Below are 69,833 nucleotides of genomic sequence, written 5' to 3'. Positions count from 1 at the left end.
TCCTGCCAGGACCCTAACCAAACACTCCTCAACCCACCCAAACAAAGGGGATGCTCTTTGGCATTCTTGGTATCTCTCACCTTCTCTCTCCTACAAGTTCCCCTGAACACAACGGGGGAAACACTGAGATTGCTTCTGTCACTTTCCTTAGTGGAGACCACCCCAGGGTGCTGGGGGTGGGGGAGGGGTACCTGCTGTTACACACACACACACACACACACACACACACACACACACAGAACCAATAGCCCCTCTCATCTTCCTCACAGGTCGGGGAGAACTCGGGACAGGTTGGAACTCAGCATCAGAAGAGCCGGGTTATAGCACCCTTTTGCCACAAACAAGCTAAAGAATTTGATAACCTCTATTTCCTCCCATATAACATAAAGAAACTCACACTTCTTCCCAAGCTGTTAGAGGATCTGGTGGGTTGAGGGATGCGGATGTGGTCTGTAAACTATAACCATGACATAGGGGTGAGAAATTATTACTGAGTTCCCACAGGAGCCTCCAGGGCTCCTGCCCCCTCCAAGCTGCAAGGCACGTCGGGGAAAGGATGGCAGGCCTACAGGACAGCCAACATCTGGTACCCAGGGCTGCTCCCTGCCCCACGGACAAGGAGGAGCCACTTCTTTCCAAGGACATCAATATCCCAAGTGATATTGACATTGAGGTTGGAGCAGGAACTGGGCTGAAAATGGGAATGAGGCAGTGAGTGAAATTCGAGCTGGGGTTAGATTTAGGATGGGGGCTCAGGCTGGAGTTGGTGGTAAAGTTGGGGTTGAGGGAGGTCTGGTATTGAGGCTGAGGTCAGGTTGGATCTGTGTTTGAGTTGGGGCTGAGATTGAAGCTGATTTCAAGATGGATGTAGGGCTGAGGTTAAGACTACATCATGCGGTTGAAGCTACGATGGGCTAGAGTTGAGGCTGAGGTTAGAGCTGCGGAGGGGGTTGAGCTTGGGGTTGAGGTTGGCGTTGGAGATGGGTTAAAGGTTGAGGCCGGGGTTGGACTCTGAGTTGGGTCTGGGACTGAAGGTGGAAGGCGGGTGGAAGCTGAGTCTGCCCTGAGTTGGGGTTTGGGCGTGAGGTTCTGGAATCCTCCCTGCCTGTGCAGACCACACTGGGCTTTGGGAAACTAACTAACCTGCCCAGTGGAGGTGTTGACATAGCGACATCTCCTCCTTTGCCTCTCTGGGGTGACTTTATCCGTTCATTTATTATTTCATTCATCCATTCAGTAACAAATTTATTGCTCACCTGTTATATGCTGAATACTATACCCAATGCTGGAAATGCCCTGTAAGCCAAGCAGATGTGGCTACCTCCATCAAGCTTATGTTTTGAAAGGGAGGAAAGCCAATAACCCAACAGTCACAGAACTAAAGCCTAATTACAGGAGTGCAAAAGGCTGTGAATGAAAGGCCCAGGGAGCCATGTGACAGCACAGCAGATGAAGGGTCATGGAAGGCCACTGGATGTGATGGAAGCTCCCAAAGTGGTTCAGAGTTCATATGGGGGAAACAGATAACAGAGGGATTGACTCCAGCTAGGAACCAAGGAGTGCTTCCTAGAAGTGGTGGCACTGTGCTAAGTTCTCCGTAGTCTCCTCCACCCGTGAAGCTGGGAGGCAGTGGGTGCAATGGACTTGGAGTCAGATAAATCTGACTGGGCCCTAACCAGACTATCAAGGTAGAAACCAGCTGAGCTGTGTACCTTGCGCAAGTAACTTACCCTCTCTGAGCCTCCATCCCATTCTTTTAAGATGGAGATGGTAATTCCTACTTTGTGGGGCTTGTGTGAGGATTCAAGACGAGGTGTGTAAGGATCCCGGCATACACGAAGTGCTCAGTTCACGTTAGCGCCTTTCCCTTTTCCAGGGCGAGGGGGAGAGCAGGAGGTTGCCGCAAGTAGCCGACACCCCGCAGGCGACCACTTGGGGTCCAGGTCTTCAGGATCAAGCTGTCACCCCTGCAGGCCCAGGCATGATTTTTCCCTGGAGTTCACACTCCCCAGAAGGGAGGCATGATTTACACAGCCATCGGGACAACTCCAAATTGGACTAAAACCTAATGACTGGAAACGAGACGAGTAATGAAATTCTACGCAGAAAATTTACAGGGGAGATTTATTAGGTGGGTTTTATTTACGATGCTGAGCACTTAGGGCTATGGGGTGGGGTGTGGCATTGGACAAATAAATTCAGTCCACACACTCCCAACCCAGATATCACCTGCCCTGGCACTACCTCCACTCAGTGATCCTAGACTCTGGATAGGTAGGAGACCCCTGCAGCATCTCCTGTGCCCACTGAACTCACAACACCACCCCCCGCCAGGCTTTGCCTTCTTCGCCACCTCATCCCTGTATTGCCAGCCTCTCCAGACCCTGCCTTTCTCCCTATCTTTGGGAAGACAGCTGTATCGCCCTTGGGCTGGCTTTGCCTGGAGGCTGGACCTCAGGAACACAGAGGGCAGCGGCTGGAAAGCAGGAGCGCCAGGAATGGCCAGTCCAGTGGTTAGCATCTAATGAACCTGACCTTGGAATAAGTGTTCCCTGAGGCAGAAAAGGAAGCAGAAACCCGAAGAGAAGGATGGTGCCATTCCAGAACAGCAGTGCCCTTAGGCAGGACCTTCTTGTGGTCAGAACAAGGGAGCTGCTGGTAGGAGCCTGGAAGGGAAATCCAGGCAATTCTGTGCTGCACCAGGGTCTCCAAGAAGCCAAGGACCTAGACAAGGGCTGCAAGACTGTTTTTAGCTACAGAAAGTGGAGCCCCCTCCTGCTCCCTCCCCGCAGAGCTGTCCCTCTCCCAGGACATAGGGATCGGCTACTGGCCCTCATTGCGCTCTGCATGCCTCCTCCCCCATCACTCTCACTTGCCCCTTCTTTCTTCCACCTACTTCTTTTGGCTCCAATAACTCTTTGACCTATTTTTTCCGTCAGTCACCTCATTCCAAGCACACTGACTTCTTTGTTGTTGCTCAAACACTGCCCAGCAAGTTCCTGCCTCAGGACCTTTGCACTGCCTGGAATGCTCTACCCCCAGTGAACAGCATGGCTTGCTCCCTCACTTCCTTAAAAGTCACCTTCTCAGAAAAGTCGGACAGGTTCCTGACCCATCAAAATGTCAACCTCCCCCTGGACTCTTCTTATCCCCCTTCTCTGCTTTATTTTTTCTCCTTAGCCTGCATCACTAAATACTTTATATTTTATTTCCTTATCTTGTTTACCGTATGTCTCCCCCCCACACTAGAACATAAGCTCCAAGAGAACAAAGGTTTTGTTTTGTTTTGTTTTTCTGTTTTGCTCACCACTGTAATCCACAGCTCCGTGCACAGGGTCTGGCAGATGGAAGGCACTAGAACAAACTTTGCTGGCTGATTGAGCCTGGTCTCAAATAACCACACTGCCCCTTAGGGAGCAGCATACATAGCAGTATGTACCATGTGCCAGGCACTGTGTCAAAGGCTCCCGTGATCACCTCCGTGAGGGGCTCAATTCAGCAAATGACCTCAGTACTTGCTTCTGTGCCAGGTACTGGGGCACCAGATGAATCAGACCCAGGCTCTGCACTCCAGTAGCTTCCAGTGTGGGGGGCAGGAAAGACCCAGACTCGGGAAGAGTAGTTTTGTGTGTTCAATGCACAGGCCCTGGGAGACTGATGAAAAGGAAGTCAGCCAGGGAAGCCTGGAGTGCCAGGGCAGCGAGAAAGATTCCAGCAGGGGGCACCCTACAAGCGGCCCTCACAGCCACGCAGAGGTAACATAGGAACCAGCAGCACAGGCCACGGGCCCAGGTGTGGGTTTCAGCTTTGTCATGTACCCACCTCAGATGTTCCTCAGCCGCTCTGTGCCTCAGTTATTTACCTCATCCGTAAAATGGAAATAACATAGTGCCTACTCTCAATTTAAACAGCATCATCAGGGCTTCCCTCGTGGTGCAGTGGTTAAGAATCCGCCTGCCAATGCAAGGGACGCGGGTTCGAGCCCTGATCCAAGAAGATCCCACATGCCGCAGAGCAACTAAGCCTGTGCGCCACAACTACTGAGCCTGCGCTCTAGAGCCCACGAGCCACAACTACTGAGCCCACGCACCACATCTACTGCAGCCCGCACACGTGGAGCCCATGCTCTGCAACAAGAGAAGCCATCACAGTGAAAAGCCCTCACACCACAACAAAGAGTAGCCTGCGCTCGTCACAACTAGAGAAAGCCTGCACATAGCAACGAAGACCCAACACAGCCAAAAATAAATAAATAAATTTATTTATTTTTAAAAATAAATAAACAAATTTATTTATTTAAAAAAAATAAATAGGGCTTCCCTGGTGACAACAGCGATTAAGAATCTGCCTGCCAATGCAGAGGACACAGGTTCAAGCCCTGGCCCAAGAAGATCCCACATGCCGCAGAGCAACTAAGCCCGTGCACCACAACTACTGAGCCTGCGATCTGGAGCCCGCGGGCCACAGCTACGGGGCCCGCATGCCACAACTACTGAAGCCCGTGCGCCTAGAGCCCATGCTCCACAACAAGAGAAGCCACAATGAGAAGCCCGCGTACTGCAACAAAGAGTAGCCCCCGCTCGCCACAACTAGAGAAAGCCCACGCACAGCAACAAAGACCCAACACAACCAAAAACAAAAAAATAAATAAATTTAAAAATAAATTTTAAAAAATAAATAAAATAAAATAAAAAGCACCGTCAAAATTTATATTTACAGAATATAAATACAGAATACCCACCCTCCCTACTCAGCCATAAAAAATGAATGAAATCTTGCCACTTTCAGCAACATGGATGGACTTGGAGGGTATTATGCTGAGTGAAATAAGTCAGACAGAGAAAGACAAATACCGTATGATATCACTTATATGTGGAATCTAAAAAATACAACGAACTAGTGAATATGACAAAAAAGAAGCAGACTCACAGATACAGAGAACAAACTAGTGGTTACCAGTGGGGAGAGGGAAGGGGAACAGGGCAATATAGGGGTAGGGGATTAAGAGGTACAAACTATTATGTATTAAATAAGCTACAAGGATATACTGTACAACACAGGGAATATAGCCAATATTTTATAATAACTATAAATGAAGCATAACTTTTAAAAATTGTGAATCACTATATTGTACACCTACAACTTATATAATATTATACATCAACTATACTTCAATAAATTAAAAAACGAAAAAAAATATATAGTGCCTACTCAATGGATAGCTGTGAAGATGAAATGAAGTGAATTTGCAGAGCTCTTCACACAGACGGAGAACATAATTAATAAGCACACTGTAAACGTTAGCCATTATTATTACTGCTTTTATTTATTGCTATTGAAAATTAACAGGCAAAGGGGAAGAGAAAAGAATTCCAAGGAGCAGGCTGGGCAGTGGCTAAAGGCAGAAGTACAGGCATGTTCAAGGTTAGAGCAGAGCCTTCCACACCCATCTCAGAGCTGTGCTTAGTAAATGTCTAACAACTGGCTCTGGGGGTGGGGAACCCTGATTTGCAGCATTTGCCGATTTCTGTGGGGTAAATACTCCCACCTCATTTCAAACTACCTATGTGACGACACTGAATGAGAAGTCGAAAGAGAGGCACAGTTGGCACCTGCAGGCCCATATGCATGATCTCCAGCCTGCAGCTTGGCTCAGAGGATATGGCTTCTACCCACCCTGATCCTTGACAGGCCTGGCTCTGTCTATCCCCTGTCCTCGGCCCTCAAGTTGGGCTCTAGAAGGGAAAAGGTTAGGCATGGGGTGGGGGCCAGGGAGAGACCTGCTAGGACGTGGCCTGAGGTCCTATGTGGGGCCAGACTTCAGAGATCCTTGTCTCTGGGAATCTTGGGAGCCAATGTCTCACACACACATACACACACGCACGCACACACACACACACACACACACATTTACACACCACTGAATTCTCAGCCCTGAGCCCTGGGGCCACTTGGGTATGGGTATCTCTGCCTCTAGGGAGGCCAAGGTGATTTGAGCCCTTGGTATCCTAGGTGAAGTGAGGGACAGGGCCCTTCCCAGAGGCACATGTTCCAACCTCCCACATGAATTCCCTTCAGAGGCCCTGGTCCCCTCCTGCCGGTTCACATGGGGGAAGTTCTAGAAACCAACTTCAGAGACTTGGGGCTGGGCCAGCCCCCGCAGATCGGCTCTACTGGTGGGGAGGGGCCCTCAAAGCTCCAGGGTTTGCCACCTTGCTCCCTCCCTCCCACCCACCCTCCCCAGCAGGTTATCAGCGTGAAAACAGGAAGGCTGGCAGTGCTATTAATAATACATGAAGCCGCTCTGCCCTGATCAGGCAGGCAGAAGCAGAGGCAGCTCCAGCCCCAGGGAGGGAGAAAGCCAGGCTGCTGGGGGCCTACCTGGCTGAGTGGCGGGCAGGAGTGGAGGGGGGCCCTCTCTTCCTTCTCCCATTTGTTTTGTGCATGGCCAACACTCAAGGCCAGGTGCCGGTACTCCCTCTAGTTTGCTGAATGTCATTTCCCTCCTTAGCTGCTGCCTGGGTCTGGCAGAAGCAGCAACCAACACAGACAATCTTCCAGCCTGGGATGCAGGAGACCTGGCCATAGAGGGCCAAGGAACAACCCAATCTTTGGTGATCAAACAGATGTGGGTCTGAATCCCAGCCCAGGCCCACCTACTGTGTGACTTCAGACAAATCACTTTACCTCTCTGAACCTCTGATTCTTCATCTGCAAAATCAGAGACTACAGAGGAAAGAGAGGGAATAACAAAAGAATAGACGTGAAACCGCTGGCATACAGCAGTCGTTCAATAAATGGTAGTTGGGTATTATCATTTCTATGAGTCTGAACTTGGGCAAGCTTCTTCCTTCCCTGGGCCTCAGGCTTGCCATCTATAAAATAAGGGTGTTGAACCAGGTAATCTTGAAGAGCCTTCCAAGTGCCAGTCGGATATCCATGACTACAGGGTGAGAAATCCCAGACTAGAGATGGGCTCTCAGAAGCCCCCAAGACACCCTACCCCACTGGGAGTCCCCTGCCTGGAAATGCTGTCCTGCCCCCAGAATGCACATGCACTAAGATGCAGGGTGCCTGCGTGGTTTGATCCTCTCTGCCTCAGTTCCCCTAGTTTTGATGTAGGGACATAATCCCATGGTGGCTCCCTGAGGAAGGGGTCAGCAGAGCGCAGGTCCAGGAGGAGAGAGGAAAGAGCAAGAGTGTCCCAGGGAGGGAGAAGGAGCCTTGACTCTGGGTCATCAACGGAGAATCACGACAGGCCCAGAGCCCAGGGGTCTCCAATCCTTTCTACCTCACTTATGCATTCATTCATTCATTCATTCCACAAATACTATGGAGCCCCCTCGAGACTTCAGTAGCAGCCCTCTGTCTGGTTCCCCTTCTGCCTCCTGTTTCTCCCTCTGAGGTTCCTTTACCAGCTCCTTTTCCCCAACCAGCCCTCTAAATGAAGGGTACCCAGTTCTGTTCTTTGTACTTTTCCCCTCTCATGCCACACACTCCCCTGGGCCTTCTCCCATTCCCACAGATTTATCTGTCTCTATGCCAATAACCCCAAACCTCTTTCCCTGGAGTGAATTGCCCTTGAGCTCTAGAGCCATGGATCCAACTGCCCCCAGGGCATCTCCATGTTGAAGCCTCACAGGCACCTCAAACTCAACCAGGCCCAAGTCCAACTCACCACCTGCCCAGGCCCTCCGTGATCTGGTCCCTCTGACTGTTCCACTTCCACCTCCTCTGAGCCCTACAGTTTCCAGGGTTCTTCTCTCTCCCTTCTGCTGTCTTCTCAAACGTAAGTTCTATGAGGCTGTGTTAGGCAGAGAGTGTCTCTTCCCGAGCCCTGGGAAGACCACACTCCTACTACCCTACAGGTACCCTGTTCCCCTCCACCCCCATCCGAGGGCCTTCCTTGGACTGGGGAGTCTGGGTGCACGGGGGAAGGAAGGACCAACTGGCAGCTGAGTGCCTGTGCATGGAAGTCTCCAGGACTCAGAAAATCAGAGATGCCAGAAAAACAAAGTCTGCTGCCTCTCCACAGCCAGATCCCCTCTCCCCAAGGAGACGCCTGTGTTTCCCTTGTGATGGGACCAAAAGGAAGGAAAGAGGCTGCAGACAGTACCTGCAGTGGGCAGAGCGTGGGCCTCAGCCCTGAGCTATCCCCTGCTCTGTCCCTGCCTAGCTGTGTGGCCTTGAGCACAATTTCATCTTTCTGGACCTCAGTTTTGTCAGCTGTAAATTTCAATCACTCGACCAATATTCATCGACCATCTAGTCTACTCCAGGCCCCGTTCTAAGCACAGGAATGTTTTGGTAAGGAAGACAGACCAAGTCTGTCAGACCAAGTCAGACCAAGCTTTACGAAGCTTACATTCAAACTGGAGAAACAAACAATCAAAATGTAAACAATCAAATAGGTACTATAACGCTGCACAAGGATAAATGCTCTGCCCAAGACATTAGAGAAGAACTGGGAGGCAGATGTTTTAGCCAGGGTAGACAGAAAAGGCCACTCTGGGAGGAGAAGTTTGAGAAGAAATCTAAATCAAACGAGGGAATGAGCGTGTGAAGAGGTGGGGAAATCACTCCTAGCAGAGGGAACAGCAAGTGCAAAGGTCCTGAGGTAGGAATGAGCTTAACAAATTTAAGGAATTACAGGGTGGCTGGTATGGCCAGTGCGGCTGGAACAAGGGAACAAGGGAGAGGATGGCAGGAGGGAAGATCTGCAAGAAAGCAAGAGGGTAGGTCATGCAGGGCCTTGAAAGCCATCATAAGGCTTTCAGCCTGTGTGAGATGGGAGCATTTAAAGGGTTGTGAGCAGAGGAGGGACACGATCCAATGAAGATCTTAAAAGATCTCTCTGGCTGCTGTGGAAGAATGGATGTGCTGCAGCATTGTCCAATGGAAATACGATGGAAGGCACATATAAAATTTTAACGTTTCTAATGGCCACATAAAAAGTAAAGAAACAGGTGAAATTAATTTTAATAACACCTTTTATTTCATCCAATATATTATCAATATGACATCTATGTTGAAAATTTATTAGAGATGTTTTACATTCTCTTTTTCATACCAAGTCTTCAAAATGCAGTGTGTATTTTACACTTGCAGCTCACCTCAATTCGGAGGAGTCGCATTTTAAGTGCCCACTGGCTGCGTGTGGTTACGGTATTGGGCAGCCCCGCTGTAGCGGGGCAGGAGTGAAAACAGCAAGCAGGTAAGAGGCATTGCCAGGTGACGAACAGCAGGACCGAGAGTTGGGCGGAGATGAGGAAGAGGAAGAAAACAAGGATGTGGGGGAGGGGAGCTGAGCTGAGCCCAGGTGGTCCCAATGGTTGGAGGTCAGATTCCCTGGAAATGCTGAGACTATGAGATCTGCATACAGGAGGTTTAAGGGAGAAGACTCTTAGGACAACAGCAAGAGAAGGAAGCGGCACTGGGCAAAGGGAGAAACGGATGTGCAATGCAGTCACAGCCAGTCTCACACGGAGCTCCGGAGCTGGAACGGCCCTTCCAAGGGTCCCAAGTTGCGGCAAGGGGACCTGGCCTTTGCTCACCCCCACCAAGTGATCAGCCATCGGAGGCAGGCTGCCCCCAGGGAGGGGGCTAACTTTGGACAAGGTGCCCCCCTTCCACCAAAGGCAGTTCCCAGAAATGGATTCATCTGGAAGCCATCAACAGCCCACGCTCCTACACCACAGCCAGGCAGCCGGGGGACAGGAGAAAGGGGACCAAGAGGGAGGCCTCCTGGGACCACTTCTTCCTCCCGGGAAGAGGACCAATAATGCCCGGTAGCAGGAGGGTCCAGCACAGGCCAGCCACGTCCATCGAGAGCCTCTGAGCAGAGCTGGGGAAGCCTCAAGTCACTGGAGGGACTCAGGCCCAGCTGGGGGCTCCGTCTCCAAGCCCCTCACTCTGTGGGACCCATCTCACAGCCAGTCCTCAGGTTCCAGTTCCAGCTTTGTGGCTCCCCTCCCCCTGCTGCTCCCCACAACGGGGCACATCCCTGCCCCCATCCTTCGGAGGACTCCAAGCCCATCTCAGCCAGGCTATTGTGAGGCTTGAATGAGCTTAAGCAAGTGGAAAAGTTTTGTTCACTGTGGGGTGCTAGCCACATAGGAGGGGGTTGTTATTAAGCTCCACACTTCCTGCCTCTGGAAGAGCTAATCCCCCTGGGCCCACCGCTTTCTCCTCTTGCCCTGGACTCCCTCCCCCCACCCTCTTCTTCAGGGCCTTTGAATCTTTCTTCTCTCACCCGATTCTGTCTTTCTGAGTCTCAGTCTCTCTCTCCCTCTCCCTCTCTCTCTGAAGCCCCATCTCTATAACCCTCTGCCTCTCCGTGTCTTTGTCTTGATTTGGGTCTTTGTCTACGGCCCCTCCTCCTGCAGTTTCACCTCCTACCAGGGCAGCTCAGAGCTGCCCCACAGGTCTGGCCTGGGCCGGGAGGAGGGCAGGATGGGAGGGCAGGGAGAGTGGCCTGGACTCTCAGGACCCAAAGCAGCAGCTCAGTTCAGTGCTCGCCCACCCACTCCTCTGAGCCCTCACGAGGCTCCTCCACTTGCCAGCGTGGCAGCCAGCCCCTGACCCGGTTCCCGCCTCGGGTCCCAGCCTGCTTGTTTATTACAGCAGTGTGGAGAAGCTCCATAGCCACACAACTTTACCGCTCCAAAAGCTTGGTGCTGGCAAGGGGCCATCAGCCCCTGCAGCAGCACAGGCAGGCGGCCAGGAGGTGAGTCCCTTCCCCTGCAGCAGCATGGCATCCTCCAGGCTGGGTCACAGTGAGGGTCACAGGCCCAGCCCAGCAGGGGTGGGAGCAGCATGCAAGATTCCCCACGACCCTGGTCCCTCAGGGTGCCCAAGCCAGGCAGCTGCTGACAACCCCACAGCCAAGACAGAGCCCTTCCTCTTGTGTCTATAGGGGGATTGGGGCCCCGAGTTCTCAAGGAACTTCTCTAAGAACCCGGTAGGGAGAGGAAATACATAAACAGAAGGGTCACAAAAGTATAAACACCGACCAGCTCTCCAACATACGCACTCAGTAAGCATAACTGAATTAGTGGCTGTGTTAGGCATTCAGTCAGTGGATGGATGGATGGATGGATGGATGAAGTGGGTGGCTGAATGGATGGGTGAGGGATGGATGGGGCGGGGGTGGATGGATAGGTGGATGGATGGGTAGGTGGATGGATGGATAGATGGATGGTTGGATGTGAAAACAGACGGAGTCATGATTTCCAGGTTAGCATAGCCCATCAGAACAAGATCTTCCTTTTCCTTTGTCCCATCCAGAAAACCTTCTTTACCAGGTTTCTTTATTCACCAAAGACTGAAGCACCAGACTCCTCCCTCGGCCTCTGCATTTCGAGCAACTTTTCTATTTCCTCTTCTCCGTACCTTTTCCTGCAGGAGAGGTTGAGGAGCCCAGGTCACAGGCACAGGTGGGTGGTCAGGAACTGAGAAACCCACCCTGGCTGAGGCCTGTGTGCTCACCATCTTAAGGAAAGGACAGAGGGAGCCAGGCCAGGCCAGGTGAGCACCGCCCTCCATCAGAGTTAGTTAAGCACAGGGAGTGTTTCAGGACAGTCCCATCAGAAAACAAGTGTGGAAGGGGAAAATCTACAGCTTTCATTTGGGGAAAAACAATCAATTGAAACACCTGCCCTGACAGCGAGATTAATTTCGCTTTTCCAAAAGTGTGTTGTGAGCAACCATACTTCCAGGAGATGCTTCCCAAAGGAAGAGCCCTGGGGAAAACTAAGTATGGGAAACACTATATGTTAAACGTATCTTATGATCATTCACCACACATATTAGCAGAGTAAACATTTGTAATGGGGCTTCCCTGGTGGCACAGTGGCTGAGAGTCCGCCTGCCGATGCAGGAGACACGGGTTCGTGCCCCGGTCCCGGAAGATCCCACATGCCGCGGAGCGGCTGGGCCCGTGAGCCATGGCCGCCGAGCCTGCGCGTCTGGAGCCTGTGCTCCGCAACGGGAGAGGCCACAGCAGTGAGAGGCCCGCGTACCGCAAAAAAAAAAAAAAAAAAAGTTTGTAGTAAAGAAAAAAAAAAGAGAAAGACAAATACCATATGATATCACTTAGATATGGAATCTAAAACATGGCACAAATGAAACTATCTATGAAACAGAGACAAACTCACAGACATAGAGAACACACTTGTGGTTACCAAGGGGGCGGGGGGGAGGTGGAGGAGAGATGAACTGGGAGCTTGGGATTAGTAGATGCAAACTATTACATATAGAATGGGTAAACAACAAGGTCCTACTGTATAGCACAGGGAACTATATTCAGTATCCTGAGAAACCATAATGGAAAAGAACAGAAAAAAGAATGTATATATGTGTATAACTGAGTCACTTTGTTGACAGCAGAAATGAACACAACATTGTAAATCAACTATATTTCAATAAATAAATAAAGATATATCTTTAGGGGAAAAAAAGAAAACAAGTACGGAACTTTCTTTTCTCCCTTCCAAGAGCCTCGGCTCCAAGTTGCACCTTGGCTCCCTGAGCAGAGTCCAGAAGGCAGGGCTTAGCTATGCAGGGAGCTGCTGGAAGGCCAGGAGCTAAGCGGTGGAGGGTATACAGAGAAGATGTGACTGGGAGCCCCGGGGAGAGAAAGTTCTGAGGCAGGCCTGGTTGAATGGGATTAATTTGGGCACCCCACCCTCTACTGGGTGGCTTCCAGGAGGCTCAGGGCCTGATCCTGGGCAGGGCCCAGGCAGGACATGTAAGACTTCAGAGCCGTGATTTTCTCAGGGCCACCTGCCTCACCCATTGTGGGGATCCTGCCCTTTCTGAGTGGCAGACACTCGTGACTGTGGTGACTGGGAGATGGGAAGAAGCTGAAGGAATAAGAGGAAGCCCAACTGTCTCCCCAGGATTCCTTGTGTTGTTGTAAAAATTAAATGAAATAATATATTAAAGTACTTAGAAATATAGTAGGCGCTCAATAAGTGTTAGCCATCAGCACTCAGGATAGTGCCTTGCACAAAGTGGGCACTAAATAGTTGTTGAATTAATGTACGAATGAATGAATGAATCCTGCCTCCACTTAGCTCCTCTACCTCAAACACCAGAAGATACAAGTTAATTCTGTCCCCGTAACTACTGAGGAAGATGTACACATTAACCCCATTCTACCCCGAGGGCCTTTGCACTTGCTATTCCCCCTGCCAGGAGTGATTTCCCTCATATCCTCACATGAGGGTTCCCTCCCTCACTTGATTCATCTCTGCCACTGAAAGTGAGAACGGGCCCTGACCACTGCCTGCTAATAGAGCTCCCAAAGTTGTCTCTCCTTTCCCAGTCAAGGACCCTCACCAAGTACATACAGACACACACACACAAATCCAGGCAATTCTAACTAGACAACTTCAGTGTCCCCACCCTACCCAGAGTTAGGCCTAGAGTAGACAGGGGCTCTGGCCTGGCAGGTGGCCCCTCCCATATGCTGATGGCCATTAGTGCCCATGCATGACAAGGGCTCACCCAACCCACAGAGGAGGTCATGCTCTGTCCCCAACCACCCCCCTCCCAACCAACCTTGGCAAGAACCACGGTACCATGCAAACAGTAGAGTCTACTGGACTGTGATTTAAGATCCTAGCTCTAAAAAAAAAGGATCCTAGCTCTATCACTTAAGGAAAAAAAAAATTTTTATTGAGCACTTACTGTGTGCCAGCCACTGTGCTACCCTCCCTACACACTTGAGCTTAACTAACCCTCACAACAATTAAGCAAGGTAGGTGTGATCCTTATTTTATACCTGGCTGAGGCAGAATAAACTGGCTAAGTGCTCAGGCTGTAGAATGAAACAGAGCTGGGTTCAAATCTGAGCTCCTCCACTCACAGTGTGACCTTGGGCAAGTCACTGCAGCTCTCTGAGTCTCTGCTTCCTCCTCTGTAACGAGGAGATAAGACAGCCACTGCCTTTGATCCTGCTGACAATCAAAGGAGATAATGGATAAAAGTGCTGCAACCTTCAATCAAGGTCGGGGCCCTGCCCTTCCTGCCTTATCTCACCGGCTTCCCTGCCAAGGTTTTCAGGCTGGGACTGGTCTTCCCGATGGTGCCAGGCACAGGGCTGGGCACAGCTGGCACACACAGACTATTCCCACTAATTAGCAGATTCTCCCAAGGCCTTGATTGCAGAGAACACTCCCTGTCCCAGAGCATCCAAGCAGGGGATCCCCACCCTGGGCAGCACCAGGGGGAACACCTCTGGAGGGAGGGCCCTTCCTGCCTCCGAGCCTCCTTGTTTTAGAAGCCCTCACCAGGCTAGACCGGGTGTTGTCCTAATCTGAACCCCAGATCCTGTCCTTGGGCTCCTAGGGCCTGAGTTCCTACCTAGAAAGCCTGACTGGCACTCTGGCTTGTCTAGAGACCCACAAGTCACGCACCCCAGTGCCTGACCCTGCCCCAGCCCCTTAGCTGTACCCTGCCTTATGCGGACAAACAGCCTCCACTCATACCAGCTGCCCAAATCACCCATTCCAGAATCCCAAGCTCCAGTCTGCCCACTCAACCCCCCAGCTGCCATCCACCTCTCCAAAGCTGTCACTGTCACCCCAACCAGCAGCCCCCCACGCGTGCACACTCAGAGCCTGCAGCCGGTCCACACTAACCGTGCCCTCTGCAGGGCCCTGAAGCCTGGCAGAAAAATCACCGAGGCGCTTTGACATTAATCAAAGACATTCATAAATAAATATGTGTAAATCATATGCAAACCAAGGTAGGAATTTACATCTTTCACTGCTGAGTCAGCATCTCCAGGCACCAGGGATGCTGCCTGCAGCTCAGGAGGTTTGGCACAAGAGCCCTCCCCTCTAGCGGTCCACTGAATGATCCTAGATGTCTCATCTGAGATTCTCGAACTTTCAAGCTGGAAGCATCAACCCCTGTTTATTGATTGCCTAGTACATGCCAGGCATTATACATACTATGGGCATTCAATGAGATAACACGCAGAGTACTTAGAATGGTACCTGGCACCTACCTAGCAAGCACCCAATATACGTGGGCTATTATCATTAATATCTCTCAGTTTCTTCATTTGTAAAATGAGAATCAGAGTTGCACCTAATTCATAGTGTTTTGGTGAGGATGCAGTGTGGAAACCCAGGTAGAAGCATTTAGCACAATTCTTGCACACAGTAAGCGCTCAATAAATCTTAGCCATTTTATTAAATAGTGTGTGCCCATGCAAACAAGTTCTGGAAAGATATAGCCAATAGGAGTAGTTAAGAGAGGGGAGGAAGAGAGATGAACAGAGGACTTCCGCTTTCTGTTTCAGATATTTCTGAGGCAAAGAATTTGACAAATGAGCTTGTATGGCTTTCAGCAGCAGCAAGAACAAGAAAGCTATTTCTATTTGGTAGAATAAAAGCCACCAAGGCAGAGCCCATGCCCTGGGAGCCTCCACTTCTCAGCCACCTCCTCACCGTTCTGCACCCCTCCCTACTCAGCCTCTGTCCCCAGATGCTCTCCTCAGAACCTGGCCAGGGAGAGCAGTTTGCTCTGGGCACGGTGTTTATATTAACAACACCTTATGTGACTTTTCCTCTCTGGCAGGACCAGTAAGCCCAGGAACTCTGAAACTTCTCCAACAAGCTAGGCCAGGTCTCCATTCTCCCACCTGCCCTCAGGGAATGGGCCTGGACCCAGGTAAAGGTCTTCTTTCTTAGATGTGGTCCCATCCCCGGAGCCCACGGAGAGGCCATTAGGTCTGGATTCATCACTGCTCTCCGAGCACCACTTCTCTTTCCTGCTCCTGTCAGGAGCATATGTACCAAATCTTTGGATCCTATATGTCTTCATCCTGGTTGCAGACAGAGAATGAAATGAGATGGAAATGAGATGACAGAGGTACAGCCATGTGATCATCCCACAGGCCTTTCTTACTGGTACCACCATAGACCAGGAATTGGGCTGGGTGCTGGGGAGACAAAGATGAACCAGAGCCAGCTACCCCCAGGAGCGCACAGTCCCATGGGAGAGACAGATATACAAAGGGCAATGACAGTGCAGGCCCACAAATGCTAACACGGAGGTGGTCTTCACAATACATTGTGGAAGCAGGGCAGAGGTCGTGGCTTAGTCTAGAGAAGGAGTAAAAAAAATTCCCAGAGTGGGTAACCCTTGAACTAGGACTTGAAGGATGTGATGGGAGGATGGGGGTGGAGCGGTGCAGGAGAGAAAGACATTCCAAGGAGAGGGAGCTGAGTGCACAAAGGTAGGGAATCATTAGGTCCCAGTGTGTTTGTGGGAAAGAAGCTCCGTGCTGCTGGTTCAGAGCAGAGGCAGGGGCAGGACCAGAGGGGGCTTTGGGCCTGATAATATATACAATTGGGAGCAAGGGAAGGCTTCCCAGGAGGCAAGTGACATGTCCGAGTTGTGTCTTGGGGGAGCACCCTGATTTGATTCAACGAAGGGACGGGAGGAAGGAAGAACGGTCCTAGACCAGTCTTAGATTTTATAACCTATCCACTCCCTTATTCTTTTAACTTCGCTTTCCTGGAGTCCCTGGGATGTAGGCTTTGGCTGTCCCTTGAGGTGTCCAGAGCAAGCAGGCCAATGGGCCTACAGAAGGAGGTAAACTGAGGCACTCTACAGAAGAGCCCTTCCCTGGTAGAAATGAGAGCAGGGACATGAGTCTGGCATATACTCTGTTCTCAGCCACACACCAAAGCTGAGACTCGAGGGTGATTTTATCTGCCATGACAAGTCCACCCCCAGGCTCAGACAGGTATTGTTCTGGGCTCAGCAGACATCCCCGGTCGGACAGATGTCCAGAACTCAAACAGACATTGCCCCCAGGCCAGGAAGATGTTGCACCAGGCCCAGACAGATGCCATGCCAGGTTCAGACACATGTCCTGGGCCCAGACAAAAGCTGTCCTGGGGCCAGATAATGTTCTGGGCTCAGCCAGGTGTCCCAGCCTCAAACAGATGTTGTCTCCAGCCCAGACAGATGCTACCCTAAGCTCAGACAGATGTCTGACACCAGAGATATATAAAGATGCTAAGAGGTCCCTGGGAAAATATAATTCCTAAATCCTCCTTTACCACTTCCACCCTCCACCTGCTACTCTCAAGAAAGCCGAGGAATGCCAGCATTGAGCCCAGCCAACTCTCTCCTGACCCTCCCAACTTGTAGCAGCCAAAGAGCTACATCATTCTGTCTTTCCCTCGACTCCAGGCTAGCCTGTGCACGGAGGGGAGGGGGAGGCACACACAGTTGGGGGATGAATGAGGTACATGAACAGAAGTACAGGGCATCTGCGCCATCTGTGGCGCGGTAGGTAGTGGTGCCCAGGCTACCCAAGCTGACTCTGTATGGAGAAAGGGGACTGGGGGGATCAAAGCTGATGCAAAGACCAGGCCCACTTAGTGTTACCTCAAACCCCACCCTCCGGAACTGGAGGGGAGAAGTCCTGTGACCTCATCTGCATACGCATGTACCTTGACCAATACCCCAGGAATGTCATTACTGGGTCATTTGAAAATAATTGTTGCTCCAAAGCTGGGCTGCACTAAACTAGGGAGAAAGACAGGGATTAGGAGGCTGGCCTGGTGTGGACATTAAGTGGGAGTGAATCCCATTCATCAGCTCGGTCCTGGCTGGAAGAATGACCTTCCTTCCCCAAGAGCCGCCATAGGGGCGTCATGGACCAGGAAGGAAAAAGAGCTTTCCCATCACCGCCACACAGCTCCCACCAGAAACTAGAGCTGTGTGTACTGCAGCTTTGCAGAAGTTGGGGTTCAGAACCCTGGGTTTTCCCGGTCCACGGGTGGAGGCGGGACAGCCACTAGACCTGAGGTGGCAGAGTGAGAGGCGTTACGGTGAGAGCCTGGCCTCCCCATCTCCCCATCTGCCATAAGGGGCCTCATGCTAGTCTCTTCCAGAGGGGAGTTCCAAGAGACAGCACCACATGAATATGTAAATAACCATGAGCCATGCCCCCGCCCACAGGTGAAGTTGGGACCTCCCTCCAGCTCTGCCTACTCCCCCTCCAGAGCTTCCTGGAGGCTGAGGAAGGTGAGCTGTGGTCTTTAAAACCACTCTTAAAGGGAAGCACTGTCTGATACGATTACAAACACTAATGCACACATATTAACCAAGCACAAGCACCCAAACCCAAGCGCTGAAATCCTTATGGGCGTCTGTAAAGTACGAACAGGAATTCACGCAAGCAAGCTACAAGCACACCGAGCCCCCAGCACACTATTGAAAACACTGATGCACACAAACACAAGGGAACTCCCCTCCCTCCCTTCCCCCCTACCTGAGCTGTCTACCCCCCACCCCTCGGTCGGGCCAGAGTCAACACCAGGCCCAGGAAGGCACCTCCCTCGTCTAACAATGGTGACAAGAACTTAAATCATCACTGCTGCTCCCACCCCACCCTGTGGTGTTGAATTTTGCAGCCATCCAGATAAAAAGTGTGTTTAAAAAAAAAAAGAGAGAGAGAAACTCAAACCCAGCCCCAGCCTTTCAGAGTGATTAATCCCCGCTAATGATTTACCGATCTGCAGAGAGCGTGTTCTGCATAACTGGATTGTGGGCATTAGCACCAGCTCAGAGGCTGCCATTCTGCTAAAAATGAAAGTAAATTTCAAGAGCAACTGACCACCCCTAATCTGAATATTCTACTGATGCACTGGGAGGATCCCCACACCACACATAGACCTAGGGGGCCGAGGCAGGCGCAAAAATACAAGGAAAGGTTCGTCCCTAAGAGATATTCCACCTTTCGTCCTTCCTTCCCTTCCCCAAGTCTGAGAGATAGGGAACCTTAAATTAAATGAGACTGCTTCTTTCTCCTCTGCCAAAGGCAGCCATGCCTCTCCTACCTCTCTGCTCTTCTATGCTAGGCTCTTTTGAGCGCTGGAAGGACAAAAGAGGTAGGACACCTAGAACGGCTGAGTTTAGAGGGAGAGAGGTGGGGGATTGAGAGCTCAGAATAGTGATCACATCCCTTGTGGGAGAGCTCTCTGGATGGTGGTGAGCGCTATGAATCTGTCTAGCTGGCACCAACCTGCACAGAGGGAGTGGATGCACCTACCCAGGCTGGAATCTGCAGCAGCCAGGACCCTGACAGACTCTTCCAGTCAAAAACACGTTCCAGCCCAGAACAAGCAGGTTATGGGTGTGGTCACTCCTGACACCGCTCAGCAAGAACTGGTTGGGGGAACAGGCAGGTTCTGTTCCTACTCACACAGCCTCTTACTCACCCCTGGCAGCCAGGGAGGAAAACCAAGCCATGCTTCCCCTTTCCGAGTTTCCATCGGGGCAGTGATCTCATCCCGCCTTCACAAGAACCCAGCAGAGACCATCCTGCCCAGCTTACAGATGAGAACACTGAGGCTCACAGAGGTCAGGAGGCTGAGACTGGTCCAGTGTCATCCAGCAGGCCTGAGTCTGAGTCAAGACGGACCCTTGACGCTCTGAAAACCCAGGACCCTCGACACTCTGAAAACACAGGATCTGGGGCATAAGAAGACTGGCAGAAGGGAAAGGAAGTGGGCTGAGTGCTGCCCGCATCCCGCCCCCCTTCCAGCCCAGCCTGCCTCAGACAAAGACTTCAAGCCCACGCACGCAGGAAGGCATCCTAGGACACAAGCTCTCCTCTCTTTAGCTCCTAGGACCCAATCTCTCCTCTCTTTAGCTCCGCTCAGCACTCCTGACTTGCGAGGAATCCAGGTGGAGTGTCTTGGAGCCCGTCTTCCCACATCACTGAAAAAGCCTTGGGTCTGTGGCTGCATCTCCTCTCCGTGCTGCCCTGGACTCCGAGGACCCACTGCCCCACACACAAGACAGAGCAGCAGGGGCCCAGAGTCCAAAGCGGGAAAGCAGCCGGAACCAGCTGCCTCCTCTTCCTCCCAAATCTCGTTCAGTGCGCCACTGTGTAGGCTCGCCTGTCTGGGATGTGCGTCTGGAATATTGCGGTGCATGTGTGGCTGCAGTGCAGCTGATGGCGAGTGTGGGCAGACTCTAGAGGCTGCATCTGAACTTCTCAGGCGGGAGTGTGAATGTAGATGGCAGGGGTTTGTGTCTGTGACTTGAGACTTTGCACAGAGAATGTGGGGCTTGTGTAGCTGCAGTTCAGCCCCACAGAGCCTCCCCCTGCAGCCCCTCCAGCTCAGAGATCCCCCACAGCGAGGGCCCCATCTGCCGGAGGCTCGGTGACCTGTGTCAAATGAGCAGGCGCTCGGTCACACTCCAGAGCCTGGAGGAGGTCTTGCCACTCTGGGAAAGCCCGGGCAGCTCCTGGCCTGGGGGCAGTCTGGGCAGGAGCCCCTGCTGGGGAGGGAGGCCGGGGAGCCTCTGAGACTGGCGGCGGCCTGGCTGGGAGCTGTCCTCCGCAGACAAGGAGAGTGAAAAAAAATACATGAAAAGAAAGGGCTTTCCTGCTTCCTTCGAATGAGTGAGGCCACTGACTCGCATGGACTAAACTCAGGGCTCGGTACAGCCCCTTCCTCTGCTTTCTGATCCGCTGTGCAGATGGGTTAGTTCCTACAGGATGTAGGTGTCTGTGTGATGCGTGGGGTGGGCCTCTTTGTATCTGTGCACTGGGTGGGAGAGTGTGTGCTCATGTTTGTGAACACACGAGGGTGTGCCCATCTGTGTGAATTGGCGTGCCAGCTGAGAGCCTCCATGCTTGTCACCCGAAGGGCCTGCAGGTCCCCTCTATGTCTATGTTGCTGAAGGAATGCCTACTTGAGCCGACTTCAGCCTCTGCATGGGTTCTGCGAATGTTCCTGTTGAGACACATGCCTGTATTTATCATTGTGTGTTGATTTGTGTGGCTCTGAATATCCAACCTAATGATGGGAGTCCATGTGTTTCTATTATGAATCTGAATGTTTTGTCTCCAGGCTAAATTTCATGTGTGTACCTGCAGGCTATGCGCTTGTGTGTGTGTGTGTGAATGCACATCTCTTCATATGCCTAAACCATTCTGTGTCTGCATTGGTCAGCTGGCTGTCTGACTTCCGTGTTCTGGGTTTTCTCTGTGGTCTACGAGGGTAGGGCTCCTGGAGAGAGGAGATGCTCTGTAACAGGTGTCTCTGCCAATGGCCATGTCATAGCCCCCAGTGTCCCACCCAGAATCTCTAGGGGCAAGAGCAAAGGAGATGTCGAGACTTCCTAGGGGAAACTTAACTCTCAAATATAAGAAAATTGTGACTCAAGACCAAACCCATATTATTGTAGGAGATCTAAAACTTCCAAAGCAGAGAAAGGAATGTTATCCTTTCCTAGTTCACACTGTTGTTCACCCCAGAGCAGCATCTCATATTAAGAGAGGGCATCTAAATTACATGCTTTGTTTCATCCTTGCAGCTTCAGAGCAAACCTGAGAAGCAGGCATTACTGTCCTCATTTTAAGATAAAGAAACTGAGGCTCCAACAGGCAAAGCAAAGGGCAGGGGTACTGAAGGGGGGTAATGGGATTGGGACTGAGATTTGCTAGCTGACAAGCTGGCAACCTAGGAGCCTGGCTTTGCCGCAGCCACCCCTCAATTCAGCACAGACCTGGGGAACTCAGCTTCAAGAGTGCCAGCTGACCAGAGAGCTCTCTCTGTGAGCTCTCTCTGCTATGACGGCCAAAGCCGTTGCCTCCACACCCTTCCCATCCCACAGTCACAGGGAGGATGACGGGGAGTGGGACCTCCACACATTCTTGGCCCTCGGACGAACCTCAGTTCCCTCAGCTGTGCAATGGGAGAACAATCCCAGCGCTCACTCTCGGGGCTGAGAGCGGCAGGTAACGTGATGAATGAAAAGCGTTTGGTAAAGCACCCATTGCTCATGATGACCGTTCCAAACAACACGTGTCCACTGTCCAGACATTTCCCTTCCTCTGACAGAAACTGAGACAGGTTCATAGACTCACGGACCATCAGAGCTGGAAGGGAGTTTACCAGAGAGGTCACCGGGCCCAAGCCTCCAGAACCCCACTCTACAGATGAGCAAACTGAGATTGAGTTAGAGAGGGGGAGTAACCTGTTCTTTCACTGGGCACTAACAATAGAAACAGCGAGAGTGAAAAGTCCTTTCTGAGCCCTTTTCACTCACGTTGTCTTGTACCACCCTCTAACTTACCTTAGTGAGACAGGGGTGCTGCTTATGGTACTGTTATTCCCAATTTACAGGTAGAAGAACCAAGCCCTAGAAGACTGGGCCAGAGTTATTCTTGCCCAGGAAGACAGTAGCAGGTCCAGGTTGGAAGCCCAAGCTTCAATGTCACGCAGGTCTGGTTAGGGCTGGTGTGAGAGGGGACTTCGCTACAGGATTCCCAGCCTTGGTCCTACCTCCTGAGCCTGGGAGAGAGGCCAGGAAGGCAAGTGGACCAGGAAGTCCTGGGCTGCCTCAAGGTGACCACTTCCTGGGCCACAGTCCAGGAAAGCCCAGCATCCCTAGCTAGGTTCAGACACAGGGCTCCATCACAGCTCTTGCAGTGGGAGTAGTACCTAAGGACTCTGCTCAGGACAGTGGCCAGTGGCCACCCCATCCCTTGGGGGCTAGCCAGAGGCTGGTCCTAGGGCATTTAGGGCCTGGATGAGCACAGTCTGTGCCCAAGGATGACCCTTGTCACTGTCGACTCTGCCCCAGTCACCCCCACTGCGGCTGCCCCCTGACCCACCCCCCCATCACCCTTCTTCACACACTGAGGCTTTACTCCACAGTCCTGACTTGCCAGTAGGGCCCTAGCTGGGCCCCCAGCTCGGTCCTCCAATCTGGGACCCCCGGGGCCCTGGAATCTATGAATCCATTGGAGGCAAGATCAGGGATAGAAAAGAGGTGAACTGGCAGCTGGAAGACTCCCCGAGAGCCAAGCCTCAGCGTGGGGAAGACGTGGAGGCTACAGCTCATTCCACTCATCCTCCAGCCAGCGTGGCACAGAAGAGCTGATGCTGGGGTCCAAGTCCACTCAGGATCCTTCAGGGAGTCCTCAAAGACCTGGGGGATGAGTAGGTAAGCCACTGCATGCCGCACCTTTCCAACAAGACCTCTTCAGTCCCAGTTCCCTTTTCAGCAGCCCCAGGCAAGTGGGTTAAACTCTAGCCCAGGGCTCCCTGCAAGGCTGGACAGCTCCCAGCCTGCACGCCGGATTACTGAGGCACCAGCGCCCTTCCCCTTGTCCACGCCACTCCTCACCTAGAGCAAGTTTCCCCGGGGCGTGACCCCGCCATGACCCAGGCCAATGAGCCGGGCAGGCAGGAAAGAGAAGGAGCGAGGCGGCGGCGTGGGTCAGATACCCGTGGGCCCAGTGTGTCCACCATTCCTGTCGGCGGTGCTTTCCCGGAGCCACGGTCTCCACCTCGAGATCCTCTCACTCAGGAACCTCGGAATCGGCCTGGTTACAGGAGCTCCCGTCTCCCCACAGCATCGCTGCCGCCGGCCGTTCCGGCCCCGAGCCATCCGCGAGGTACTCACCTGGGCCGCGGCGCCCGGGAGGAGAGCCCGTGAGAGGCGTGAAGTCGGGGCCAGTCCGACTCTGCCCGCGCCCGACGGTCTCTCAGGGCGGCGGAGGTCGACGGAGTTGCGCTGGGCGGACTAGAGGGTGAAGAGGCAAAACGAGACGGGCCAGGGAGGAGCGCAGAGGAGAGCTCCGTGCCCGCTGGAAGTCGCGGGAGGCGAGGCGGGCGAGGTGAGCAGCCGCGCCGCAACCGAGCCGGGGACCCGCGCCGCCTGCCGCTCGCAGCCGCCGAGACCCGCGGGAATCCCGGCCCGCCGGCAGCGGCACGGCGGAAGGAGGAGCGCGGGGCTGAGCTGCTTCTCGGAACCCGAGCGCCTCCCGGAGCCCGCCATCCCCGCCACCGCCTCTGGCCACACGGGCGGGTGACCGGCGAGAATTCTGCTAGCTTGGAGCGTGGGACCCGCCGGGCTCGGAGTCTCCAGCGCCGGGGGAAAGTGGGGCCCACGCAGCCAGGACGAGAGGGGGTGCGGTCCCAGTGCCACCCCCGCGCCACTCCCCACGTGGCGGCCGCGCCCCCGGGGCGTGAGCGTATACGCGGAAGGTAGGGGGGCTGTGAATGAAGCCCCAGCGGCCAATCAGCATGGTCGGCGCGCGGGACCCCAGGAGTGAGGCCCAATGGCGAGCTCTGGGCGGCCGGGCCGAGAGGCAGGCGGGCAGGGGGGGCGGGGGCCGGGACCGGGGGGCGGGAGGCGGCTCCGCTGGCAGCCAATGGGCGGAGGGTGGGTGGAGCTCCGGAGCGCTGAGCTGGTCGGGCTTTAAGCCGGCGGAGCGCGGCGGCGGGGCCCGCAGACGGAGCGGAGCGGCGGCGGCGGCGCGGCGCGGCGCGGGGCGCGGGGCGGCATGGCCACCACCGCGCAGTACTTGCCGCGGGGCCCCGGCGGCGGAGCCGGGGGCACGGGACCGCTTATGCATCCGGATGCCGCGGCGGCAGCGGCAGCGGCGGCGGCAGCCGAGCGGCTGCACGCGGGGGCCGCGTACCGCGAAGTGCAGAAGCTGATGCACCACGAGTGGCTGGGCGCGGGCGCGGGCCACCCCGTGGGCCTAGCGCACCCGCAGTGGCTACCCACGGGAGGAGGCGGCGGCGGCGACTGGGCAGGCGGCCCGCACCTGGAACACGGCAAGGCGGGCGGCGGCAGCGCCGGCCGAGCCGACGACGGTGGCGGCGGCGGCGGTTTCCACGCGCGCCTGGTGCACCAGGGGGCGGCCCACGCGGGCGCGGCTTGGGCGCAGGGCGGCACGGCACACCACTTGGGCCCGGCCATGTCGCCGTCGCCGGGGGCCGGCGGGGGCCACCAGCCCCAACCGCTCGGGCTGTACGCACAGGCGGCCTACCCGGGGGGCGGCGGCAGCGGCCTGGCCGGAATGCTGGCGGCGGGCGGCGGCGGCGCGGGGCCGGGCCTGCACCACGCGCTGCACGAGGACGGCCACGAGGCTCAGCTGGAGCCGTCGCCTCCGCCGCACCTGGGCGCCCACGGACACGCACACGGACATGCACACGCCAGCGGCCTGCACGCGGCAGCGGCGCACCTGCACCCGGGCGCGGGCGGCGGTGGCTCGTCGGTGGGCGAGCACTCGGACGAGGACGCGCCCAGCTCGGACGACCTGGAGCAGTTCGCCAAGCAGTTCAAGCAGCGGCGCATCAAGCTGGGCTTCACGCAGGCCGACGTGGGGCTGGCACTGGGCACGCTGTACGGTAACGTGTTCTCGCAGACCACCATCTGCCGCTTCGAGGCCCTGCAGCTGAGCTTCAAGAACATGTGCAAGCTCAAGCCGCTGCTCAACAAGTGGCTGGAGGAGACCGACTCGTCCAGCGGCAGCCCCACCAACATGGACAAGATCGCGGCGCAGGGCCGCAAGCGCAAGAAGCGCACGTCCATCGAGGTGGGGGTCAAAGGCGCGCTCGAGAGCCACTTTCTCAAGTGCCCCAAGCCCTCGGCGCATGAGATCACAGGCTTGGCCGACAGCCTGCAGCTGGAGAAGGAGGTGGTGCGCGTCTGGTTCTGCAACCGGCGGCAGAAGGAGAAGCGCATGACCCCGGCGGCCGGCGCCGGCCACCCGCCCATGGACGACGTGTACGCGCCCGGCGAGCTGGGGCCGGGCGGGGGCGGTGCGTCGCCGCCCTCGGCGCCCCCGCCGGCCGCGCTGCACCACCACCACCACACACTGCCCGGCTCCGTGCAGTGACCCCGCGGGCCGGGCCCCCCGCCGGTGCGCGGCGAGGCGCCGCGCGGCCTGAACTCTTTTTGTTCGGTTGCTTTGGATTTTACAAAAAGCCCAGAAACTTTCGAATAAAACCAAACACCCGGACGACCCTCTCCTGCGAGCGGCGAAGACGGCCGATAGGCTGCGTCGCCCGAGCCCCGAGAGAGAGGAGCGAAGATCCGGAACGCGCCAACTCACCCCGGGCATCCTGCCCGCCGCCTGCTCCCTGCCCCCAACCCCTCGACGACCCCCGCCCCTGCCCCCCCGGGCTGTTCGGGGCCGGATCCCGGCAGCGGCCTCCCCACAGCGACAGGTAACGCGGTACGGGGTTAGGGATTACCCGGGAGAGAGGACGGAGAGGAGAGTTCCCCATCCCTCTCCCCGGCGCGGATTCCCGAGCCTGAGTGTCGAGGGTGGGGGACTGTCACTTTATTCGCTCCACGCCTCTTCTCTCTCATAAGGATGCGCCCCATCCCCCTTACCTTTCCTCCGGGCTTGGTTTTTTACAGTTTTTATTTATTCACGGAGCCTCTCGGCTCCTGGGGTCCTTCTAACTCCGCCCGCGCCCTTAATTTAAATCGCTGTATACTGTATTTATCGGGGCCCCGGAGGGGAGGCCGCGAGAGCCGCGTCTGTGTATAAAAGCAGGAAATAGCCAAAGCTTTAATCTAGCCTAATTTATTTTTTCCCCTTACCTTCCCCTACCCTACCCCAAAAAAGCAAAATAAAACAAAAAACAAACAAAAAAGAAAAACTAACAACAAAAAAAAATTCGAGTGTTCATTTTTCGTTTCGTTTTATCCGAGCTCCGGCTCGGTTCCCGGCCACGCTGGAGGGGTCTGCGCTCCCACGCACACGCAGATGGGAAGGGGCTTCTGCCCGGCTGTAGACCGACCACCGCACAGCAGGGCCCCCACTCCCCGCGGGGCCCTGACCTCCCGGCCACAAACAAACGAAACTTGGAAAAGTTGGAGATATTTTTTAACCAGCTGTAGAAATAAGCCGTTCCCTGAGAACCTTCTGCCTGAGTCCCTGCAGCTTCCGTCCGCTCCCTTTCAGCCCCCTGGGATGCGGGATGCTGGAGGAGGCCTGCAGAGAAATTCCCCAAATTTGGGGTGAGGTGGGAACCATGTAAATATGTGAGATATGTACACACTGGCGGGGAGAAAGAAACATTTTGTGCTTGGTTTTTATTTTTGGTTTTCCGGGTTGCCCTCCCTCCCCATACTAAAGGATTTTGTACACCCACTAATCCGAAAAAGATATTTTAATATGATTTCCAGATTTCTGATCCATCTCTATTTATTTTCTGGATGTGTTTGGAGCTTCCCCCTTCTCCATTTCTTGTTCTGTTTGTTACCGTTTGAATTTAAATTTTGTTATTTTATCTTTATTATTTTTTGGAACAATGTTTTGGTGCATTCTCTTTGTATCTTTATTGCAAAAAAATAATAATAATGTAGACTGGGAAGTTCCCTTTATATTTATGTTATAGTAAATATTTTATTACTCACATAAACATGTACCCCAGGGCTGTGTCCTGTCCTCTTTACTACTAGGGCTGGGTTGGTTTGTGGGTGATGGGATGGGATACCCCGACTCACCTCCCCCAAAGTTCTGGCCTCACTCTCTTGGAGGAAGGTGACCACACAGACCTTCTTCCAGGCCAGTATCGGTGCTGCTTGTTACTTGGGCAATGGTTGAGCCCCTGCCTCAGATGAGTGAGGTTAGGGAAGATGAAGCTACCTCATGTCCCCCACCCCACCCCATAAACAGACTATCCTGGGACCAGACCAGGGCCTAAGACACTGCAGACACCACACCGAATTTGGATCGGCCATTCCTCAGTCACAACTCAACTCCTCTTCTGGGCCAAGGAAGAAGCCTGCCTCTCTCGACCTGGACCACCAGCCGGGCATCTTTGTATTCCCCACCTCTGACTTTGCACTCCCCAGGTGGGATCCAGGCCAACTTCATCATTCTGGGTCTTGGGGCAGTTGGAAGCCGAGTCAGGCCCCACCAGCCCACCCCAGCTGGCTTTCCACCTGCAAACAAACAGTACCCAAACCTGCCTGGATCCACTGGGAGTTCTAACAGCTTAGACAGGGGTCCTGGGGGAATTGAATGGCCTGGGCAGGGACCCCCGCCAGTTTGCGTGGGCAAACCTGGTCCTACTTCTATGCAAACAAATGACCTGCCCCAACTTCTCTTGGGGAGGAGTGGGGGCAAGAAGAGCTGTGCCACCAGAAAGCCCTGGCATCGCCTCTCCAGGGATGGGTCCCCAAGGGAACCCCCGCTCCCCAGGGAGTGATGCTCCAGCCTATAGGAGGACTCCCGGGCTGTGCAGTCATGACCTGGGGAGGGAAGCAGACATTCTCAGACATCCCCCTGTCAAGCCTTAAACACAGCCTGCCCCCCTCCCCAGAGTCAGGATGGGGGAGGCAGCTCCGGGTTTCAGGGCCAAAGCCACAGACTATCTGTGTCCCAGTCAAGCTCTTTCTCCTTTAGAGCAACTCCTCTTAAAAATACTAATCAAACGGCTCTTCCTGTTTCCTCCGTAGATGCAGTTCTTTTCCCTTCTCAGGAGAAACCACATGAGGTTTCTGTCACTCTTCGTGGAGACAAAGCTTGAAGGCACAAGCTGGGGAGAAAGTTGTGTCCCTAGTGAGGGTATGTGTGTGGCCCCCTCCCACCAGGGAAGTTGTCCAAGCCCAGGCCTGTGAGAGGCCTTGGCTCCAGCCGACAATATCTTGGGCGCCCGGAGAGGTGCTCCCAGACCCCCAAGTTGGCTGTCTCAGGCGGGCTGGGGCCTCAGGATGACTTGTTCGATGCTGAGGGTTCCAGGTGACACCCTGGGCTCTGCCCCTCAATCTCAGGAGAGAGTTGTCTCTGCAGAGGCCACCAACCAGAGGCCACCATGGTTTTCAAAGGCTCAGCCTCTCACAGCTCTTTTTTTTTTTTTTTTTTTTCCTCCCTCCTTAAGTCCAGCCTAATTAGTGATTAGCCCTGCCGTTGGCACCCGTGTCCCAGCCATTCCATTCCCCAAACCGGCAGGCCACGGAGCCTCCCCAGGCTTCTTACAAAGGAGGCTGGAAACTTTACCTGCCAGTTGGGTGACACCACGACCGACGGGAGCCGCTGGTCACCCCACCTAGGCCTCTCATTTCCTGCTCCACTAACTACGGAACTTCGAAGTAGTCCCACACTTCCCCACACTCCCTCCTTGTTTCGTCCTTCCTGGATTTGTCCCAGCCTCGGGGCCCTGAAATGGAAGCGAATGTAGCTCAGAGCTCCCTGCCGCCTGAGCTGCAGCAGGATTGGAGGTTGGAAAGGGCGGCCAGGAAGACGGGGCCCTTCCCCGGCCTCTGCCTGCAGCTGACACCCATTGATTGATTGATTTCCTAATTGTCTGCTTAACCCCGTCTAAGAGGGTGGATTTATTATTTAAGCAAGTCAACTCAAAAACAGCAAAACAATGTGGCCCCCAAGATCTAGCAGCAGCTGAGGAGTAGAACAAAAAGATGAAAAAAAAGTGGGAAAGGGGATGGAAGAAAATATTCCACTTGGCGAGTATTTTGCCTAATGAGACACCAGCCTGGGACAGCTACCCGGTAACCCAACCCTTGGTCACAGAAGGCCCCTGGGGGCTCCTTCCCCTAGTCGCCAGCCTGGGATGATGGTAGGAACCACAACACATCTTACTGTATAAGAAAGAAACCATAGGAAATATGGAGAAATACCTTTCCCTGGAGTCTTACTCCCTGGATAAAATAAGAGTTTAGGAAAGGCAGTCGGCTGTGAGCTTGACCGCGGCTTTTTCCCTCCCATGTGTGTGTGGATCTACCTGCTCACTCCTGACAGCTTGAAACTTCCTTTCGTTCAAGAGAGCCAGCTGTCCCTAGCATTGACCTCCCACGAAGCCCAAGCTTTCCCTAACAGATTTGGGATTTTCTCATCCCATCTCCCTCCCCTTCTCACTGGAACAAAATTATTTTCTAAGATCACGCAACCACAGATTCTGGTAGCTAGAGAGAGCATCCCTCTCCCCACGTGAGCCTCTCTGTGTTGGGGTACAAACGTGTGCATGTGCCACTGTGTCTGCAAATCCATAGCTGCTCCCAGACATAGGAGGGGTGAAAGAAAGTCCATGCTACATTGCCGATGCTTTGAGCTGGGACAATATTTGCAGGGTGGGGGGTGGCTAAACTGGGAAGAAGGAAGGTGGCCACTGTGGTCGCCTGTGATCATCAAGGCGCACTGGGATGGTGCCCGGCCCTGAACTTCAAGGACGCCTGTATTCCCCACCACCACGTGCCCCAGGAAGTTGCACTGGCATCAATGTTGCATAGCTTAGGACCTGTGCAATCATCCCTTGACCCCAAGACTCAACTGGGTGTCCACAGGACTAGCTGACCCCCACCACAACTGCCCACTTAGGGCTCTTTAGAATTGAGCCTCCTCTGGAGAGGCTCTGGGCCGACAAAGGGGAAGGTCAAGCCTCTAGTGACACACCCAGGCCCAGGCTTTCCCCAGCAGAGCTGGAGCTCCTGAAAAGAGACTCACCTGAGCAGGGGGAGGAACAAGAGGAGGCTGGTTACTTGGTCTGGCAGCTGCCCCCGAGCTTAGGGAAGGGGATTCACCTGGAGCCTCTGGCTTAGTGACCCAAAGCCAGAGGAGCCGTCAATCCTGTCCCTGCTCCGCATATGTGAAGGCCTTGGAGTTAGTGTTTGGCCCTCCATTCTGGGCTCCCCTTGCCGCTTGGGAGGCCTCCGTGTGGGAGGACTGCCCTCTATTGGTCCCTGAGCTGGGACATGGCGGCAGTCACCAGGGCCACCTCACAGCTGAGCATACCCCCAAATCAGCATCAAGCTGGCTACTCTACAGAGGGTGCCGGGTAGAGCAGAGGCAACTTTCACCTCCAATGGAAGCGGTCCTGTTTCACACGCACAGGCTTGCCCGTGACCCTTCCTTCCCCATCTACTACCTCGCCTGCTTCCACAGCCATTCTCGGAAATTCTCCATCACAGCTACCTCCTCTGTCTCTGCCCCACTCACACCTATTGCTACCACTCCTCCTCTCAACCGGCTAAAACCCTGATGCACACTCTGCCAGCTTGCTGACTCACGTGTGCTGACACTCTCGGGCACACCCGTGCCACCGTCTGGCCAGCTTCGCGGCCTCTGACACCGAGCTCTCCAGAGTCTCTGGGTACCTGCACCTGTGCTATTTTATTTGCCACACGCAGCATCCTTTCCATCCCTTGGCGGGGTCCCCTCCTCTCAGGATTTTCAAGCACTCACCCCACTTTCCAAACACATCCCTGCCCATCATTGTTCCCAGCTCCTCCCAGATCTCGCCTGCTCCCTTCAGATAATTAAAGTTAGGCTGTGTGTTTGTATGTATGTGTGATCTTATTTTTTAAACACACACCCCCACACATACATATGCGTGTATATATACAAACACACACAGCAATTAGAACTATCCATTCCTGCCATCGTCCCTCCTGTGCTAAAAACATGTCCCCACATCACCACACCATGAACCCAGCATCAGGTAGTCACGGGCTCCTGATCTCTCCCTCTCCCTCTCTCTCTCTCTCTCTCTCTCTCTCACACACACACACACACACATACATGCACACATACACGCACACAGGCACACACTTTCACACACCCACCCCCAGCTCCCTCCCTGGTGTTTCTCCAGGGGCATGACCTACCTCCCACCCACCTCCAGGGCACCTGAATGGGCTCCCCTCAGCACCAAGAACCAGGAGGATTCTGCCTCAACGGCCCCCCACGCGCACACCCGCAGTGGACATGTCTCTGGCTGAGCCTGACCAGGGTGGGTCCGGGTATTATTAGGCTGCAGAGACAGCGCGGAGGCATATGGTCTCGTACACAAGAAATAATGTTCATGTTAAATCAGACCTCATGCATAATGCATGGTGCCTCATCTCACATTATTTTGGGTGTTCGTCAAAATCAGTGTTCTTTCTTGTGAGGGCTCCTGAAAGGAAGGGGAAAGGGCGTTTGCTAATTGCACCCGCAGCCTGGACCAGGGAGCCAAATGTGCCCTGGGAGCCTCCCTCTGGCCCCACAAGTGGGTCTCATCCCTCTGTCCCCTCTGTCTTTCCACATGGAAGGAGGGGCTGACTTGGGTTTGGAGCAGGCGTGAGGCCCCATGTTATTTTTATTTCTTTTCTCTCAGCTCTCTTGTCCCCGGAGGGTTCCGGGGAATAGCAGTGGCTTGTCGTCCGCACACCCGATTCATTTGCCGTTTTATGAACTCCCCTTTGATTCATTGCCTCCCTAAGTCAATGATTCACTCCTGATGGCTTTTCAGAAATCCTTCTTCAAAGGCTCCAGATTATTCAGCTCTTAGCAGGAGCAGACTGTGACCCTGCACTGCTATGGCCCTCCCTGCTTACGGTTGGAAATTGTCACCATCCTCGCCTTTCCCCAGGGCTGGCCAGCCTGGAGAGGAGGAAGTGCTCCCTCCATGCAGAAGCTGCTAGAGTTGACCTCAGCAGCTCATGGACAGACCTGGCCCTCTGCCAAAGCCCCTTCCTGCCACTGTGGGTTACCTGCCTTTTCCCATTGTCATCAAAATCCCTGGGGATGCTCTCCATGTCTCAGGAGAGGCAGAGAGCAGAATAGTGAAGCAGAGGGGCTGTGGGACCAGATAGATCTGGGTACAAATCCTGGCTCCACCTCTTATCAGCTGTGTGACTTTAGGCCAGCTCCTTACCCTTTCTGTGCCTCAGTTTTCTGATACGGTGACAATGGCAGTCCCTACATCATAGAGCTATTTTGAGGATTAAGGGACATGAGGTACACAGAGTGCTCAGCATAAGTAGGTGATGGATGAATGAAAGCTGTTTTACTGTGGGGCCTGGGTAGGGCATTGTACAAAAGCAAGGGAACAGGGAAGAAAACCAAAATGTAATGAACTTTTACACGGATCCCACTTCGCCCGGGGCACTCTGACATAATACTTATCTGTGCACTGACTTTGTATTTTCTTTATCTCACATTAACTATTCCTATTTTGCAGACGAGGAAGCTGCTGCCCAGAGAGTCTGAATGACCTAACTAAGGCAGCAAGACTAGTTAATTGTAAAGCCTGGAATAAAACCCATTTTATCTGACACACAGGTCCATGTTATTTTTATACTCCCTGCTGGGGCGAACAGCAGTGTCCAGTGCTTGGGGCATGTGCCCAAAGCGGAGGGGGTTCTAGAACTCAAGACCGGGCCAGGGAGAGAAGTAGGGACCAAGGGTATTAGAGCTAATTAGATCTGCTCCCTTCTCCACCACCGTGAAATCAGGTAAATCCCATGAGGCTCAGGGAAGTTGGATGAATCACCAAGGTCAGGAAGCCTTCCTGATGTGTCGATTCAGAGCACTGTGCACTGAGAAGCTACATATAGTGGCTAAGAATGCGGACCCCGGCATCTGCCCAGGCTTCCGTCCTGGCCTCACCACCTCCTACCCATGGGACCTTGGGCAAGCTACTTATGCTTTCCATACCTCAGTTTCCTCATCTGTCAAAAGAAGACAATGACAGTACCTGCCCGGTAGGATTGCTGTGAGGATTAGATGGGAGATGATATACATAAACACTTAGAAGAGAGCCTGGCATACTGTAAGTGTGCATTAGCTATAAAATCAACTTTATATGTACAATATATATTATTGTTTAATTGCTGGGGCTGAAGCAGTGCAGAAAAATAATGCCTAGTGCTTTTTCTACCCCCAGAATTATTTTTCTTCATTCTCAAAACCATTCTGGGAAGAAAAGTTCAAGCTCTCCATTCCCAGTCCACAGATGAGGAAACGGAGGCCCAAGGATTTTGAGGGACTTGCCCAAAATGACACAGAAAATTAGGCAGGTGCAATCTCCTAGCCTGTTCCCCACATCTGACTCTTTGTGGCAACCCCATGCCCCCAGTAATGTGCTCTGAGCCTCTTCTAAGTACTAAGGCTCTGTGCTGGGTTCTGGGCAGACAGCACCCAGAGGGTCAGGGAAGGCCCCACAGACAATGGTACCGTTAAGCTAGGTCATGAAGAATGCGTGAGGGCTTGCCTCTGGGCCTCCTAGCTCAGGGCCTGATCCCAGGGAGATAAAACCACTCAGCCCCAATGCCCTCAGACCCCACTAGCTCCCCCTTCCTGAGGCTTCATGCCTCTTCCTGCCCTGCTCAGGACACTTCCACACACCTCTTTTGATCCCAACACAGAAGATTCAACTCAGGGTCAAGGCCCCTAGACCCCGCGAAGCCACCCACCATGACACTAATCTAACTATAGATTCCTTCACATTCCAACTCCTGCTTATACTGCAACCCTGCCCAGAGGCTGACCACCAAACCATGCCACAGGGCATCCCAGCCTAAAAGGCAGGGGCCAGGTACCTGGCTCCAGGCCTCACTCTACTGTTTATCTTTAGTATGACCCAAGTTGGGTCATTTGCCATCTCTGGACCTCAATATATGAAATGGGCATTCCCTCGTTTACCTACATCCATCCTACATCCATCCATTCGTCCATTCACCAACCACCCATGCACCCATGCAACCATCCATTCACCCGTCTACCCACCCATCCTCTCATCCATTCATCCATGTACCTCTTCAACCACCCACCCATGCAATTACCCAACCACTCACAATCCATCCACTCATCCAATCATACAATTCAACAGGCCCTATGTTGAGAAGCAGGAACAGACCAGTCCCCCTGTCTTTAAAACGCTCCTGGGTTAGCCTCTTCCCTTTCCTACCTCTCAGTCATGTAGAGTAGGCATGTGAGAGCCCAAGGGAGATCATTGTTTGGGAGGAAACAATGAAATCCACTGTTACATCTATGAATCTTTTGTGTCAGAGCACTGGGAATCTCCATGCCCCACTCCTTTCTTCAGGGCCCTACAGAAGATGTAGCCAGTATAGCCTCTGCATGGCCCAAGGACTCCCCTTAGCTCTAAATTCTCATTCCAGGGATGCCAGGTATTGACCTAAACTAGAGAAATTTCAAAGCAAGTGATGGAGAGAAAGGCGCTTGTGGATATAACTTCTGCCAAGGCTGAAGATCACCACTGGAGCTCAGTTTTTCTACCAGAAATGGCAGCAGTATCTCAGCACCAGAGAGATATGGGGAAATGTTCTGGACCCAGGCCTGTCCCCACCTAGCTGTGTGACCTTGGGTAAGTCCCTGCTATTCTCTGGACCCCAATTTCCTGACCAGTGCAGTATGGGGGGTGGTCTACGGGGTCCTCCCAGCTCTGAGGTGGTCCCTCTCCATCCTCACTTCCCTTCCAGCCTGGGTGGGCCTGCCCCTCTGACAATGGGGCCTCTCTGACCAGCCCACACATGAGGAGGAGTACAAGATGACGTGGCTGGTGTCCACAGCCCTGAGTCCTCTGGCTGTTCAACCCCGCCCTCTCCTGACACAAACAACCCTCAGTCACCTCCCCCTCCCACCCCCCAGAATCTGGGCATAGCTGGGGCTTGCTATGCCCTGGTCACCCCATGAATCACCCCTCTATGGTCCCCGGGGGAGTGGTCCAGGGAGCATCCTACGCCCCATGCGGGGTGAGGGCCAGAATTGCGGCCCTCAAGCAGGCAGTGTCCACAGGAACAATGGAGGCCTGTGGCCGGCAGCCGGAATGCAGCCATTGTCCTGCCCTGGCCCCCAACCCCAAGGCCTCAGGTCCCCAGGCCGGGCAGGCTGGCGTGGGTCGGTGCATCAGGCACTCGTGTGCTGCTTCCCCTCTTTGGGCAGGCGAGCGGGTGGGCCGCCGGGCCAGAGCCCACCTCCACACCCCAGCTCACAAAGGATCCCATGCACAGGGTGAGGAGAAGCGAGACAGGACCCAAGGAAGCCAAGCCGTCCTCGGACCCACCCATCCCTAGGGTACTTGGAGCAGACTCAGAGAAGGGGCCTCGCAGCTCCAAGACCCAAGCTATACATCACAGTGGGGAGGGGGACCACATTAGAATAATGCAGGATTAGAGTGGGGTTGCTATAGCGACGTATTAGGGCAATACATCTAGGGAGCCCGGCCCCTTGGTGATGTATGACTCTGCTCAGCTGAGGGGAGCAGGGGGAGGGGACATTCCCGCCCCTCCTAGGGGAAAGCAGACACCGAACATGCTCTTCATTGGGGGAGAACATCTGCCTTGGACTCCAAAAATAGGTTTCTCAGAATCCTGTCAAGACTGAGAGAGATGCCCTGCCAATCCAATCTCCAACAACCCCACTGGGGTCCAGGCTCAGCTCAGCTTCAACCCATCCCAACTCCAGCCTCTGCCTCAGCCTCTGTCTCAGCCTCTGTGCCCCACGCCAACCTCAGCCCCAGCCTCCATCCCAGGCCCTCCAGGCTCTCTCCTTTCTGCTTCAGTGCTAAGGACCATTCCCATACTAGCTCCCCAGCACCCAGTGGGGTCAGTAGGACTATATGAGGGTGGGGGAGGGGCAAAGAAGGAGGGAGGGAGGGAGGAGCGCCCAGAAATACCCATCAACCAAACCATCAAAAGTGTTAATTTGAGAGGAGCCTGGAGAAAAAGGCTGAGGGCACCCATGCTGTCCCCTTCTCACCCACAGGCCTCCCCAAGGCAGCATTGGGGCACCCCACCCCCACCTTATCCCAGATCTGGGAATTTAACTTCCTTCTATATATACGCCCAGGGCCACCGCTGGGGTATTAGGGTGGACTAGCCCTAGAGTGAAACTTGGATGAGGCTCCCAACAAAGGAGACCATGCTAAAATATTTTCATGTGATATTTGTAATATTGTGTGACAAAGTCAGACCATGAGATCCCTTTCAAAGTGTTATATCAAGTTATTTGTACTGCTTGCCCCATCTCAGAGCACCCCCCCACCCCATGCTCAACCCTCTGGGGACTTCGGGAAAAGATTCTCTTGAAATAACCTGCTTGGCTATATCCACCTTGATGAGAAGAGGCAGGACAGATAACCGCCTCCAAGAATCACAGGAGCGAGGGAGGGATAAATTAGGAGGTTGGGATTAACATATACACACTACTGTACATAAAATAGATAATCAACAAGGACCTACTGTGTAGCACAGGGAACTCTACTCAATAATCTGTAATAACCTATATGGGAAAAGAATCTGAAAAAGAATAGATACATGAATATAACTAAATCACTTTGTCGCACACCTGAAACTAACACAACATTGTAAATCAACTATACTCCAAAATAAAATTTGAAATGTTTTTAGAAAAGAAAATGCTTTAGGACCTTTCCTAGCTTCTCAAAAAAAAACAAAAACAAAAACAAAAAAAAACAGTCATAAGTGCGAGTATAACCCTATCCCCCATCTCTCTGTATCTTGACTTTCCATCTGTGTTCACATGACTGCGTATTACTCTCATTTTGTGTGTGCCTCCTCACTGAACGGTATTTTTTAGTTAATTCAATCGATTACAATAATTACACAACGGCCCCCAAATTCTTCCTTTTTCCTTTGGAAAGTAACGCTCTGGCCCTGTGCCGGGGAGCGGGGGCGGGGGGGAGGGGGGGCGCGGGTGTCTCCAGCCCCAACTGGAAGGTGCTGACCTCGACATCCCCAGCTCCCACCAGAGGAGGGCATATGTCATAAGACGAGGCAGGGTAGGAGGCGTTGCCTTCTGTGTGCACACTCATGCACCACCTGTGCCCATGAACACATGTGGGTAAATACACACACACACACACACACACACACACACACGCATACACTTTGGCCCTACCCTGGTGTTATCCCTGCAATGGAAGGAACTTCATCCATTATTAGAAAGAACCCATGAAGGGGGTCACTGTCCTTCGTCCTCTGGGAGCCTCCTCGCTCACACTCACGTAGACATACATGCTCACACGCCACATACGCACACACAGAGCAGTGCGAAGAGGAAGGGAAGAGAAAGGCCAAAAGAAGAAGGTAGGTGAAGACACTGCATGTGCCCAGAGGGCAGCTCCTGGGATGGGGGCGGCAGGGTGCCTGGGGTGCACTGAGTGGGAGGGAAGCTTCGTGGCTTCCTCTCTTCCCCAGCCAGCGACCAAAGGTCAGCCCAGGCGGCTCAGCCACGTGCGGTCCACCCACCCACGTCGGGTCATGTGAGACCAGGACCAAAGCCTCATCAACACGCCATTGTCCTCCAGAGCCCAGCCTTGTGCTGGAGGGAGCAAGCCCCCTCCAGCCCAAGAGCAGTCAGTGCCCCTCCAGAACCTGTGGATCCCTCCTGAGGGGACCCTCTCAGCCCCCGCCTTAAGGACAGCTGCCTGACGCTCAGGCTAATGCTATCCTCTTTGGGGCCTTCCGTCCCCTTCTGAGAAATGGGAAGGAATCAGCTTTCCACTTGCACTGAGAGTGCCTGGGGTGGGAGTAGTGAGTGAGCAGGGGGAGGAAAGGCCCTCTTTCTCATATGCCCTCCGAGGGGTGCATATACCACCCCATGCCACCCCCCTCCCCGCCCATTCCCCACATACTGTGGAGGGGAGAGAGAGTAAAGCAGAGAGGGCCCAAGAGTTGCCCTGAAGGTCATCTTGCACGTCAGCACAGGGATGGGCCCCAGAGCCCCTTGCGCCCTGGCTCCTAGCCTGGACCACAACACAGGCTCCATTGACTCCTGGGCACCCTCTTTCCCAAGATGCACGCAAAGCTGTGGGCTCGTGGTTCCGGCCCACGGGCCCCTGAGTCCCACAGGGCTCAATGGGGCCTAGCCCCACAGGACTCATCCAGGAAAAGAGGCCAGAGCTGGCTGGCTGGACGGTGTGGGTGGAGGCAGCTGCCAAGGGGCTGGCAGGAGAGAGGGAGATGGCAGGGATGGACACTGCACCTACCCAGAATCTCCTCGATCCAGGCTATTGGCCCTCATGGCCAACCCCTAGGCCCTGCCCTACCCAGTCCGGAGTGGAGTCAAAGATCTCTACCCACCCCTAATCCCTGCTGACTCCTTGCAAAAACAGGGACCTCTGCCCCAACACTGAGACTAAACCTAGGGCAAATCCACCCTGGCCCACCCTCTGTCTCCTATAAGGGAAGTCAGGTGGAGAAGGATGGTTGTGTCTGCAGGAGGGGGATCAGAGGAAAGCTGGGCTCCTGTAAGGGGAGGGCTGCCCCAGCAGGATGACAGAGAGATGATTAAACCCACAGAGAAGATTGATAAGAGAGCTAAACAGCTGCAGCTCTGCAAGGTGGGCTGGGGACAAATCTCATCTTGTCCTGGCGGCACTCTAGGGGGGCTGGGCCAGCCTGGCTGAGCTCGTGACCTACACATGCTCACCCAGCAGAGGTTGGGGCGGGGGGGGGGGCTGCTCCCACCTTCTTCCCCCACCCCCAGGCCTCTGATGGTGACTTCCAGAGCCCAGCCCTCACTCCTGCCGGCCCGGAGCTCAGCCCCCAAGCCACACCCGCCCTGTACTTAGGCAGCGCAACCCTTCTCATAGGTGCCCCCTTCACCCACGGCGTCTCTGCCACAGCTCTCACTCTCGTTATTATTAGACGTGATTTACAGCGGAAACGCTGAGTCAGACAAACCAAGACTCCCCAGGCAGAGGCAGTGGGAGAGGAGAGTCCAGCGGAGGTGGCCCTCTTGAGGCAGCGTTCTCGGAAGAACATGAGGAGATGGGGGTCCGGGATGAGCTGGAGGGTCATCTCTCCTGTTTCTCCTGCTTGTTCCAGGCCCCGGATCCTCACCTGGGTCTCTTGGACATTCAGACCCCTTTTCGGATCCCCCACCCAGGTTTTCAGCCTCTGATCTTCCTCAACAAGTTGGAAGAGAATAACCCAGGGATTCAGAAGTCTTGACATCAAGGTGGTTCTGCTGGGCCGTTTCCTCATACCAGGGCTCGCGGTCCAAAGATGGAGAGAGGCAGGAAAAGTGCATTGCTGGGGTCCCATCCCCCCACTCTGCAGCAGAAAACACAGTCACTGTGCGCTCGTGTGGGCGTCCGAAGGCACCAGGACACGTGGGGCACAGTTCCCACTCCCACCTTGTGCTGAAGAGCTCTGGCGGGCAGGTCCGTCTCTGCTCCCTAGGTCTCTGACTCCCTGGCAGGGAGGAACTGGGCATTGTTGCCAAAAATAAACGTTCGCTCTCCCGCTCCCTGGCTCCCGGCTCCCACTCATTAGGATGCGTGGCGTTTGGCTGCGGTCCCACACCTTGCAGCTCATTATAAATATGCAGTCGCTGCTGGCGCTACCCCAATCATCTCTGCAATCAGAGCTTTTAATTAGGTTAATTAAATTGTATCAAATCTCGCAGGGACGCAGTTCACTGATGCTGACGAGGCAGCCAAAACAGACCCCAGCTCCTCTGCTAATGAAGGCCGCTGCCTGCCTGCGCGGTGAGGGAGCCCAAGCGCATACTAAACAGGCGCACCCTGTGGGAGGAGCTGCTGCCCAGGCCCTGAGCTCTGGGGACCTGGCAGGGAGCGGGGTCTGCCTCCAGCCCACCAGGCTCCAGCTGCAGCAGACTCCCGCCCCGGGTGACCTTCGCCTTCACTATAGAACTAACCAGGGCAGCTTCTGGAGCCCAGACAGGTGGGCAGGGTCGGGGCTCTGAGCACCTGCCACCCTTACACGGCAAACTTAGGTGTGCCCCCAAGGTTCACTGGCTCCATCTGGGGTTTCCACTTTCCCTCTCCCGCAGCATGGCCCGACCAGGCCAGGACCCCATCCCCTACACACACACACACACACACACACACACACACACACACACACAGCCAGACTGAGACTACAAGGCTCATCCAGCCACTGCTGGTCTAGTCTCCATCTGCCTTAGAGGCCATCTGCCCCTGTCGGGGTGGGCGTGGTCTATAATGCTACCAGGCAGTAGCAGGAGGTGGTGGCACCCCTCAGTCTCCACGTGCCAGATGGACCCTGCATCTCCCCACCTACCACTCCACCTCAAGAGCCCTCTCTGAGGGAGGGACACTTGCCCTCTAACCCCCTGGGATCAAATTAGCTAGAGATGCAAGACGGTCCCTCATTCCCTAGCCCCTGCCTGTCCTGAGACGGCTGTCCCAGTCCCCTGGCAATCCACAGCTGGCCACAGGGGGCCACAGGCTCCAGAGCTAGAGAGGGCCCTGCAAAGCTCCTCCCGTCTTTACGCAGGAAGGGAAGTGCTGCCACCTCCAAAGGGACTGTCCCCAACGCTCTGCTCAGCCAGGCTCCAACCCCCTCCTCTCAACCCCTCTGTCACTGGCCTCAGTGTCGCTGAGCAGCTGAGGAGAGAAGATGGGGAAATTTTCAGTGCTCTCGGGACATGCTGTTTCTGCTGCAGAAGCTGGTTTTTTGGCTTGGAAAGGTTTTTTTTTTCCACCCAGTAATGTGAAAACATGAAACCTGAAACCAACCCCCCGACATTTGCCACCGCAGAGAGAAGACTTTGGGGGAACTAGGAGAGAGCTGTAAATGAGTCAGGCTGATTCAGGGCAGGGGGGGCTGCCCAGCTGCCTCCGGGGCACCAGAGTTTCATTAACACTTATGGTCTGGGCTTGACCGTCAGGTGACACACGACAGGAGGAGAGAAAAGGACTTCCTTCCCACCCTCAACCCCAAACACAGCAGTCCCCAGATAAACTCCTCTTGCTGAGAAACAGCTAGGTCCTTGGCTCTGACTTGCACCAGCCTCTACTACCACCCTCGCAGCACCACTGCCCCGACACCAGCCAGTCTGCTCCCCTCGCACAAGAAAGGAAACGGCCGTGGCCATTACCAGGGCCATCGAGGGATGCAGCCAAGACTGGGTAGGGAGAACTAGAAACCAACTCCAGTTAGGAGAGATACAGATTAGACAGCACTTCCCCAAAGTAATGATGGATTCAGGAATAAGGAACAGGGAGATTCCTTACAGGGAGTCTGAAGAAGCAGGAGAGATTTTTTCCCCTTGACTGGAGAAGTTAGGAAAGGAGGGCAAGCAGAAGCATGAACTGGGCAGCCTCCTGAACCTCCTAACTCTACTCGCTGGACTTGGGAAAGGAGGCTCTGCCTCTCGGCGTTGCGTAGCTGCTCTGGGCTCCTTCCCTACACTTTCCGCTGAGACAGACCCAAGGGAGCTGGGCGGGAGCCCTGCCAGCAGGGAGGCCCCATGACCTGGCTGGCAAAAGAGAGCACACCCTCCGACCCCAGGAAGTAGCTGCACAAGAAACCTGCTGACACAGCCCCAGGATGGTATCTCAGGTCCCCCATCTCCTCTGCTCACCTGGGGCTTCGGCCCACCCTTCCCCAACACGCTGTGCACGAGGCGGCTCTGTGAACCGACGCTGGGAGAACTTGAGGAGGAAGGGAGGCCGGCACCATTCACCCACTCGCCTGTCTCAAGTCCCAACAGGCCCCAGCCTCACCGGCCTCCACAGGTAGGCAGGGCGAGTCTGCATCTGCTGGCTGCCTCCCCTGCTGGAGGCCGTGCAGCTCTTAATTGTTCGCTGCCCCAGAGACAGCAGCATGGGGAGACAGCAAGCCGTAAACAGACACTCAGAACTGCACGTGGGGAGACCCCACCATGTCTCAGTGGAACCACCCTCTGGACGACTTGGGACTCCAACACAGGCTTCCTCCATGGTCCTCACTAGAAACGTGAAGAGAAAGCCCTTTCCTGCCCAGTCCTTTGGGGGCCACACTTATCTCATGCTAGGGGAGCAGCGATGGAGAAAATCTTTTTTCACAAGAGTTCTACCATGTGGCATTAAATGCAATGAACAAATGCATACTAAGCACCTGTGGAGTACTGGCCACGTCAAACAGCAGCACCCCGAGAGCTAACCCCAGCGAAGGGGCAGCAGCGCCACCTACTGGGCCCTTTCCCACCCTGCCGCCAGGAATCAGTTCAGTAAAAGTTTATTCAAAAATAAGGGCTTCCCTGGTGGCACAGTGGCTAAGAATCTGCCCGCCAATGCAGGGGACACAGGTTCAAGCCCTGGTCCGGGAAGATCCCACATGCCGCGGAGCAGCTAAGCCCACGCGCCGCCAACTACTGAGCCTGCACCCTAGAGCCAGCGAGCCACAGCTACTGAACCCACACGCCTACAGCCCATGCTCGGCAACAAGACAAGCCACCGCAATGAGAAGCCCGCGCACCACAACGAAGAGTAGCCCCTGCTCACTGCAACTAGAGAAAGCCCATGCTCAGCAACAAAGACCCAACGCGGCCAAAAATAAATAAATAAAATTAATTTAAAAATATATATACAGTAAGGCCTAACACTCTCCTGCTTCAATCAGAAGGGCCCTAACAGGTGGCAGTGGCCTGAGCCAGGCTGGTTGGGTCTCTGCTGGAGAGACCTGGGGCTTCCATGTCACCCGTGGAGCTGCCGCCTTGGAGACTTGGATTGTACAAACCTGAACGACACGTGTCCTGCCAAGGGAAATGTTCTCCACCTCCGCAAGCCGCCACACTCCCCCTGGCACAGCCACAGCAGGGTGCCACCAAGAGTCCAAGGCACCCCTGGCCCTGGAGGGGTGGATCCAAAAGAAACGAGTCTCTTTCCCAAGCAAGGAGCCAGAAGTCTGAGGTTCCAATGGGCACTAAAACGTCAAAGCCCTTGGCCTATTTTCAGGACCCATGAGGCTGGAGCCTCTTAGGTTAAACACAGGGGCCGCCAATCTCTTCCCTTAGAATCCTCGGGCCTCGGAGACAGCCTTCGGTTTAAGAGCAGCTCAGGGCCCCTAGCTTTATTCCCTTACAGTGAGTGCTCTGGTCACTTCTACCCTGGAACTTTGTACTCAGAGAAGATGGACCTTCCTGCTCCATTTGGCCTGTACCCCTACATAGCATTTGAGGACTTGTGGGTGTGTAATCTGCGTACATGAAACCCCAGTGGTGTGTTCGTGCACACACCTGTGTTTATGAAGCCCTGAGAGCCTAGAAAGTGTGTGCACCTTTGTGTGGGCGTGCGCTTCACCAGAAGGCCTTTAGGTATACCTCCACCCTCCTCCCACCTTCCTCCCCGGCGGGGCAAGGCAGCCACAGCAGCGGCAGCAAGCAAGCTGTTCTGTCCCGGGAACAGACTGCTGCTGGAACTGTTGGCTCCTCTGTCCAACGCCCATGGGATGAGTCCCTTTCCTGACTCAGGCCTCAAGTCTCCAGACGCCTCTGTCATAAGACCATCAACATTTACTTAGCACAGCACCTTCCCAGACTGGGAAGCACTACCTTCCTGAAGGCAAAAGCTGCTGGCTTCCAGTCCCCTGGCCCTTCTTCCGGCTTTCCAGGGCTCCCAGATCTGAATCCCACTGAGTACACCCTTAGGGAACAGGCTTTCATTTCAGGCTTTGTATAAGAACATAATAGTCACAGGAATTTATTAAGCTTTAGTAACTTTTCTTTTTAAATACCCGCAGAAGGGTGCTCTTCCCCCTCCAGGGGGTGAGGTGTAAGCGAGCCTCCCAGAACCCTGCTCCTCACACATCTGCTCTAAGCACGCTCAGCCCTGTCCTGACTGGCCTCGGCCTACCATCCCTGTGTGGGCAGGCAAGGGAAGGGTGAGACTCTGGGAGGTCTATGTGTCTGCCGCACACACGCTGGGATACTATTTCTAGGGTGAAGGCCTGTACCAAGCCATTTATAGCCTTGGAATCAAGAGCTGGCCAGGAGGGCAGGAACAGAGAGCCAGGTCTGTTCTGATCTGAGCTTCATCAATAAAGAAGAGGTGCCCCTGTGAGTTCTTAATTCCAAGGGTTTCTATCTGCAGCTGTAAAGTGTAAAAGAAAAAAAGTCCTTCCTGGCTAACGTATGCAGCCACCTGAATAGCCAATAAATTAAGAATGAATGGGGGTAAAATCAGGCTATCCACTGGTTAAAACATTATGCAAACATTAGAAATATTTACTTTAATTTTTACTATGAGCACATATTACTTTTAAAAATTTAATGATGTAACAAAATGGAAAAGAGCTAATGATTTAATAGTAAGTGAAAAAAGTAGGCCATAAAGGTGTTTAATTACAACTACAAAACACAAAAACCAGTGCCAACCTCTACAAAATGGAGGAACTCAACCAGAATGCTCTTGATAGTCGTTCACCTCCATTTCCCTAACCTCCTAGCATAGTTAAGTATGCAACAGCTATCTGTCGTTCTTGAATAAGTATTGGGATTAGAGATGAACTCACGTGTTTTCCAAATTTGCTATATAAAAGATTATGTAACTTTTATAATGAAAAAACATGAAAGTATATAAAAATAAGACTGATTTCAGGGAATTCCTTGGTGGTCCAGTGACTGGGACCTGGCGCTTTCATTGCCTTGGGCCTGGGTTTGATCCCTGGTCGGGGACCGGGGATCCTGCAGGTTTCGCACAGCGGCCAAAAAAAAAGACTGATTTCAACAATTCAACAACCCACAAACAATTTAGACAGGGGGAAGGGGCTTTAACACTGTTCACGTCAAATGTCAGATCTATAATAAATTACGGTTATAAACAGGAAAACCAAATCACTTAGAAGAGTGGAATCTGAAGTTACTGGAAAAAAAAAACATAAACTCTTCCACGTGGAATGACAGGCTTATCTTTAACACTTCAACGTTTTCGACGACTCTCAAATTTGTAAATAGCTGGGGAGTTGACTGTTTCTTTCTTCACCTTCACCTTCTGAGTTTTATCCTACAAAAGAGTAAAAAGTTACCAGTAAATAGTAGGAGAGGTCTGTGTAAAACAGCAAGTTTAATAAACTACCTATTAGAAAGCCCCTAATTCAGCCCGTCTCAATGTTCAAGAGAGACAAAGCCCTTTGTCCTAAGGCATCCCCAACGCGATGAGTCAAGTTCTCCCCTGGGCATCTATAATGAGGCTGGCTGTGCAGAAGTTCTTGTGAAAATTGAGAAGAAAGGTACTTAAATCATTATCTTGTAGGGCTTCTTCTCTTACGGAACCCAAGTTGAGAAAGGCAGACCAGAATGATCTGCAAAGCTGAAAATCTTGACATTTAGAGGAATGATAATATGAAAGGGGCATCTTATATTCCTTAGCTCTGCTATTTAACTACACAATGTTGTCTATTTTTAAACACCAATGAGTGACACGCACTGTTTTATTAACCTGTTTAAATGTTACAGATAGCTGCTCATAAGCTATAAAGTTCATATGTCACCCGATCCTACCCTTTGCTGTTCCAAAGCACTGACTAATAAGCAAGCCCCTTATTACCTTCTTAATCAAGGAACATTTCAACACTGTCAGAGTAACAGACACTGGCTCAAACCACTGCCCCTGAGGAGCAGACATTTTCACTGGGGTTGGTTTACACACAGCTGAAAGCCAGTCTCAGTTTAGAACTTTACAAGGAAAAAAATAAAATAAAATAAAATGAAGGCCTAAGCCTCTCTCTCCTCACCAGAAGATCTTTGCGAGTTTGAATTTTCTGTGCAATAACAAACAATTTCTTCTCGCGCTCAATCCGCTGTGTCAGGCAGTTATACTGCTTTTGCCTCTCTTTCGCTATTTGCTGCAGAAGAAACACACATTTTCAGTAAAACAATTAACAGGGTAAAAATGAGTAAGAAACTGTTTCTTAATCCACTTGGGCCCAAACGCATAAATGGTTTCATCAATTCCCTCCTTACCCCAGAATCAACATAACAAGAGACTCTGAAGTTGGCCATTTTAGGAACACCACATTCCAGAGCTCCATGGAAACTTGGAGACTTGCCCATGGACACAAGGCTCACCTGGAGCAGAATCAGGACTGCGCCTCGAGTCTCACAGATCCCAGGAATCTTTCCACTACTACGCTGAGCTGTCTGAGCGTCCCGGTTACCTAACGTGCAGGAATGAACCAGTGCTGGAAACCCTACACAATGAGTAGAGAAGCAGAGAAGGGCTACCGGGCAGTGTGCTGGTGTCAGAACCGCGGAACTCAGAGAGCAGAAGGACTCTGTCAGTGGAAGCTGACCTGAAAATTCTCACTGCTGATGACCCCTCGAAGACCAATGGTCCTTCAATGTGGGGGGATCACAGACCTCTGAGAAACTGATGAAAGCTTTGGATTCTTTCTTGACATAAATGTATATATGTATTCGTACAAATTCATACAAATGTATATACCCAGTCACACAAAATTTCAAGGTGGGAAGAAGGTGTTCATAGAATTCCTAAAGCCCATTCATGGATCGCTCACCCCCTCCAAGTTACAGACTAAAAATTCCCTTGCAAGCCACCCACCAGCAGTCTCTTAATAAAAATAATTTTGCTTTAAACAAGACAGTCAAAAGAAACAACACCACTAGACAAAAAGGGCAATCCAAACCTTCCCAACTTCTCAAAAGCTAAGATGGTGAACTATTCTACATAGGACTTCGGAACACCAATCTCTTTAGGGACTACTGCAATACTTGAGAAGTGTCGGCGACACAGCTAATTGAAAATACAACTACATGACAAAGAGGGTTATCACTAGAACACCAGTCAGCCGGCTCCTCGGCTGGAAGTGTTATCTACACAGAGGGGAATATTACTGGGCCTTGGATTTAAACAATTCACCAATTCTAGCGTAGTCTCACAGCAGTGGTTTCAGACAGCTTTTGTTTTCACTTTGTTGCACAGACTGTTGATTTATGGGATTACCCAATATAATCAAACTAATTAGGGGTATTTATATTACTAAAGCAAATTTAGCTGCCTCTGAGCTAGAGAAGCTGCTGTGAAATTAAACAAAGCTGATGCAGTGTAAATGATTCAAATCCAAACAGAACAGCTGTCTGCTTGAAACACATTGACAGCATTTTTTTTAATGAATCAGTCAGAAGTGAGAGTTCAACTCCAGAAGACTTGGAGAAAAAGCATGTCTTCTCACAAACCCAGTTACAGTGATGGAAAGCACCGTAAGGACAAGTCAATACAAAAGTTGGGGTACAAATGCAGAACATGAAAGACCTTTTGATATGCATATTCACTGTTAAAGGTTTAATATCAAAGTATACCAAATCCCTTCATCTTCAGTGTCCCCTCCTTTCTCTGCCTTTTAAAACTGTTGGCACCTGTCACAAGCATTGAAAGCACAAAGCCCAGGGTCAGAGGTAGGATTCAAATGCAGACCTAGGGAATTCCCTGGTGGTCCAATGGTTAGGACTCGGTGCTTTGCCGGGGCCCGGGTTCAATCCGTGGTCAGGAAACTAAGATCCCGCAAGCCTCGCAGCATGGCCAAAAAAAAACCCCAAAACAAATGCAGACCTAAAGGCCAGAAAGTAAGCTCCTGACCACTATGCTACACGTCCTCTAATCTTAGAAACCAAGGAACCCTTCTCCACTTCCGTTCCCATCACCAAATCCTCCTTCCACTTCTCTAAGAGAACTTAGTAAGTTTTCCAAAAATAATCATCTTAAATGCAGTGGGGAGAAAGAAAAAAAGAACCTAGATTCCCATAAACTCAGACCTGAAGAAAAATGGAGAAAATTACCTTAAGTCGAGTCTGATTGTTAACTCCTTTCACTTTCTCCTTCTGCAAGGTCTCTATCGTAGGTCTGTTAAAGACTCTGTCGACTAGTTCTGGGGCTGTTCGCAGGTGAGTTGCAATATCAAACTGTTCGACTAAAAGTCAAGACAATCCTTAAGGCGCTGTCTCTGACACCAAACAACACAGACCAATATGCTAGACTGTCCCAGAAACTTTCAAACATTTCATACCTTCCTTTTTGGTGTCAAAAAAAAACACATGCTTCTTCTGTTGCTTCCCCTGGAAATCCAGCAGATGGAGCTCTGATTTTAGTCTTTCAATTTTCTAGGATACAGAATATGGTCTCATTTTATATTGGGTTCTTCTAGGGTATCAGAAATGAATTTGCACAAGTTTAGACCATTCCACATCATTATCACCAGCCTGCAAAGAATCTGCTTCATTCTTTTAAAAGAAAGGACCACTAACATTTATCAAGCACCAACCACATGTCAGGTAGGGGGCTAGCTAGGCACTACACAAAACTCATTTAATCCTTACAACAATCCTATGAGATAGAAATGTGGAAACAGCCCCAGGGAAGTTAATTTGCCCATAATCATGGGGCTAATGAATGGCAGAGCCAGAGTTTAAACCTAAGTCTGTCTCAAACTTGACCTCTTTCCATTCCACCATGCTGACTATACTTTTAAACCATTATCATAACTAAGTGTACTTTAAGATTGGAAATGCCAGAAGAAATCAACTTACAACTCGAGATCAATGGATTTCTATTTCTCTTCTTAACCAACAAAAACATATCAGAATAAAGAGTTTTAGTTGTTACCTTAGCTTCTGCAACCCTTTTCATTTCTATATATTTGACATCCTGAGTTCTCATTAGTTTCAGCTGCTCTGGAGTTACTTCTTCCTTAGTCTCCTTAATAACATGAACTCCATCCTAAAATCCAAATTTAAAAGATACGTTTCCTATTAGATTAAAATCATTAATAAGTTGTTGGCATAGTTCCTGGCTGGAACAAAGACAACCAAAGGCAACATACAACAGCAACACAATGCACCAGGCCCCCAAGACACACATTCAATTCAGCACCTCCAATCACCCTCTCAGAATAGCTCCAGGCATCAGGCAACTGCAAGTGCACGCTGCTCATGAAGGGGCAGCTTTGCCTTTTGCATAATGACCAGGAGCACCTGACCAACTGGAGAAGAGCTAAATAAAAGCCTAGGGTCCTAGCTATCCATCTCCTCCCTCATCCTTATCTTCCTTGTTGAGTTGGAGCTCAAAACACCAACTGAGGGACTGCCCTGGCAGTCCAGTGGTTAAGACTCTGTGCTTCCACTGCAGGGGACATCGGTTCAATCCCTGGTTAGGGTACTAAGATCCCACATGCCATACGGCATTGCAGGGGGAAAAAAAAACCCAACTCATCCATTAGGCACCCACCTGGAGTTTAACCCGAGTCATTTTATAGTAGAATTCATCTGGATTTTTTTCAAGAGCCTTCTTCCGGAGAGCTCTAAGGTATTTTTGCTTTTTCCGGTAGTCACTGAAAAGCAGGTTAAACAACGTTCATGGCAAAAAAGGAAAAAAAAAACCACAACAAGCAAACTTTACAAGCATCTAATGATACATACAAAATGAAACTCAAAAAAGCCAAAGGAGTGACTACATTCGGCCCACACTCCAATGTCACACTCCACTGTCAGATGTTGAGCTCATCTCTTTGTGGGTCCTCTCCTATCCCTGTTCTACCTGGAATTAACAGTCCCCATTTCACGTTAAGTTTTACTGCCATCTACATCATTACAGGGAGAGACCCAACAAAGCACAGATTACAACTCCTCAGACGGGGTTCTGATGCAAGCTTGGGCACCGAGTGATCAAATAAGATTCAGAAACTACACGTTGTAGTATAGCATAGTGACTAGAATCGTGGACTCTGGAGCCAGACTGGGTTCAAATCTTGGCTCCACCACTTCCGGCTGAGTAATCTTGGATAAATTAGTTAACCATTCTGTATCCCAACTTAATCTGTGAAATGGGTGTGATAATAATAGTATCCCCAAAGACTGCTGGAATAAATGCATGTAAAAATGGTAACTCTCTTAGAACACTGCCTGGCCTAATGACAGCACTCAGATGTTATTATTTGCCTGAAAAACTCTGGAACCCAGAGCAATCCACTTAATCCATCACCAGCTGCTCCAGGGGCATAAAAAGGACCTCAGCTGACATGCATGGCTAACAAATAATTATGAAATGTTTTGTAAATAAAGTGCTAAAGAAGAAGAATAGGGATAATTGTTTTATAAAATGTTTTCGAAATTCATTATCACCCACACTCAGTCCCATGAATCCATCTTTCACATGTCTTCATTCCACACCACACATGGTGATGTAAGAGACTCAACAAATGGAATGTTAGATTCTATCTTGAACTTCAAGAAAAGGGAGAGAAAAAAGATTCGGCTTTTAGCTCAAACACCAAGGCAGAAGCAAACCAAAGCCACTCTGAGAAAACGATCTGGAGCAACATAATAAAAAAAATTCTCAATGCAACTACAGTTAAATAAATAACGCTCTGCCTAAACAAAGAGAGAAGTTTAGGGCCGCAGAAAAGTATCTGACAGGCTGCCAGAGCTTTGGCCATTTTATCAATGGCAGGAAATCATCCCCTGCTGGACACTCAGGCAATTCAGCTGTAGTACAGGGAGGCTGTAAGCTTTTCTGGCAGCACCGCTCCCGGAAAGACTGTACTCACTCTGCACGAAGTTTGTAATCTTTCTTTTTCTCCAGCAGGCCCAGATGTTTTCGAAAGCTGGGCTAGAAGACAAAAGGGGAAAAAAAGTGCTTAGTTTCCTCAGCAAACACATACCCGAATCAACAGGACACTTGACAGGAACAAGAATCTCTGGAGCGTTCAGTAAGTCCATGTCCTGGCAGCCAATGTGCTATCCTGTTCCCTCCCCTCCCCCAAATGGGCACTGCCCAAGGATGAGAGGCCAATGCAGGCGCCAGAGAGGTCACAAGTACTGCCGTAGTAGGCTTCTTGGCCTATTAAGGACAGAGAAAGGCAACAATGACTCGGCACTAAGAAAGCAGTTGCCAGTTGTACTAAAATTACTACAGACTTAATCCAAGGGTTTATAAAATACTACGAAGGGAAAACATAGTAACAGGGAAGCAACTGTGGTTAAGAGAGCTAAATTTAGAGTCTGAAGAACTGGGTTCAAATCCAAGCTTTACCTCTTAACAATCTGTGACTCTGGGCACTTCACTTAACGTCTCTGAGCTCCTGTTTCCTAGCTATAAAATAAGAACAATAAGATCTACTTCTCACGACTATCCTGAGGGTTTAATGAGCCTCTGTAAGTGGTAGCTGCCCGCACACAGCCTGGCACATAGCTGGTGTCCAGCATATGTGTACTGTTATTATTCTAATTTCAGTACTAAGCATGAGAGAAAACCAAGTATGACAGAAAATACTTTCTCTGATACAGAACTTGGATAGCATGAAGGTACAAGGATTAAATCTTGGTATTATCTTTCTACAAGCTATCACTACTTGAGCACTTAACCTACGGCAAGGTCAGTGCTAGATGCTTTTGCCTACATCATCATAATAGGCCACATTTATTAAGAATTACCATTACATTTTAGGAAAATGTGAAAATATAAAATTAAAAGGAAGAAAAGAAAATCACTATAAAGAATTTGTATGGGGACTTCCTGGTGGCGCAGCAGTTAAGAATCTGCCTGCTAGGCTTCCCTGGTGGCGCAGTGGTTGAGAGTCCGCCTGACGATGCAGGGGACACGGGTTCGTGCCCTGGTATGGGAAGATCCCACGTGCCGCGGAGCGGCTGGGCCCGTGAGCCATGGCCACTGAGCCTGCGGATCTGGAGCCTGTGCTCCGCAACGGGAGAGGCCGCAACAGTGAGAGACCCGCGTACCGCAAAAAAAAAAAGAATCCGCCTGCCAATGCAGGGGACACAGGTTCAATCCCTGGTCCGGGAAGATCCCACGTGCCGCAGAGCAACTAAGCCCATGCGCCACAACTACTGAGCCTGCGCTCTAGAGCCCGCGAGCCACGACTACTGAGCCCTTGTGACTAGAGCCCGTGCTCCGCAACAAGAGAACCCACCACAATGAGAAGCCCCCGCATCGCAACGAAGAGTAGCCCTCACTCACTGCAACTAGAGAAAGCCTGCGCCCAGCAATGAAGACCCTACACTTCCAAAATTTTTTTTAAACTAAAAGAATTTGTATGTACTTTTACTTTGCTTTGTAAAAGCTAGGAGTTTTGACATTCCCAGAAGGTAAAAAAAAATTCCTGTTCTCTTGTTAGGATGAGTATGTAACATGAGTAAATAAAATTTTTATCAAGGTGAAAAAAAAAAATGAAATACTGTTACAAAGCAATCTGCTATGCTCCTTACACACAATGTCATTTATCCCCAAACAATCATGGAATGTGGATAAAGTAGGCACTACTGTTACCCCAATTTTCCAAAAAGGGAATGAGGTTTAGAGAACAACTTGCCCAAGAACATAGACAGAACTAGTAAGTGGCAAAGCTAGAACGAGACCTATTCTAACTGGGGACACAGTCTGATCTTCCCCACCCTCCTACACTGCATCCTCTTCCACTTTGAATATTCTCGATGTTTGAGGCAGTACATAAACTTCTCTACTGTTTAAACTTGTATAATAACTTGAGTGGAATTTTTAAAATTTATTTCTTTATTTACTTGTTGGATGCATTGGGTCTTCGTCGCTACACGTAGACTTTCTCTAGCTGCGGCAAGCAGGGGCTACTCTTCATTGTAGCATGTGGGCTTCTCATTGCAGTGGCTTCTCTTGTTGTGGAGCATGGGCTCTAGGTGCATGGGCTTCAGTAGTTGTGGCATGCAGGCTCAGTAGTTGTGGCTCGTGGGCTCTAGAGTGCAGGCTTCAGTAGTTGTGGCGCACGGGCTTAGTTACTCCATGGCATGTGGGATCTTCCTGGACCAGGGCTCGAACCCATGTCCCCTGCCTTGGCAGGCAGATTCTTAACCACTGCACCACCAGAGAAGTCCTTGGGTGGGATTTTTAACAGTCTCCTCTCTCATCCTCTACCTTGAAGTGATGCAAGAAATAACTCAATATTTAAAATAATACCCAAGTCCTCTCTTGATCATTATTATTTTAATTATAGCAGACAAAGAGAAGTTGACAGAGAATAGAGAAAGAACACTCAAGGGTCAAAAGAGCAACAAAGTGGGCTTCCCTGGCTCTCATCAATGTGTTTACCAACCTTTCCAGCATGGCCTCCTCCTCACCTCTCCCACAAAGATCCTCTATTCCCACTCAGACATGGCCATGTCATGCTCTTTGCCTCTGCCTTGTCTACGAATCCAAATGAACTACCCACAACTGTGCCTTTGGACACGCTATTCAACCTCTTTAAGCATCAGGTTCCTCATTTGTATTGATACAAATGAGGATAACATCTGCCTCACAGGAATGCTGTAGGATTATACAAGATAATCCTCGTACAGCATGTTGGGCTGTACCTAGCATACAGTCAGTGCTCAAAAAGTGACAGTTATGGGACTTGCCTCGTGGCACAGTGGTTAAGAATCCACCTGCCAATGCAAGGGACATGGGTTCGGGCCCTGGTCCGGGAAGATCCCACGTGCCGCGGAGCAACTAAGCCCGTGTGCCACAACTACTGAGCCTGCGCTCTAGAGCCAGCGAGCCACAACTACTGAAGCCTGTGCGCCTAGAGCCTGTGCTCCGAAACAAGAGACACTGACATAAAGAGAAGCCCGCGCAACACAATGAAGAGTCGCCCCCGCTCACGGCAACTAGACAAAGTCCACACTCAGCAATGAAGACCCAACACAGCCAAAAATAAATAAATAAAATAAATTTTTTTTTTTTAAGTTGACTTCCAAGTCCAACAAGTTTCACTGTGATGCTTTCTCTCATCATCTCTCCTCTTCCCACTCATGTTCCTTATTGAGCATTTTTGTTTATTTTTTAATTTGGGGTTTTTTTTCCCTTCTTTTTTTCCCCCCCTCTCATTGGGCATTTTTTTATGCATCTCTTATAAAGTTGCTTCTTTATTCAACTTTTAGTAGCCTCTGGATTCAAAACACTTGGTCTGATCCCTGGCTTTGCTGATTGCCACCTACAGCTGTATGTCTTTGGGCAAATTACTTAACCTATCTGAGCCTCAGCTTCCCCATCTGCAAATGTAAGAAAATAATAGTACCTACTTCCACAAACTCTTGAGAGACAAATGAGATAATAAGGGTAAAGCATTTTGCACTTTGTCTGGCTCTGGCACACAGCAAGCACTTCTAGCTGTTATTTTTAGATAGTTCCACACAATGGTCCAAACAAGGTGGCAGATTATCGATACACTGCTCCCAGCACACCACTGAGCATACAGCAAGTGCACAATAAATGTCTGATAAATGCTATTAAGCAGGAAGACTGAACTGTGGTTGGGAGGCCTTAGTTCCATCCCATCCATCAGTGACACAGCTTTAGACACATCCTTCTCTTTCTCTTCCCCATCTGTAAAATGAACTTGCACCAGACATCCCTAAGGGCCTTTCTGGATCAGATATTGTGTGATTCCTGAGAACAGAAGAATAAATTGATTCTGCATATATTAAATGAATTTCCACTCAATCTCTCCACACAGACACACCCTCCACAGAAGTCCTGCAATTGTTTATTCGGTCTGAATTTGGTGTTTGTGACTGGGCAAGTCAATTCTGTTCTTTGGACCTCAGTTTCCTCATCTGTATAATGGGGTTGGAAAACACCAACATTACATGGTGAGACATAAACAAAAAGCGTACGTGGCAGATCTCCATGGATCTCAAAGCCCAGGCATGATGATGATAGCACATTAATTAACTCCAATCTCTTCGGGATCAGCCTGCATACACAGCGGACAGGGCTGAGTATCTTTAGATGTGGATTCCAGTTCCAGCGGGGACACTAATTGGCTGTGTGAACTTTGACCTCAACTTCCCCAGAGAAGATCAAGCACTTTACACACAGTATCTCATTTAACTACTTCAATGAAACCTTGCAGGATAGCTTTGATTATCTCCCAGGAATAGGGACAGCTGTGCTCTCCTAGCTAGAACGACCACCCCCTCCTCCCCGAACCGCGAGGGTCCGCCCCAGCCACGCCTGCGTCGTCAGCATATATTTGCATGTATTTACAAGCAACATCTCCGCACAGAAAAGGCCAGGACCCGCAGCTGGGTACGTGGGGGGTAGGCCCGGGGCAAGAATAGCACGTGGGGCCACCGGCCAGCGTTCGTGGGGCCCGTGCGGTCCTACCTGGCTTCGCTCTCTGTGTTCCCGCTGCCGCGACTTAGCAGCTTTCCGAAAAGCCGCCGCCATGTCTGCTCAGTCCTGGAAAAGCTCAGTAGACAACGCCAGGTCCGCACCGCCTCGTCCACTGACCCTACCGGATATAGGCCAAGCCGCCAGAGGTTTAGAACCGCCCCCTTCCTTTCTGCAGCCTATCCAGCGCCTGCTTTTCCGGAAATACGTCATCTAGCAAAAGGCGTCCGCGCCAGGCTGCTTCTGGGAAGTGTAGTTCTCTAGGTCTAGCCTCGTGACTCTACAACAGCCAGTTCTTATTCGCCAGAGCCTGTCCACGTGTACGGTGAGTTCGCCTTCGTGATCCGCTCCGTTGGCACCTGGGAGCATCGTGGCTGGCACTGTCCTTGGGGTGAGCTGGGCCTGGAGTGTGCGCATGTGCAGTCGACTACAGCTCTGCTCCGTTTGCCGTGTTTATGCGGTGTATTTGTATACACTGCTAGGTATAAGATAGGTAACTACTTTAGAACTGACTGTATAGCACAGGAAACTCTACTCAATGCTCTGTGGTGACCTAAATGGGAAGGAAATTCAAAAAAGAAGGGATATATGTATATTTATAGCTAATTCACCTTGCTGTATAGCAGAAACTAACACAATATTGTAAAGCAACTGTACTCCAAGTAAAAATAATAATAATTAAAAAATATAATTGCTTTACAATGGTGTGTTAGTTTCTGCTTTATAACAAAGTGAATCAGTTACACATATACATATGTTCCCATATCTCTTCCCTCTTGCGTCTCCCTCCCTCCCACCCTCCCTATCCCACCCCTCCAGGCGGTCACAAAGCACCGAGCCGATATCCCTGTGCCATGCAAAAGCTAGGGGCCCTGTGAATTTTCTGGTGTACCGGAAAGAGCACTCTATAGAGAGACAAGCATCCTTAAAACCATGTCTGGCTCTGCCATGTACTGGCTGTGTGACTTTTGACAGGTCGCTTTGATACCGACCAGTGTTCCTGGCCTTCCCCAACCAATAGAAATTGACTAGAGGCCAGGTAAGAAATTCAGGCAAGGCTTTATTGGGGCCCCTGCAGGTGCAGGAGGGAGCAAAAACAGGTAACAGGTTCCCTTGCTTGCTCCGGGAACTGTGGGCGTGGCAAGCTCGTTCCTTATATGGGGTGAGGGTTGGGGTGTGTCCAGGGGTCAGGCCAGAGGGGTGGCTTAGGTGTGTTCTGCCCACGCCTTTGTGGTGATGAGTGCAGGGGGCATGCGCAGTACCCTGCTTTTGCTTCCAACACCCGTTTTTTTGCTCCTGACTCTTCAGAAGTGGCAGTTGGGGTTTTTTTGGTCTTTTTGTATCTTTTGGTCCAGAATTTGCCCCAATCGCACATGCACGCAGTTACTTGGCTTTAATGAGCATCATTTCTGTCATCCATAAAACAAGGATAATAACAGCACGCACTGCTCTCCTCATAGGGCCGTCAAGGGGCTCATAGTTGAACAGAGGAGTTAATATCATGGCATTAGTTGTAAAGTTCTAAGTCCCTCACACCCTCAAGATGTGGCTGACAGAATGAGTGTCAGAGGCAGTACAATGTAATGATTAGGACCATAAACCATGGAGGCGTGTTTGATCCTAACTGTTACCAGCCAAGACAAAGTTAGCTTCACAGAACCTTAGTCTCCCATGTGTAAAATGGAGGTAATAATACTATACCTACAGGATTGTTGTGAGGATTAAATGAAATAATATGTTTAAAGTCCTTAATACTGTGTTCACACATCTGCAAGTTCACTATCAGTTAGAGCTATTATTGTTATTATTAATATTACTAAACCTACCTGTAAGGATTGAGAAAGGGTTGAGCACAGCAGAACATTTCAGAGGCATTTGGCTTCTTTTCCACCACGTGAAGCTAAACTTCAGCAAGTTCTGTAACTGCACCCATTTCTCATGACAGTGCTCATCTCTCCAGCTGAGGACCTCTGGAGAAATCCTCTCCTCAGTCCCTAGAGGTGGGAATCCAGTAGGCCAGTGGGCGTGTAAAAGCTGAAAGTAGCTGAGATCTGCTATGTGAAAAGTTTTTTCCTGCCCCTGAGTCTGAGCCTTGCCCAACTAAGGCCACATGCATTAGCAAAATTCCATCTTATTTGTTACTTAACCATTGAAAGACAAGGCCCTTCATGATCTGGCCCATGCCCACATTTCCAGCCTCATCTCAATTAAGAAGCCCAGCCATCAGACTAGGTGGCAGCCCTAGTAGCTCCTGTCACTTCCCCTGAAGAAGGCATTGAGTGGCAGGGATACCCAGGAGAAAGCAGCTCTGCACGTTGGAAGTGGGGGGTGGGCCTTCAAGTCGGCCCCAGATTTGAATTGCACATCCACCACCTATCAGCTTGTGATTTAGGGCCACCTTGTCAAACTCTCTGAGCCCTGTGTACTACTCTGTAGAATAGTGATAGTAATAATAACCACCTCACGTGGCTTTTGTAAGAACTGAAGGAAGTAATGACTGCCACTTAGCACGGTGCCCTGCGTGTAGTTGGCATTTAAGCATAGGTTAGTTCTCCCTCTACTCTTCCTCCCCCACGCTCTGTAGCAGTCACTCATTTTACCCTCTGCACCCACAGACCCATTGCCAGGCTTGGGGTCACTAGGCAAGTGTTTCTGGGCAATCTGAAAGCAGGTGTCTGCTCAGCTAGGAGGCCTGCACGGGCTGTAGGCAGCCCAATGGGTAAGAGTGAGCAATGCGCCAGAGAAGGAAGGGAGTTTTCTCACTGTGGGGAGGAGAGCTTGTGGTTACAAGCATCAGAGCGTGATTCAGCACCCAGAGGAAACCATGAGAGTCTTGCCACTCGTCAGTCACCCAGGGTCTCCTTTTGTAAACCATTCCAAGGTGAGGGAACAGCTTGGGAGACCCTGAACAAGATAAGGAAGGTGGGGCGGGGGCCTCCAGGGTGAGGGAAGGGACAACCAGATCCCACTCACCCAAGGCCAGTCAGCCAGCACTCAGGCTCTGCTTCCAGCCCCGGTCAGACACACCTGTTCCCTGAGAGGGGGGGAGGACTGATGGGAAACAGGAACAGGGAGTCCATGAGGCTGATCCCTAGACCTGCCTGGGGCACGTCCACGTGGGTCAACGGAAATTAGAGCATGCAGGGAAATGCGAGCCTACTGGGGAGCTGGAAATGGGGAGGGGAAAGAATACAGCCCCTGCCCTACACCAGTCTCCCTCTCTCAGGCTGGGCCAAGTCAAAAGTCTCCTAACTTTTCTGGGCCTCCAGACTCCAAGTCCAAGAAGCAGAATCTTAACACTTGACCAGGAAAGAGAGTGTTGGAGTGGAGGGAGTGTCCCACATGTCGAATACCTACTATGTACTTTCATCCAATCCTCGCAAGAATGCTGTGACACAGGGAGTCCCCCACTCTGAACAGATGACAGACTGAGGCTTCAAGAGGTTAAATGACTACAGAGGCGATAGAGCCTAATGATTAAGCTCTTTTTTTGGCATAAGGAGCTTTGACATTTGACTGTCTGGATTTGAATCCAGGCTTTTCTATTGTTAGCTGTGTCACCCTTGGCAGGTTACCTACTCTCTCTGTGCCTCCATGTTCTCATCCTTAAATCAAGGATAAAAATACATATCTCACAAAGTTGTTGGAAATCAAGTGCATTAATATATGTAAAGTGCTTAGGCAGGGACTGGTGCAAAGTAAGGACTCAGGAAATATTGGCTCTTATTCAGGCAGCTCATCGGAGATTCAAGCCGTGAGTAAAACCAGAGACCCCAAATCACTTTGCTGTACAGCAGAATTAACACAACATTGTAAATCAACTGTACTAAAGTTAAAAAAAAAAAAAGAGACCCCACCCACCCACCCAACCCTACCTTTGATCCAGCACCTTCCTTACTCACTCATAACTCCTCCCTTTCTGAAGGATGCTCACCTTTGCCCTCCCCTCACCCCAGAGCAAACCCCTTCTTGCCATCTCCTCCAGCCAGGCAGTCTTCCCTGCACTCCCCTGGGCTAGGAGCCTCCTACGCCTGCAAGGCAAATTCCAGAGCAAGGCCCACCCGTGGGCTGGCTGCGCCCTCCCTGGGCTCCAGATAGCATGTGCCTGTGGTCCAATCTGGGGTGTGGGAGTCCAAATGGAAGCAGTGTCCATCATTCATTCATTCATCAGATATTTATTACGTGCCAGACATTGGAGTAGGTACTGAGAATGCAGTGGTGAACCAGAAGTACGCAGACCCTGCCCTCATGGTGCTTACCGTTTAGGCATCAGGAACAACAATAATAAGGAATTAGTTAATTTTGAAAGGAAACCTGACCTCAAGTGTGACTTGGGACCCAGAAAGGTAGGCATGTGATTCAGAAGTGGGAGAGGAGGGTACTCAGCAGCCCCAGCCTGGGAGGGAATGAGTCTCTGCTCTGAGAGCTTGGCTGGACCCAGCCTGTGGGATGGGAGAGCCTCTGTGGGCACCTGAATCTCTACTCTAGACTCTGAGGAGGTTATTTCCAGGGTTGGTTTGCTGTCTCTTGTTTTGCTAACAGCACAGCAGAGCCTCCTCCTCCCTCCCCCCTTCCAGATCGAGGCTATTTATTCCTAGTGACAAGCCTGAGGATCCCAGGGGCGGTGGCCTCAAGGACCTGGAGGGGCCTTGTGTCCCTGGCAGACGCCAAGCCTCCCGCCCAGGCAGGGCACAGGGAGGAAGCCAGAAGGTTGGAAACTGTAGAGGTCGGGGAGGACTTCCCTCCACCGCCCCTGCAGCGCCCCATCCTTGCACACTCCTCACACCCCTTCCTGAGAAGCTCAAAAATCATGGGGCCAAGGATTAGGGTCTCCCCTAGGCCTCAAAGGTCAAAACTGTTCCTGGGCACTGTGGAGACCAAGGGAGGATTTCTCTGTCCCACGATGCAGCTGGAGGTGAGGAGGTGGTTACTTCTGTTTTCACCACTCAGGGTTGTGGAATAAAGCCCTTTGAAGGTCAAGGCCCTATATAAGGGGTCCTTAGACTTCACTCCTTGTTTCCAGAGAACACCTTCATTCCCACTGACAGGGCCGCAACAGCAGGGTCAAAACCACCCCCTCCAACAGGCTGGAATAAGCCCTCTTTTACAAATTAGGGCTGAGTGTGATCCCTGGGGGTAAACTGCGAGGGGGAGGGGACACGAAAAGGGCATGAGGACCCTCTGGGTCCCCAAATGGACCTTGGTCGGCTGCCTCCTGTATCCCTTGCCTGAGACTGAATACAGCTAGCCGCTGGGGACTGGGGTGGGGGGAGGTAAGGAGAGTGGGGAAAGAGAGGGAGGACAGCAAAAACTGCAGGGAGGGGACAGGGGCGGGGTCCTGGCCGCCCACGAAGGTTGGTAGAGCCAGGTTAGGCCCGGCGGGCCCAGGGGGCTGGGGCAGGCTCCAGCCTAAAAAGGAGGTGGGGGCGGGGTCTGGCCCCCAGCCTCCAGGACGAGGGCCGGGGGCGGGGTCCGCACCCCGCGGGCAGGGGAGGCCGGGGGCGGGGTCCGGGCGGGGCGGGCCCCCGCGCTCACTTCCTCGGGGAGGGCTTGGGGCCGCGCTCCCGCTCGCCCACACAGTCCGTGCGCCGCCGGCAACCTCGCCGGCAGCTAGCTCGGTCTCGCTCGGCCCGGCCCGCAGGTAGGAGGCGCCGAGGGACGCGGCCCCGGCTGCCCGCCACCTCCCACCCCACCCCACCCCCGCCCCGCGCGAGCGCCGCGCCCCGCTCTCGCCGCCTGCCTCGAGGTGAGCTCTCCGCCGAGCCCGGCTCCCCATCCCGGCTACCGGCCCCTGCCCTCTGGCGGGAAAGGAGAGGCGGCCAGCCGAGGGTTAAGGGCAGCCGCGGCCCCCGCCCCCGTCCCCGCCTGGGTCCGGTCGCGGGCGCAGGGAACACGCTAGGAGCCGGTGGCGCGCGGGCGCCGAGCCCCGGGGGGCGCCCCCGGAACCGTACCGCTCCGGGCGCTGCAACGCCAGTTAGGTGGGGCAGGGGGCCAAGTTTGAAATGGAAAAGCGAGAGTCGAGAGAGACCGGTAGGGTTCGAGAAACCGGCTTCCAGAACGCCCGGTGGAGCAAGAGACCGAGACAAGACAGGAGCGGCGAGCTTAGACAAGGAGGCTGCGGAGATACCCGAAACAGAGACAGAGACTTGGGCGTAGAGTCACCGGGAGGCAAACCCGAGGCATAGGGTCCGACCCAGGTTTTGTGGAGCGGAGCATTTTAGGAAGAAGCATGCAGTGACCCCAGAAGTGCTGTCAAGCCCTCTCCAGGGCCTTGGAGGGTTCTGGGCAAATGAGGGGCCCCGAAGCTTAAGCTTCATTAACCTTGTGGTAAACCAGCCTCTGAGAGGCCTAGAAAGACATCCAGAGACTGGAGACGGACACACTCAGGCATACAGAGATGCTAAGAGATAGAGAAGGGCGGTGGGTAGGGACCAAGACATTCCACCCTTTAGAGACCTTTGAGATGCCAAGACTTGGGCAGACAGTGGTAGAAATCCACAGAGGCTGCCGTGGGGAGATAGCCAGTCAGAGACACAGAGACACGGAAACATACAGACAGCTGCTGAAGTGTACAGACACAGACGTGCTGAGGGGAGCAGAGCTAGAAGCCAAGAGACAGATGTCATGGAGGGGCAGTGACAGTTTTCAAGACAGACCCTGCGGGACTCAAGCCTGAAAGATTGGGAAGGGAGGATGTGGGGAAACAGAAACACTGGGCCAACTGAGCCCCCATGAGGCAGAGGACCTGAGACATGAGACAGTAAGACTCGAAGGAGCTCTACGCACTCTCCGAGACAGCCCCAGCTTATTTTTTTTTTTTTTCCAGCTTATTTTTAAACTCAAATCTTGGACGCGCTGCTTCAGCCCTGGGGGACCCGGGGTGAATGAACTGTTCCTCTTCTGTCCCCAGAGCAGCTGCTGGATCCTGCTTCCCACCCCCTTCTCCCAAACCGCTCTGACTCCCAGGCCCCATGGCGGGGGCGGGGAAGAGAGTGGAGAGTTTGGGGTGGATGCCTAGTAGCAGGGGTGAGGGTGGGGGGAGTTTGATTTCTCCCCTCAAGTCCCCTGTCAACTCCTGGAAGCTGGGGGAGGGGTCTGTTCTGATCCTGAGTCACAGCTGTGGGACCTGGCCAGGGTCCTCCTGGACAGTGGGGGTGGAGGGGGGCGAAGGGGTTGAGCGGTTGGCATGGGTACTTGGAAAGACTTCTGGGTGTCTTCCAGTCACAGGGCTGGCAGCTGGGGAGAAGAGCCAGGCTCTTGTACTAGTGATATCATCCAGCATCTCCTGTCCCGCTGCTCTTAAACGCTGACCACCCCGTCCACCACCATTTCTAGGGAAACAGGAAAGGGCTCCAGGCTGGGAGGCAAGGGACCTGAGCTCTCTGATACCTGAGTGACTTTGGGCATGCCCCTGCCCTGTCCCTGGCCTCTGTGCTCAGCTGTAAAATGAGGATGATACCCTATCCCGCCTGCCCTTTGTGCGATCTGATAGATGGTGGGTGGGTGGGAAAGCGCTTTGTGAGAGGCAAAGCAGCATGCAGGTGTGTACACCTGCGTACCTGTGTTGGGGGTTTCAGAGTTATGCTCACTGGAGTCAGACTGGCCCCACTGGTCTCAGTGAGCCCCACGGCCTGGGCCTCTTCAGCTCCCCCAGCAGAACTAGGGGGTTCCCTTTTTGTTCTCTCCCTGGGCCCCCGCCGAGAATGTCAAGGTCAAGTCCCAGGCCAGCCCCCTGACCCAGGCCTGGCTGAGAAACTGTTGACTGACCCCCGTATGAGTGAGGGGCTAATAATAAAACACTAAGAGCTACCATTTACTGACTACTTAGTATCTCCCAGGTGCTTTCCAAGTATCATCACATTTAAGCCTGGCAACAACCCTAGGAGGTAGGAGGTAGTAATAGATGGGGAAGCAGGCTCTGGGAGCTTAAGTGACTTGCCCAAGATCACCCAGGTTTATATTTCACAGCTCAAGCCTCTACACAGCACATGCCACGGCCATTACCCAGCCATTTGGAGCTGCAGGAGGTTCACGGGGAGGGGTCAGATGTGTGTGCGGGTCAGGTGTAGGCGGGTGTGTGTGTTGGGGGCAGCGGCTGAGAGCCATCTGGCAGACTGAGCGCTCTCCCCCCGACCCCCTACCAGCCGTGAAGGAATACAGGACTGGCTCCCTTTAGTCCCCCAGTCCTGCCAGGGGAGGGGGGAGGGGCAGACAAAGGGCAGAGACAGGTGGGCCTTGATAGTGCCCTTCACTCTGTCCTCACCAGAGCCCAGCTGGACAGACTAGGGGATTCTGGGAAAGAAACAGAAGCCACGCCCATACCCTATTTGGGGTGCCCCTGTCTCAGAGTGGTGACTGCCTCCCAGTAGGCAGGCCTAGGGCTAGTCTGGACCTGGGAAGATGACAGAGCTGTTGGGGGCCAAGCCAGGAAGGAAGGAAGGGCCCAGGTCACTCGTGGATGGATGCATGGCCACACTCCACCTGTGTGGCCCCCGCTGCCCAGTGGCTCACAGCCCAGGCAACCCTCAGATGTTGGGCCAGAGGAAACCCAGGCCTGAATGGCGAGGAGCGGACTGAGGTGGAGGGATACCCTCCACCCTCCAGCATAGCCCCCAGCCCAGAAGTCCCGGCTCTGAAGACCCCGGCTCCTGGCGGCCTCATGCCCTGGCCTGGGGTATGAACTGAGTGTCCTCCCATCGTACAGAAGGGCAGCTGTGGGTTCATGAGCCACCCCTTCAGAAGAGCCAGGCCCCCTAGGCTTGGGGCGTCTGCTGACGCCTGGAGTCTGAACTCCAAACCAGAGCCACGCTTGTTGGCTAGAATTTCCTGCGGGGGGGTGGCTGAGAAAAGGAGGGCTTCGCCTTCAGCTTGAGCCAGGCCAGGCTCTGGGGACTGCCAGTTACTGGGGTCTAATGTGGAGGAGTGTGTTGGTGGGTTCCTTTGTACTCCTGGGGCCCATCTGCAGCTATGAGAACATCCCCTTCCTAGGGTCCAAGTGGTTCCTCTCCACCCACCCCGGGATCCCAGTCCTCAGAGAGCAGGCTTCATGGTGGAGGAGACTGGGAGTGGGGAGCTCTGAATTTGGGGCTAGAGACTGGAATCGGGCAGCAGAAGGGACTGGGAACCCCACTTCCTCACCCTCCCTACTCCCCAAGCTCCTGCTGCAGAGGCAGCTGTGTGGATGACCTCATCCCACAAACATGCTTTGTTCCTGAGAAAATGGAAAGTGTCTGAGGTTTGGTGGGGGGCTGGGTGTCTGCAGCAACAGCACTCAGGGCTCCCCCTTTCCTGACTGCCCACCGTAGGGAGGCCTGATTGGAGAGGAAATGTCTTCAGTGGCTCCCACTCTCTCACCCTTCACTCCCCGGCCCCAAACCCTTCAAAAAGCTGGGGAGAGGCTGTCTCTCCCAGAGGCAGGGAGAGGGAAATAATGACCCAGGGGACGGAAAGATTCTGGGGCTTTGCCAGTCGCTGCCAGGAGTGATGACCGGCAGGAGACAGCAGGAGGCACACTGCATAACCCCCAGTTCCCCTCTCCGTCCCCAAGCATCTCATTTCCCTTTTTTCCTCCCCTGTTGGCTGGCAAAACCTGACATCTGGCCATCTGTGCTGCCACAGCTGCTGCAGGTGTTGCAGGCCAAGGCTGCCCAGGCTGGTGTGACCAGAGACCCAGCGGGAGGTGGAGGGGGTGAGGGCAGAGGGTCCAGCTGGGGAAGCTTGGCTGTGTCCGGCTTGCAGGATTTCCTTCCTGCTTAAACCTAGCTGAGCCTCTGAAGTCCTTGTTGCTGGATTCTCCTGGGAGGGGAGGCCCACTGTGATTTCTCCCATCAGCCTCCTCCACCTCCACCATTCACTGACCCAGCATCTTTCTTACCTTCCGCTGTTTCCTGGCTGGGGTTTGGGGGGTGGGGTGCAAACGGCCCCATTCTCATCCCTAAGCTCCCCACTCCAGAGCTCTGGGTATACCCCTAGAGCCCCTTCCTGGGAGTCAGGAGAGGGTGAGAGTGCTGTTCATATGGGACAGGGTGGGGTGGCTCCATGTCCTTGCTCTTACCCCCTTGGGGACAGTAGGGACAGTGGAGGCTAAACTCAGGCTAAATGCAGGGGCAGGAAATGAGTCATTGACCCAGGAAAAGCCCCCTCCCCCCAGTTCTGCCAGGGCCAAGATAAGAAAAGAACTTCTGCTTCCTGGTTTTTTCCTGACCCCCTCTCTTCCCCAACGTTAAATACAGAAATAAACATGCAGGACTCTTTGTGTTCCCAGAAACACCCATTCCCCATCACCACCTGCTCTGACCTGGCATTTCCTATGCCTAGTTCTTGCTCTTTTTTTAATGCAGTGGGCTAAGCCACAGCCCCTCTGGGTGACCCCTGCCCCACCTTGTGTCCCTAACAGGGCTCACTCACAGCCACCATGAGCGAGGCCTTTGACTGTGCAAAATGCAGCGAGTCCCTGTACGGGCGCAAATACATCCAGACAGACAACGGACCCTACTGTGTGCCCTGCTATGACAACACCTTCGCCAACACGTGCGCCGAGTGCCAGCAGCTTATCGGGCACGACTCGAGGGTAAGGACTGGACCACACAGGGCAGGGAGTGGGTGGAGGCTGGCAGGAAGGGGCGAAGGTGCCAGTGCCCCTGCTGTGCTCCACACAGGAGCTGTTCTACGAAGACCGCCACTTCCACGAGGGTTGCTTCCGCTGCTGCCGCTGCCAGCGCTCCCTGGCCGACGAGCCCTTCACCTGCCAGGACAGCGAGCTGCTCTGTAACGACTGCTACTGCAGTGCCTTCTCCTCACAGTGCTCCGCCTGCGGGGAGACCGTCATGCCTGGTACGTTCCCGGGGGCTCCCGGGGGCTCGTTGTGCGTGGGACTGGCATGCCTGGCATCTGTGTAGGGTTCTTGTAAGGGACTGGCATGCCTGTCTGATACAACATGGAGGCTTGGTAAAGACCAGCACACGCAGCACGTTCCTGGAAATTTACTGTGTGCAGTATCTGTCGTGCTTATCTGCTCTTGGGAGCTTAGCACGCACGGGGACTGACAACGCATGATACACACCTGGGGGCTTAGCATGTTTGGCACCCATAGGAGCTACGAGTGTGCTGAGACTGTCAGTGTTCGTTGCATTGGGGCTTGGTGTGTGCAAAGACATATAAATAAAGGGTTTAACACGTATGGCAACCTGCATGGCTAATAGAATGTGAGGATTTAGAACACGTGGAGATCGGCATGACTAGGATATGCCGGGGCTTATTATGTTCTGAATCTATCACGTCCGGGGCAGAACTCTGTGGGCAGGAACTTGCTTGCCTCGTATATGGGGTCTTTGTGTGTGCGCTCACACTATCACATCTGGTATATAAGCGCTTAGCATATACTGAGTCATCGTGCCTGTGACCTGGAGGCCTGGCGTATGCTGAGATCGTCATATTCTGGTACATGTGGGGACTTCACCTATGCCAAACCCTCAGGTCTGGTTTATGGGGGCCTAGCACGTGCTTAGCCAGCATATCCAGTGTTGGGGGGAGGTGGTTAGCATGTGCAGTAGATGCGGTGGGGATCCTGCGGCAAATGCATGGACACCACCCGGTAGGCTGTGGGAGCAGCGGGGACCCTCCTCGGGGGGTGGCAGAGGGTGGCACTCAGGAGCTCGGGACTCAGCCTCTGAGTGGGACCCGTGTTCCCCACAGGATCCCGGAAGCTGGAGTACGGAGGCCAGACGTGGCATGAGCACTGCTTCCTGTGCAGCAGCTGTGAGCAGCCGCTGGGCTCCCGTTCCTTTGTGCCCGACAAGGGTGCTCACTACTGCGTGCCCTGCTATGAGAACAAGTTTGCTCCTCGCTGCGCCCGCTGCAGCAAGGTGGGGGCTGGGCCGGCGGGGCGGGGGTGCCGAGCTCCACTGCACACAGGGGTGGGGTGAGCAAGGCTCTGTCGTGGGGTAGGAATCCCCACTCCCCCTGCTGACAGACGCCGCCCCACAGACACTGACGCAGGGTGGCGTGACATACCGTGACCAGCCCTGGCATCGGGAATGCCTGGTCTGCACCGGCTGCCAGACGCCCCTGGCAGGGCAGCAGTTCACCTCCCGAGATGACGATCCCTACTGTGTGGCCTGTTTTGGAGAACTCTTTGCACCCAAGTGCAGCAGCTGCAAGCGCCCCATCACAGGTGGGACAAAGGGTCAAAGGACAGAGTGGGTAGAGTGTAGGCAAGGGAATGGGACCTGGTACTGGGTGAGGCCGAGGGACAGGACCGCCCACCCTCCAGATCGCAGAGCTAACCTCCAGCCTCCCTCCAGGACTCGGTGAAGGCAAGTATGTGTCCTTTGAAGACCGCCACTGGCACCACAGCTGCTTCTCCTGCGCCCGATGCTCCACCTCCCTGGTGGGCCAGGGCTTCGTGCCGGACGGAGACCAAGTGCTGTGCCAGGGCTGCAGCCAGGCGGGGCCCTGAGCCAGGGCTCCTGGGCCCAGGCCCTCCCAAACCAGGGCTCCAGGACTAAGGCTCCTTTTCCAAACCACCTCTGGGACCCAGCCCCTCCCCAAATTGGGGCTACCCCTGGGCTCCAGGATTCAGCCTCCCCACTCCAACATCCCCAATCTGGTACTTCTTGACCCAGGGCCCCCAAACTTGGGCTCTTATGGAGCCTCCATCATTCAAATCCCCTCCCCAAGCCTGAACGCCAGAACTCAGTCCTCTCCCCTATGGTCCGGCTTCCCAGATGAAGCCCTCTCCCTAATTCAGAGCTCTGGGACCCCAGCCCCCTTCAATCTAGACTTCTCCCCTGAAGACTTTAGGTCTCCTATGGGTGCCTGAGAAGTCCTCAGAAGTGGACTGTACTCAGGCTTGACACTCCCCACCCCCATCCCACCGCTATTCCCAGGGATGGGGCTGTCTGGGCAGCACATCAGGGGTTCACTGGTTAGGGGGTCCTAGGGTACAGGGTTTTGCCCAGCCCTTGCTGTCGAGTGTTTTCTCGTTTCATTTCATTTCAGCTCCATTCTGCCCAGAGATGGGCAGAGGGGTGGGTTTGGCTCACCCCCCTTTCAGATTCTGCAATAAAGCAGTATGAGGAAGCGAAGGCCTCTGTGTGTTTGTCTGGGGGTGGAGGGGCAGGGAGGATTCCTTCTCACACCACGGGACTCGGAGGCTCTTCCCGACCTCGACCTCCTCCATGGAGGGCAGAGGAGGAAGCTGCCAGGCGGGGTGGGAAATCTCTCCCGAGAAAGGGGATCCCCGCGGCCGCTACTGTCCCTCTCAGGCTTAGCTGGCTTCCCCCCTGCTGGCAAAGGGCTTTTTCCTCCGAGTGGGGAAGGGAGGGGTTTGGGGGAGGTTCCGGACAGGAGCAGGGCGGGCCGACGGCGTTGGGTTCTCCGTCGGGTACAAATCGCCCCCCTCCCTTACCATCCCTCCCCAAACCCCGCCGAGCACCGGGTGCGGATCCCCAATCTGGGCCCAGACCCTCAGCCCCCTTCCCCCTCTTCCCGAGGATTAGCGGAGGCGGCCCGGGATCCGCTTGCGGCCGCACGTTTTTTGCCAAAAAAGGCAAGGATGCAGCTGCACGCGCCACGGGAACATCTGGATCCGATTCCCGGCATGAATGGGTCATGGCCCCGCCTCCCCGTGATTCAAGGGCGGGGGCGGGAATGAGCGAGGGGGGCTATCCCCCAAAATGGGGAGATGGGGCGGAGCGCTGCTCCCCTCTCCCGGCGTCCGACGCCCCTGACCCTGCTCTCTCGGCGGCCTGCGGTCTGGGCTCCGCGGTCCAGGCCGTCGGAGCCCGACTCGTGCGCACTGGCTGCGGCGCAGGCTGAGGCGCTCACGTACCGCCAGCGGCCTTCCCGGGTGGGGGCCCGCGCGCGGGGCGGGCGGACCCTCGGCGCCCTGTGGGGGAGGGGCCCTCCGGTCCGGCAGAACCGCGTGATTATATGTATCTCAAAAGAAATCCTCCCAGAAATCCTATGGGGCGGGCGTTTTTCCATTTCACGGAGGTGGAGACTCCACTCGTTAGTTCCCCAAAGTCACATAGGTAGATCCACACTGCCTCCCCGGCCCAATTCGAATCCTAAACTTTCTGAAGCCGTGGTGGACATTTTCTACAAACCTTTACGAATGCCCACCATGTGTGCTTGTAATTAATGATTGTATGTCGACATTTTTTGTCTCTTTCTTCCACCAGCCTCTGAGGATTGGGCTCACGCCTGCCTTGCTCACCCCTCCACTCTCAGCTTCAGGCACTTATTACATGTTCAATAAATACCTGCTGAGGAAGAGTAGTCCAAGCATAGAAAACAGCTAGTGCAAAGGCCTGGAGGCCTGAAAAAACATATGGTGTGCTTTGGGGAAGCAGCAAGTAA

General features: G+C 52.9%; 3 protein-coding genes across 6 annotated transcripts; 2 read left to right on the top strand and 1 right to left on the bottom strand.

Moving 5' to 3' along the window:
- The first annotated feature begins 24,294 nt into the window (after positions 1–24,294).
- Positions 24,295–26,418, top strand: POU3F1 (POU class 3 homeobox 1). Its single transcript, XM_032649349.1, has one exon. The coding sequence runs from the start codon at positions 24,344–24,346 to the stop codon at positions 25,685–25,687; it is 1,344 nt and encodes a 447-aa protein (XP_032505240.1). The 5' UTR covers positions 24,295–24,343; the 3' UTR covers positions 25,688–26,418.
- Positions 26,419–44,609: 18,191 nt separating this feature from the next.
- Positions 44,610–55,614, bottom strand: UTP11 (UTP11 small subunit processome component). Its single transcript, XM_032608240.1, has 8 exons — positions 55,467–55,614; positions 50,881–50,942; positions 49,563–49,665; positions 48,942–49,055; positions 48,346–48,439; positions 48,119–48,249; positions 46,057–46,167; positions 44,610–45,326 (listed from the first exon to the last, which is right to left on the bottom strand). Exons 1-8 carry the CDS (start codon positions 55,527–55,529, stop codon positions 45,243–45,245), a joined length of 762 nt encoding a protein of 253 aa, XP_032464131.1. The 5' UTR covers positions 55,530–55,614; the 3' UTR covers positions 44,610–45,242.
- Positions 55,615–60,997: 5,383 nt separating this feature from the next.
- On the top strand, positions 60,998–68,557 carry FHL3 (four and a half LIM domains 3). 4 transcript variants are annotated; one of them, XM_032643185.1, is made up of 6 exons: positions 60,998–61,113; positions 65,869–66,042; positions 66,131–66,305; positions 67,167–67,336; positions 67,458–67,644; positions 67,775–68,557. In XM_032643185.1, the coding sequence occupies exons 2-6, from the start codon at positions 65,887–65,889 to the stop codon at positions 67,927–67,929; spliced, it is 843 nt and encodes a 280-aa protein (XP_032499076.1). In that variant the 5' UTR covers positions 60,998–61,113; positions 65,869–65,886; the 3' UTR covers positions 67,930–68,557. The 4 variants fall into 4 exon arrangements, with proteins under 4 accessions (XP_032499076.1, XP_032499086.1, XP_032499094.1 ...); XM_032643195.1 differs by having other exon boundaries at positions 61,007–61,218; XM_032643203.1 differs by having other exon boundaries at positions 61,033–61,113; positions 66,131–66,911.
- The last annotated feature ends 1,276 nt before the right edge of the window (positions 68,558–69,833 follow it).

This window comes from Phocoena sinus, chromosome 1 (genome assembly GCF_008692025.1).
Source record: "Phocoena sinus isolate mPhoSin1 chromosome 1, mPhoSin1.pri, whole genome shotgun sequence".
NCBI lineage: Eukaryota > Metazoa > Chordata > Mammalia > Artiodactyla > Phocoenidae > Phocoena > Phocoena sinus.
Note: the sequence above shows the minus strand (reverse complement) of the source record. Positions and strands in the feature narration are given on the sequence as shown.

Excerpts from the sequence above, each read along its gene's own strand:
- POU3F1 (XM_032649349.1), top strand. The coding sequence starts at position 24,344 with ATGGCCACCACCGCGCAGTACTTGCCGCGGGGCCCCGGCGGCGGAGCC.
- UTP11 (XM_032608240.1), bottom strand. The coding sequence starts at position 55,529 with ATGGCGGCGGCTTTTCGGAAAGCTGCTAAGTCGCGGCAGCGGGAACAC. Across the intron at positions 48,440-48,941 it reads AAAGGGTTGCAGAAGCTAAG|AAAATTGAAAGACTAAAATC; the intron begins GTAACAACTAAA and ends TCTGTATCCTAG. Across the intron at positions 46,168-48,118 it reads ACAATCAGACTCGACTTAAG|CAAATAGCGAAAGAGAGGCA; the intron begins GTAATTTTCTCC and ends TTTCTTCTGCAG.
- FHL3 (XM_032643176.1), top strand. The coding sequence starts at position 63,931 with ATGGATGCATGGCCACACTCCACCTGTGTGGCCCCCGCTGCCCAGTGG. Across the intron at positions 66,043-66,130 it reads TTATCGGGCACGACTCGAGG|GAGCTGTTCTACGAAGACCG; the intron begins GTAAGGACTGGA and ends TGCTCCACACAG. Across the intron at positions 67,337-67,457 it reads GCTGCGCCCGCTGCAGCAAG|ACACTGACGCAGGGTGGCGT; the intron begins GTGGGGGCTGGG and ends GCCGCCCCACAG.